The 72,089-nt window shown below is 40.7% G+C and overlaps 1 protein-coding gene across 1 annotated transcript; it reads right to left on the reverse strand.

Annotated features, from left to right (window-relative positions):
- Window positions 1–2,029: 2,029 nt before the first annotated feature.
- Window positions 2,030–51,503, reverse strand: LOC148038920 (uncharacterized). The gene is made up of 3 exons (XM_087675293.1): window positions 50,923–51,503; window positions 49,602–50,214; window positions 2,030–2,240 (listed from the first exon to the last, which is right to left on the reverse strand). Exons 1-3 carry the CDS (start codon window positions 51,501–51,503, stop codon window positions 2,118–2,120), a joined length of 1,317 nt encoding a protein of 438 aa, XP_087531419.1. The 3' UTR covers window positions 2,030–2,117.
- Window positions 51,504–72,089: the final 20,586 nt, after the last annotated feature.

Below are 72,089 nucleotides of genomic sequence, written 5' to 3' on the forward strand. Positions count from 1 at the left end.
ACATAAGATTTTCAAATTAAAACTATCAATAGCAACACACAAAACTAGAAGACCAACAATACTAGCCATTTAATACCGTCTTAAAACATTGAGATGATAAAAAGCGACAAAGATAAAGAATGAACACCTAAGAAAGGAAATGAATACAAGTACTCAAAATGACTAGGAAATGGAATCCATAAAGGTGAAGCATGAGATGTGTTGTATGATACCACTAAGGTACTGGTACAATGATGACCAATAATAGTGCCTCCATTATCCCTCTCTTGAAAGGAAAATGATGTAATAGATCAACTGAGGGTGAAGTGGATCATACATGAAAACCTCCAGACAAAGCCCTAGATAGCCTCAAGACAAGACCCTAAACAATAAGAATGATCCATAAAGGGCCACATCATAATTATCTCTAGATGGAACCCAAATGAAAGCTAATCAAAATGCCTAAGACCCATGATACATGCCAAACCAATAATGAGATAGTAAAATCTTACATTTTATAGAAGCATAAAATTACAACCATCCTTGCTTCTTCTGAGCTTCTAGAGATGGTAATGTGGACTAATCCAAAGCCATAGTCCCCTCACTCAACTCATTAAATCCAAGTATATGATTTATCCAAATGTTGATTTGCTACACGCTTAAAAATAAAGGAATGAAAATGCTTTTTATACCTTAGATATCAACACTTCTTGTAGTGTTTTGAGCCTTATTCAACATATAATCAAGGCATTAGAGACTTGGAATATACTAAAGAGTGAGTATGAAACCTGAAATCAAACAAGGATCCAAAACCTAGAGAACCAACTAGCAATACATATGAGGATATATTCATCGCCCAAACTAAGAACCTATATCAATATATGGCAAATAGTGGGATACAAAAGACTAGCAAGGAGGCATGTGCCTTCAAATCTATCCACCAAAGTTTGATGTACTAGTAACAGCTCTTAACACTCAAGTGAGATCTCAAGCATTGGCATTTGAGGAATTTTAGATATTAGTAATGGACGAGGTATGGCCTAAAGATTAAGAAGAAAGCATCAAGGGAAATGCAATATTCTTTGCCAATGCAAAGCCAAAGCTAATTCCTCCACCAAAAATAATCGTGACAAAAAGAAAAAGAGTAGAGAGAAGTCCCATCTTTATAAATTCCAAAGAGAAAAATATCTAAACTTTGTACTAAATATAGAAAAGAAATTACCAAAATGATCCTAAAGATCAAGAAATTCCCAAATGACCCTCATATTTTCAACCTATGAAGTTATCATCAAGTTGTTAATATAAGCATAAAAGCTTATTATTTGATATTAGTTAATGTACGAGGGTCAATTTGAAAATCTAAAAGATAGGGGGGTTATTTTTTAACTTTTGCCATACTTTAAGGTAATTTTGGCAATATTTCCTTTACAATAAATGGCACTCATGTATCTTATGCACAACTCGTTTATAGAAAGCTATTTTGTTCCCATTTTATTTCACCAAGTGACCTTACCACACATACTTTGTACAATTCATAACATCACGACATCAAGCAATAAATATCAGCATCTTGTGTGCTCACTAATTTGAGTGGGAGAAGGAGAGAGCAAATCAAGAGACCATGCTTGTTAGCTATTAGTTAGATTCTATGTGTATGTATCAAGATATGAGCGCTCTTGAGGATGGGCATACCCCCTACACATTCATAGAATGCTTTTTTCTTTCACAAGTGATCTAATCCTTCACATATTCACGTTCATAGCAACACCAATCGCAACAACATTGAGTGAAAAGCATCAATGTTACAACCGCACGCATGGTGAACAAATCCAAGTATTGTATCTTGACCATATGACTACACAATTCATAAGTGCCTATGGTCTGCACTATATTAGATCTAGGATTTTGTGTTGGGAGATTTAAGGATTCACATAATTAATTTAACACCATTGCACGTGAATCTCTCTTCCAATCAATTACAAACTAGAATGAGGCCCGTAGTCCTAGAGCCTTGGTCTTTCATGTATACGATTACAAGGTAAGCGTCCTTCAGAGTTGCATGCATCTCCCTTCCGGGAGCTTCAAGCTGGATAAAATCACAAAGCTTCAATTACAGATAATCTTCACCGCAGATTATATTAGAATATGGGAAGTGCTAGCAGCATATCCCAGAATATTTTGGCATTCCTAGTCAATGCATGGCTGGATGGTAATGCCTTGGCAATCAAAGCAAGCAGCCTTCCTACTGCCAAAGTAGCAACCTACATCAAAGTAAATCATGTCAATCTTGTAAGTCTTTCTAGCTACATTTGCGTATTTCACAAGACAGAACTCAAGTCAAATGCTATTAAAAAGGCTACCCACACCTTCTAAAAGCACAAACATACAATCGCAGCGGATAGGGCCACAAACATACAGGAATATGTTTGGAATTTTCCTCCGGATTGTAGCTGAGACACGTATAAAAGATTGTGTACAGCAGCAGGAGTGCTTCTTGAACTTCCTTCTTGTTCAATCCGCAATCTTAAATTGATGCAGAAAAGCAAAGTCCCCACAAAGGCATTAACATACTTGACGGCTCTTTTAGTATCTAAATATGACGTATACATTTGGGGCACCCATGAGAACTAAAATATGGATGGGCTCCCCTCCCTATTAAGTTTTCTACTCATGAAGCCACTACTGATTTCCTTAAGGCAGACATAGTTGGTGATAGGCTTTTTGCATGATTTTAAGGAAATAATCATTCCCTGCACTTCCTTCACCTGTAGAGTTCATCATTATGTATTTCAAACAGATCGAATGTAATTATTTAGACGCTAGGTACTTCCATGGAAGGGCCTGAAGGGGTTCATTACTTGTTCTTATCACTTTCTAATGTACCCCCACTCTTTCTGATGTATCCCCATTGTGCTACACTTAAGTCTTAACTGTAGACTGAGAGTGACAATCAAACATATATGGACATTGATAGTTTCCACCTTGAGAATTTCTCAAAAAAGATGGACCAATTGTTGAAGCAGTCAACAACAAGCCAACCCACCTGCAAATAGATGTTTGCTCTGTCCAGAAGTTCAAGGGCCACAGACATTGTACACCACATTTGATATTCATAAATGAAGTTCATGCACTGGGCCATCTTGATCCTTATCTATAGTTGCTAGTACATTACTTTGAACTGCAGTAATGATTAAAGTGCCGATACCCATGCATTCAGAACCAACAAGCTTGTCACAAAGTCCTGGCTAGCATTGTTGAAGCCATCCCCAACGCCTTCCTCATTGAGCCATGCAATAACAATCACCATTACTCTCAAGACCCCAAGCATTTTTTTAGTTTCTACCAATCTTCGGACCAGTCAATTTATGGATCTGTTGGGTGTAGAGATGGTCTGTCGGCTTGGCATGATTGGATATTCTTGTCAACCCTTCTCGCATTGATGTTATCTTAAAGCCTTCCGAAATTGGTATCATATGGTGCTTTTCGTGGAAATTCCATGCAACTCTGCAATTTTGGCCCACACGATTATTATCTCATATTTGTGATCCCTACACAGAGTTTAGATGCACACTTCTGGAGCAACATTCGATATTAGGGTTTTGATGCGCTTTAATTTCGGCTCACTTTTCACCCGAGTAGCATGCTAGCATGTAACAGGCTGGTTGGAAAGTTTTTGGCTCAGTGTTCACCGTAGTAAAAGTATAGTCACACACCTCCCACAAACACCCAAACACACAAACGTGTGAACTTTGCACAAGCTGTAAAAAACCACCCTATCACCTTTTAATGTGTCTGTAAACTTCTCATATCTTTATATAAAAGTGAATTTTACTTATTCACTCCCTCCTCATTCTCATTCCTTGCCACCCCCCATTCATGTTCTGTTTCTAGCTTTGTTTCCCATTCCCTGCTCCCATTCCATGTTGTTATAGTGCTACACGTGAAGGAGATGAAGATAGTTGTATAACAGTGTAGCAAACTAGATAGAGTTCACACAAACAGAAGAATCTGGCCATGAGCATCAATACTCCCCCTTAGACCCTTGGCGTGCATGAACTCCCAAGGAGCACAAATGAGGAAGAAGCAAAGGCATGAGAGAGCCCTTGTACAGACATCTGCCTTATCATCCAACATTGTGGTACTTGTGAGGAAAAATAGGACTCCTAGAAAAAACAAAATGTATGAAAATGACTGACACAGTAAACTCAGAAAAAATAAAATGCGAAAGGAAGAGCTGAATGAATAAATTCAAGGACCAACCAACTATGCAAGACGTTAGGATAATCTTGAATGCAGCAACCTACCAATGTCAATGTCAAATGCTGATGAGAAGATAGCAGGCAGCAACACAGGTGGGAGGAGAGCCAAAGTGCAGTTCCTGATGTGGAAGGGGATACCAAGGCAAAGGAGATGCTGGACAGTGGCAAAACAAAGGAGACTTGTCGACGTAGAGCAGCCCAGCACAGCAACACAGCCACCAATGTTGGCGATCAGCAGAGGGAAAGGCAAGAAAGGCCAAAACATAGCAGCTAGATAGTATCTCAAGGTGCAGGCCGCATGCTCCATGGAAAACACAACAATTTTGATGATAGCGACAGCTGCAAAGGGCTGGAAATGACTTAGACAAGGCCGAAAACAACAGTTGACAGCTCCTAGAGACTAATGGCAGCAGGGACGCAGCAAGCTAGGATTATGGCAATGATCATAAGAGAGGACAACTGATGATGGCAAGGACGACGAAGGTAGGGAGTGGAGAGTTGGAACTGATGTGCACATAATGAGGGATGTAAGTGGCAATGACTTAACAATTCCCTATTATAGAACTTTCTGAGCCTGTTATCCTAGCAAAGTTCTAGAAAACAGTTTTAATGGAAATAATTCTTTCTGGAACCCTTTGACAGCCACAAAAATGCAATAGAGTCAGTCTAGAAATTTCTGGGTCGCTTAACACCCCAAAGCTGATCAAGTCATGGCAGTTTCTAGGTCCCTTTGCAACCGTGTCAAGAGCATCGCTGGCCCAAAAAGAATGATCAAAGGGAATGAGAAACAGGCTCTTCATCCAATCCAAGAGGTGCCACCCCAAAGAGACCAAGGTGTTGAACAAGTAAAATTAGAGCCCTGAATTGTTCTGAAATTATCATGAATTATGTCCTAATTTAATTCCTATAAATGTGAAAAAGAAGTGATTATTTATTTGTGGCAGGACAAAAGGCTAAAAGCTCCCTCTAAAAGGAAATTGTGCACATCTTGGATCTTTCATCTCTAATCATTCTCTCCTTGCACCAGCCTTTGTTCTTCATCACTTCATCTCTCCTCGCTCCAACAGCCATCGCCAACACTCCCCTCTGCTGCATTTTGCAACTGTCCTGCACAACGACCACCCTCATCCTGCAATGATCATCCTTCCCTCAGCATCATGGTGAAACCACTGCTGTTCAGATGGCTGCCTGCCTGCTATTGCCAGCCTGCTCAGGTTTGTTCATGCTATCTAGAGGCTTCATCAGGTTCATTTTCATCCCTGAGGACTCCTGCTGCATCAGCTGCTCAACAAAGGCTGCCATATCATCATTCCAGCCTGAACATTGCTGTGTTTTATTGTTTCTCTATCATTATGCAATAGGGAAGCATTATCTCGACATCAAACAGGTAGATTGCTGCTGCATTTGGGATCCGTCTCGGGTAAGACGCTCTTAAAGTTATGGGCATCTTCAACGCCTCTCAGCTCACCTCTACCTTGGTCATCAAGACACAAAGGCTTGAGGTCCCTTTGTGCTGAGCTAAAAATGCATTATGAACTAGTTAGCTCTTTCAAATAGCCCCAAAAGATGTAAATTAAGAAACTTTCATTAAAAAGAAACGTGTTCCTAGAGAATGTTTGTGTCTCATAAGCCAAACCTTAATTTGGGAGGATCCACTCATCTACAATCGATGGGCTGCCCCCTACTTAGTCCATCCTTATTTTCCAGATTGTTGGCACCTACTATTCACGCCCCTTCTAGCAGATATCTCAATTCAAGGTTGTTCTCCTCCAGCTGGTGCATGCTTCTAGACTATCCTACTGCCGGCGACTGTTTTCCAGCCTGTTGCCATCACTCGCAAGCTATGTTTTTCTGTTATTGATCTGTTCCAGCCTACATTCACCACTCGGCAGCTGTCACTTGCAGCTGACATCATCATCTTCACCTTCATTTACTGTCCAGTACTGCCATATAGCCTGCAACATCAAATCTACTGTGTTTTACTACTGCAGCTGTCATCTGCATCATCTTAACTGTTTTCAATCTGCTACCTACTCTTCCAAACAGTCCAACTTCATCTAGCATTGATCTAGACTCTCCATATTTGCATTTATTGTTAACATACACTTTCAGAGGCTGTGTACTATGTTTCAGGATCCATATAAAGGACCACACACTCTCCATCTCACTCTCTACCCCAATCTAGAGAGACACATGAGTTCAAGGTTTTGTATTCACCCTATATAGTGTGTTTACTACATGAGCATTGTATTTATTCTTCATTTGACTTGATCCTCATGCATAGAGCTCAACAACAACTAGAAGGTAATCTTGATTATTTCTAAAACCAACCTTCCTTCCGTGGATGGGTGGTAATTTCTTGAATACAACTTAGTTACAACAGCAACATTTATTACAAAACTGAGAAATGCAAATTAACTCACAATCTTGGACAATGGACGCCTTGTTGGCCCCAAAAGTGGTGCCCCTTTTGGTATTTCTTTAACTTAAATGAAGAAGAAGTCGATGTACAATGGGATTTTCCCAATCCCTTTCCATATTCCAACTCCCCTTGCTGTCCAAAATGACTAGCAAGTCTTCAATCTGATTTGCCCCTTGATTCGGGTAGTCACCTCAAATTCATTCATTTGTTGGTTCCTCCACTTCAATTTGACTGAAAACAACTTCAGCCTTGTTGAATCCAAGCTTCCAATTTCTGGCATGCTTCCTGAGACTTACTAAACCCCAAATTGTGCCACTACAAATTAGGATTTATAGTAAAGAAATTTGAATCTTCTCAATCTTTGGTAATCTAAATGTTGTAATCTTTTGAGCAAAGCTGTAGAAAGGCTAGGAGATGAGAAAGAATTTTGAGGAGAGAGAAAATTCAAACTTTCTTCGTGAAAAACTAAAGAAAATCAATCATTTACTGCTACTGCCTTGCCTCAACAGCTTGTAGATGCTATCACCTATTATTGGAAACCCTCTCCCTACTGTCCCTACAATTTGGGGGTCCCCAAGAGCTGTCGCCTACATCCAACCTGCTCTTTTCTGCTAGAAAATAAAGAAAAAACAATCCCAATCAGTTCCAACAGCTCCCCACAATTCACAACACCAGAATGGTCATGTTTTCCCTCTTCTTCAGCCTCTCACCAACCTTCATGGATAAGTTTTCCAAATAGCAACCTTCCCAAATGGCTTTTTCAGCATTATCCATAATTAAATAGTTTTCTGTCTTTAAATACTGAAAATTAATCTAATATTATTTCACTACCCAAAAAAAATGTGATTGGCCAATAATTTAATTGGCTAGGCGACTCTCATTCTTGAGTGTCTCAATGCCATCTTTAACAATCAGAGTGATGTTAGGTACCATTAAGTGCCACTTCTCTAGTGTCACCAACTAACACTTATAGCCAAATGAATACTTCCTTTCACAACCAAATTTATCTTCCAAGCAACAAAGATGGTTAGCTACTCTTCAAGGATATGATTTTGAGATATCCTATATGGCTGGAAAAGATAATGTGATGGCGGATACCTTGTCAAGAATATGGACATGTATCTCTACCATTTCAACTGTGCATAAAGATTGGATCCCTGGCATTCATGGAGAGTATTTGCTTGATGAGCAAGCATACAAAATGATGAAGGAATTTAGCAAGGCAAAGGAGAAGAGTATCCAAATTATAAATGGCATAACAGTCTTTTATGGTACCAAGGACAGGTTTTCTTGACTCCTCAATTATCTTTCAAAGACTGCATTTTGCAAGAGATGCACTCTTCACCTTTAGCGGGACATCATGGTTTATTCAAAACTAGTACACTAAATAGTGATCTCCTAGACAACATACTGTCAGCTAGAGTACCCTGAATGTATATTGAATACATCCAAGATCCACCACATCTAAAGCTATCCATCTCACTAAGGAGCGAAGGTGCTAGCTCCCTCACGAGCATCAAGTAATATTCTGGACCCTTGCTCTACATAATTTTATTGAGCCCAAATTAAAGTTGGCTCTAAATGAAAAGCATCAAGGTAAAGCTGCAACAACTGAGGATGGTTTGCCAAGTTATCCTCCTCCATCCATTTAGCATACATTGGTGAATAATTTTGAAACTTCACCAAGTACCTTCTAGAAACCTTACCCTTGATCTTCCACTTTGTGTGTCAAAATTTGCTCTGGTACTAGTATTTCATCAAGCTCTTCAACCTCAAGTTGAATTTCAGCAGATACATTCTCTAGCACATCACCATGAAAAGGCCTAAGCAAGCTCACATGAAATGCATTGTATATTCGCCAATGTGGAGGCAATTTCAGCCTCTAGCATGCATCAGTGATCCTCTCCAATACTTGAAATGGTCCATAGTATCTTGTAGACAGCTTTGGATACAATCGCTCTTTGCCCTTCATCTTTTTCAGCCGTGCCTATTTAAAATGCAACAATACATAATCACCCTTTACAAAGTGCAAAGCATGCCTGTGATGATCAATTGTCCTCTTTTTCTCATCCTAAGATCTTTGAATTGCATACTTAACCTTTTGATAAGTTGCCATGCTTTCCACATAGCAATCAACCTCAAACATCTTATCTTTTGTGTGCAAAATAGGAGATACTTTCTTACCACCCTCTACCACTTCAAAAGGAGTCTTACTAGCAGAACTATGCACCGTGTTATTATATGCAAACTCGACCGATGGCAAATATTGTTCCCACTACGCCTTGTGGTTTGATACGTAGCACTTCAAAAGATCTAACACTGTGGAATTAGCCTCCTCAAACTGACCATCAATTTGTGGATGGAAGGATGAAGAGAATTTCATCAACATTGTGTCCATGTTCTCAAATAATCCTTTCCAAAACAAACTTGTCATCCATGGGTCACGATCACTAATGATCGACTCTAGCATACCATGATACTTAAACACATGCTACATTAAAAGACGTGCCATATGATCAGCCTTGAAACCCTTACAAGAATGAAGTGGGCTTGTTTACTGAACGTGCATATGATAGTCCATATCCCATCATTTCTTGTAGGTGTGCATGGAAGCTCAAAGATAAAATCCATAGCAAAGCTTTGTCAAGGCCTGTCAAGAATAGGCAAGGGCTGCAATGTCATCTTTTCTTTTAATACATCAAATCCTATTCCACTACTGTCCATCTGAATGGCATTTTCTTCTTCTACAAAGCATGCAATGAAGAAGCGATTTCAGTAAAGTTCTGTGCATACTTCTTGTAGTAGAAACATAGACCCATAAAGTTGTAGATCTCATGAACATTTCGAAGATGTAGCCATGAACGAATTATCTCAACCATAGGAGGATCCATACGAATGCCATCAACCAATACAATGTGGCCCAAAAAGTGAATCTCATATAAAAAGAATTCACTTTTCTTGTCATTAATCAACAACTGATGCCTGCGTATCTCATTGAATACTATTGCCAAATTTTTGTGATGCTCAACCTCATTCTTCAAAAATGCAATCATGCCATCAAAGAAAGTGCCCACAAATTCCCTATGTTGCTAAAAGATGTGATCGATGCATCATTCTATTGAGCATGGTAGGAGTATTCGTAAGCCCAAATGGCATAACAAGAAACTCATACAAACCAAAAGATGTTCAAAAGGCTATCTTGAATACATCCTCAGGCCTAATCCGAATATGATAGTAACCACTTTTCAAATATATACAACTAAAGGTGGCTGCTCCCTCCAATCTATCCAAGATATCATCAATTCTAGGGATCGGAAATCTATTCTTTATCGTAATTTCATTCAAAGAACAATAGTCAATGCACATACGCCATAACCCATCCTTTTTCTGCACTAAAAGCACTAGAGAACAAAACAAAGATGAACTGGGATGAATCAGTCATTTCTCTAACAGCTCATTGACCTGACTCATAATCTTCTCCTGTTGGGCTGCACTAACCATATAAGGTGGCTTATTAGATGGGCTACTACCAAGGATCAAATATGTGTCATGATCCTTAGGCCTTTTAGGTGGCAAGTATCCTGAAAGTAATTGAAAAAAGCAATCAACATACATTTGAAAAAATAACATGCAATCTTTATCCAAACTAGTCACATTCCCATTATCACTCTTATCCTTAGTAAAAACCAAGTAAGTTGAAATATGATTTTTCATTACTTTGAAAACAACAGAAGCAAATACAAGGACAGATTTCCCCCTTTCAATTTTACATCCAAAGTATAAACTTTGCCTCTATAAAAGAGGATCATAATCTTATCATAAGCATTAATCATTGCATGCACATGATGGCACCAAGACATACAAAGCAAAACATTAGATCCTTCCAATGGAGCAATAAAGAATTCTCTGTTGTCCACATAACTCTAAATGTGAAAACAAAGCTTTTCAATGATAGTTTCTTAAAAGTAGCTTTCAACCATTTTGGAATGATTTTATGTAAAAAAGAAGGATTGGCGAAATCGCGCAATGCGCGATCGCGATTTTCAGACAATGAACAACACTCTAAACTGAGAGAAGAAAAATGAGTGATCTAGGAGTATTTTGGCCAATTAAGCTTGTATTTTACCCCCCTTTTGGAGTCAATGAAAGCATCAAATTGGCGGACTGAGCAACATAGAGGAAGATATTATTTTATGCACGTTTTTGTCTACAAGAGTTTTATCTTCTTATAATGCAAAAATAAATTGACGGGCTTCGCCTCTGTGAGTATTCTTCTACATCTTCTATTTCTTCGAACCCCTTCTCTTCCGTCTACTCCTCTCCTTGAATCTCCCTTCACCGTGCTGTCTCTTACCCCCGCGGTAGACTTTCAACCCCAAACGATCCGACAATGGTAAACCCGACGTGAAAGTCAGTAGCAGGTGTGTAAAGATGGGGGATTCTGCTGGTTCAAGTAGTAGTAATACTTTACAACAGATGATTGCTTTGTTGCAGCAACAACAACAACAGCAATTGTTGTTACAACAGCAAATGCAAACTCGGTAGGAAGCAAAAAGAATTGATTCTTTAGCTATGAATGCATTACAAACAATAGAACAAGAATTAAAACAATTTAAAGATTAAAATGTTTCGGCCTTCATCTTGTTGTATGAAGAAAAGATGTTTCATGGAATACCGTAATATACATAGAGTCGGTAGTTTCTCTCGTTTGGCCATACATGCTTTGTACGATCTAATTGATAAGTTACATAGAAGAGATGCTGATTGGACAATTTTTAAGAAAGCTTTGAGAAAAGAGTTTCTCTTGAAAGATACAGGATTAGTAACTAAAAAGATATCTATAGATTGGATTGAAAAGCCCAATTAAGGGTTGATTGCTACAGCTTTGCTCCGTGATTTTGAAAGTCGATATGCGCAGCTGGATGCCGATGAGCAACAATCATTGGAGAGCTAGAAAATTGATTTGTTTAGAAAATGCCTCTTCTGAAATGAGATTGAAATGAGATTGGGCTAATGTAGCTAAGACAGTGCATATGTTGATAAAGAGAGATCGGATGAAATTAAGATGGAGTACAGGCACCACACTAGCTAGTGCTCAAAAGGGGGATGGAATTGCAACCAAAGCACTTGTAGCTATGGTGAAATAACAAGCTATACATGCTGATCCAGCTCTTAAAGGTGATGCTATGGATAAATTAATCAAAGGCATGTGTGATTTGAGACTGAATTTAACAGAAATCTATGCAAAGGTCAAAAAGTTAGATACTAAGGTAAAAGAGAAGGCTCAGGCAATAGTCCAAAGACCCTATAGAGAAGGATACAAGAGGAGATGCATTTGATGTGATAGTTTACAGCATGAAAAGCAAGATTGTACAACCTATCGTAAAGTGAAAGCAAAAAGGTTAGTCTTTTGAAAAGATGGTAAAATGTATGCAACAGAAATTGGTCTTCCAATAGAGCCAAATTTTGAAAATGATGACGTGCAGAAGAGAATGGAAAATATGGATGCAATGACAACATTTGTTGCCATAGATGCAAGCACATATGAGTTGAGAATTAAAAGAACCAATGAAGCTCGTAAAGGAGACATGGCTGAAACAAAATCTCGTATTTGGATGCAAGCATTAGATTGCATGGAAAATGGCAAAACAACAAAGTCTGAATTGGCTGATGCAAGTCAGAGTATACGAGGAAGAACAAGATGGAATGCACCAATGGACTTATTTTCAATCTATGCTTATTTGGCTGAGATTCATAATCAAGAAGCTCTTATGGAAGAAAAGAAAAAAAGAGATAAGGACATTGTTGGTCCTTCCTCTTCAAGCTCATCTAAATGCATAACACGAAGTAAAATGGAGCAACTAAAAAAGGCTGAAAAAGCCATACTTGAGCATGTTATGGAGGATGCATCTCAAGAGAAAAAACAAGAAGGAAAGAAAAGGGGAAAGCAATCCGGTTACAAGTTACAATCGGATCTTGAGATTGCCACAAACCTTAAAAAGGTCTTAAAAGATCGCATATTTGGTAGTAGAGTGAAATTCACACTTGGGGAAGTTCCTAGAATTGAAAAGTGTGAATTTCATGATGCAATCGTTGATGTGGTAAAATGAAAAAGACAATTTAATGGTAAAGTTTTACAAGCATTGATGCAGATTAACGAAGACATAGAAAAACAACTTCAGAGGAAATATAATGATACATGTAATACTAATTTGGAGCAGATTGATGGGAGTGTAACAACAAGCTTGTGGCTAAAATTGGTCTTATGGACGACAATAAGCATAGAGAGAAGGCTATGTATAATGGGGATGTCCATCAACAAGCACATGAAAAAGAATATGCTCATTTTATTCCAAATAGTTATTATTCACGAACGCATTGGGCTCGTGCTACAACAAAGACAATTGTTAAAGTGGAAGAAAGGGAGACGCCTTGCATAGCTCTCTTGGACCATAGTTCTAAAATCAATGTTATGGCACACAGCTTGTATAAGAATGGAGGTTGACCGATTGATGTAGATCCGGGATGGTGCATGCAAGTAGCAAACAATTCATCAGGGGAATCTTTATGCGACTTATTCGAATGTACCCGTGACTACTGGAGATATTATAGATGAATATCATTTTTTTGTGCAAGATTCATGTAGTTATCTGGTGATTTTGAGGCAACCCTATAGTCTTGAATCAAGGCTAGAAACAAAAGCCTTGGATGATGGTTCTTCAAATGCTTGCGTTCGGAGTAAAGATAATACAAAGGCAGTACAGTTTCTCACCATTTGTGTAAATCACCCCCGCAATAGGGATAGGCTACGGAATAATCCCATGCCACCTAATGCACAAGAGTTTAAGGGTTTTTAGACAGCACTATTGTAAGTGGAGGCTATGGCAATGCCTCTAGAAAGATAATTATGCCTCCAAGAAAGGGAAAATTTGTGTTTGTCTGGATTGCAGGAGAATGGACAACATGTAGTCTTGGCAGTTTTAAAAATATTTCAACCAGGTGCAAGGCTGACAAGAAATATGTAGGATAGGCTGAAAAAGAGTTGAAGACATATGGTTTGATGGCTACAAATGAAAGTATTTCAAGGCTATTTTCAAGGCTGGTTGATGTTGATACAGTGGCTGAAATTTCAGCAGCAATTAATGCTGAAAACAGGGCAGAAAAAGAGGTTATTTATGTTGACACTTTAGAGATGTATGAAGTCATTCAAGAGTTTGCTGAGCATGAATGTTATGGGTTGTAAAACAGGACTGAACCAAGGATGGATACAAAGTACAAAACAATTGCAAAGGGGGTTAAGCCTATGGCTTTGCCTTTACTACCTGAAAGTGATGGGTTAGCCGAAAAAGTGACTCAACAGCCTAGTTTACGAGATCCACATGGAGTAGGACATAAATTTACAACTGAAACTTTACAAAAGCTGAAAATTGGTGATACAAACTTTCTTTTGCTTGCAAAAAAACTTGTTTCTTGCAAATGTTAGCAAGGCATGGGAAAGCCTTTGCGTTTCAACCAGATGAAATTGGATATGTTGATCCAATTGCACCTATGGTGATCTTTACAATACCTCATGTGCCATGGAATTTAAAGCCTATTCCAGTACCTTGAGCATATTTTCCTAAGTTGTTGGAGCTTTTGAACAAGAAGATCAAGATGCGGATTTTGAAGCTCTCTTCAGCTCCATATTCAAATCAGTGGTTCACTGTTCCAAAGAATAATGACTCTTTGAGATTTATACAAGATTTACAACCAATTAATAAGGTCACCATAAGGAATGTTGGATCAAGCCCAATAGTAGATGAATTTGCAGAAGCATTTGCAAGCAAGGCAATTTACTCTATGGGAGATCTATATTCAAGATATGATCAATTCCAGCTTGCATTAGAAAGCCGAGATATCATTACCATGAAGACACCACTTGGATTGGTTAGGATGTGTACGCTTCCACAGGGAGCAACCAATTTAGTGGCACATATGATGAATGCTATGCATAAAGTTTTAAGAGAGTATATTCCTCAATTGACCTTGCCCTTTCTTGATGATATGCCAATCAAAGGATGTGATATCTATGAGAAGAATGAAGAGTTGAATGAGGATGTAGAAGATTTGTGGCTGATCATATTTTTTATTGTAACACGATTTTGAGTTATCTTGAAGAAGTGCATTTGACTCTGTCAGGAGAAAAGTCGGTTTTGGGAGTGAATGAAGTATTAGTTATTGGGCGCATGTGTGGACCATATGGGAGAAAGCCCTCATCAGTAAAGATTAAGGCCATAAGCAAGATGCAAGAGACATGTTCGAATGTATCCAAGGTGAGAAGATTTTTGGGTGCATGTGTCTTTTACTTGATATGGATTCTGCATTTTGCTCATGTGGTTGAAAGTTTATATCAACTCTTGAGAAAAGGGCAAAAGTTTTGGTGGGGGAAACAACATACGAAGGCCATTCAGAAGTTAAAGAGCTTATTGATTTCAGCCCCAACACTAAAGAGAGAAAATTATAAGAATGGGCAGCCTATTATTCTCACCGTGGATACAAGCCCAATTGGCATTGGTTGAGCAGTGGGTCAGAATAATACTGATGGGAATAGGTATGCCATTCAGTTTGGAACAAAGGTCCTTAATGAACGGCAACACCGGTATTCTGAAGTCAAAAGAGAGCTTTGGGGTGTAGTGACAGCCCTTAAGTGTGATAGGGAGTATTTTATGGAAGCTCATGTAGTAGTAGAGACTGATTGTCTACCTCTATTGGGCATGATAGTGAATTGCTCAAATCCTAATATTGCCATGTTACGGTGGATTGCATATATATAGTCACTTAACCCTGATTTTCAGCATATTGCAGGTAGAAAAAACCTCGTGGCTGAAATGCTTTCACGAGCAAGCTTTGAAGATGAAGAGGAGCTAATGGAAGACGAAGAGGATGATGTGATAGGTGCTGAAAACGACTTTATGACAATAGGGAATGAATATGCAATTGTTGTTACTGTAGGTACAACTATGGCATAGTTACCTGGAACAAGAAACGAGAACGAGAACGGGAGCAACGTCCAAGGTGGGGGAACGGAAACGAGGGAATGGCACATGACTTAAGTGCCCCAAATATACCGTGCATGACCAAGTTGCCCCAAAGAATGTCCCTCTAATTGCCCCAATGCCTCTCAATGCTCTAAATTGACCTGCATGTCCCAAAATTGACCCGATTATCCCCATAGCTCCAAATTGCTCTGAATTGCCCCAATTATTCTAGTTTCCCTTGAAATTAGACAATATAAATGAATGATTACCTTGGAATTGAGAATAGGCTGAAATTTTATTGTGATTTGCAAGAGTTTATAATGCATCAAATTTGAACTTTGCATGGACTCCTGATTGGCTTGTGGATTGTCTTGACACTTTGAATATTCAATGACAGAGAGAGAGAGAGAGAGATAAGTGTGTGTACATTAGGCGATGGAGATGGCTGAACATGTGTTAAAAGGAGTGTGATACAAGCAAAAAGAAAAAACGTGAAAAAATGCAAAATTTTTGTCAACATGCTTGGAACGACCATTCCAAACAAGGAACAGTAGGGGAAATGGCAAGAAATGGCCTTGGGAACAGCAAGGAACGTTCCTTGGCCGTTTCACGTCCTCCAAGGGTCTGGAACGCATTAAACTGTCCCTACAGGCCGGAACAGTCGTTCCCTGTTTCTACGAACTATTGTAATAGGGATTTCAACAGTAAAAAAAGAGCTTACAACCATGGAGAAAAGATGGAAAATAGAGAGAAAGCATCATCAGTGTTATGCTTCAATAAAAACACAATTCTTGGAAGAGTTGTATGAGGATGATTGGCTGAAAATAGGCCAATATCTCAGCCGCATGACAAAGAAGACTGAGTGGTCTCAAGCAGAATTCAAAAGGATTAAAAGAAAAGCTTATGGGTTTTTCTTGAAAGATGGATATTTATGGAAGCATGCAAAGAAAAAGAGAGGGGCTCCAGTATATGTATTGGGAGATGGGGCTTCTCAACAACAGGTGATGCAAGAGTTTCATGAAAGCTTATGGGCTAGACATAGAGAAGTTTAGGGCACATTTGCCAAGATCAAAGAAAAGTATTGGTGGCAAAACATGTATAAAGATGTGGAGCATTATGTGGAATCATGCAGTGCCTGTCAAATGTATTCCATGGTAAAGCATAGAGATGGGTTGCAACCGGCCTATCCATTGTCTATGCATTACAAATGGATAGTTGACTTAATTACTACGCCTGCAGGTTTATGGAATATGAGATATCTTGTGCTTGTAGGAGAAAACTTGACAAATCAAGTGGACAATTGGACATGGATGAGGCTCGTGACTTCTTTTCACAATTGGGTATCAAGTTGGCTTTAACTTCAACCTATAATCCTAAAGCAAATGGCAAAAGTGAAAGAGATCATCAGCCTATCATTAAGGCATTAGCAAAGTCATACAAGGGCGGGATGAAAGAGTGGCCAAGAATGTTACCCTTTACTTTATAGGCTGATAGGATCACTTACAGTACAATTATAGGGTATATGCCTGCTGAATTAATGTATGGACAACAGCCAATCATGCCTATTAAGGAGACTATTGCTACTTGGAATGTTCTACCATGGGAAAAGGGTTTGAATAGAGAAGCGTTGTTGATCCTACGCATTAGACTGTTAGAAAGAAGGCCTCAAGACATTGAGACAGCCATGAAAAAGCTGAAGACTGCAAGGATCAAGAGGAAGAAGAGGTTTGACAAGTGACACAGACTTCGACCACAAGCTATACAAGAAGGGGACTAGGTGCTGGTTTAGGACAGCAGCTTGGAAAATCAGCATAGCGGTAGTCAGAAGATAGCAAAGTGGTGATTTGGTCCATATGTGGTAAGGTTTGTTTTTAACAATGCTACCTATGCATTAAATGAGATGGATGGGATAGCTCTAAGGATTCCAACGGCTGGAAAATGTATCAAGCTCTTTAAACGTAGGGAGTCTTCAATATATGAGTTAAAGAAGTTGGATATTGAGCATGAACATGAAAATATGGAATAAGAAGAGGTAAAAGATGAGGACATTGGCATGGCAGAGGATACTTCTTCTGACACTGCAGATCCATAAGACTTTGGCACATGCCAGAGAATGTGCAGGTTAGGAGAGGGTGAATGTCATGCCGCTATGCGGTCACAATGTAAAAAACTCTAGAGTGTGGCTTTCTTATTGATCTAGAGAGCGAATGCCATAATAGTCATTAATGTCAATATTCACCAGTGTGAATGCTACAAAAATACTAGATTTTTGGACAAGTTTAGCCAATTTTTGATAGTTTTGATATTCTCTTGTAAAAATGATCTTTTCTCAAGTGAACTTATCGGCCAAGAAACCCCATTTTGGAGAGTTATGCCTCACATTTATTAATGCACTCATCCAACAAGGATATTAGCCTAATTAAATATTTTGGAGAGTTATGTCTCACATTTATTAATGCACTCATCCAACAAGGATATTAGCCTAATTGAATATGCATAATGAAGATGCAATTTGAGAAGCTTGTCAATTATTCTAATCTTTCCATGCAAAGTACAACTCTGGATATCTCTAAGAGAGATTGAAAGAATAGGATCCCATATGTCCTCTTTATATTTAGATTTTCTTAGATCTATAGATTCTCTAGTTGGGACTTTCCTTGTTGGTTGCAAATTACTTCAATCTCTAGACCACATGTACTTTCCATGCAATAAATATAAGGATATTTTGCATTATCCATGTTGCATATTCCAAGCATAAATTTAATATCCTTTAAGTTAGCACATATATGTGGTTCTACATTGAAATAACTAGTCCCATCAACTATTGATGTTTGAGACCTAATAATATCAGGAATACATTGAAATGGCTAGTCCCATCAAGTATTAATGTTTGAGATCTAATAATATTAGGAATACAAGTATCAAAGAATAACCATCAAACTTTCAATTTACACCAATCTAGTAGCTCTCCATTTCAGACTGAATCTTGGACAATTGTCCTTGTCTCTTGCTATTACTATATTCTAATCTCATTCTAATGTCATGTTCATCATATAAATGTTAACTCGGGTAAGTTACTCATGAATATATATGTGCATCACGTGGGTTCCAAATAATGTATTTTTAAAATATCATTTCTATATATTTTTTACATACAGAAGGGTGTAATATAAAGGGATTATTTACAAATTGAATAGAAAAGGGTTATATTTTATTCAAGAAAAATTCATAGATAAGGATATTTATAAATAGGCCTTCAATTAACGTGATGTAGAGGATATACGTATAGTAACTTCCCCGAGTTTAAATCTTTCCAAAAATTTCCCTTTTCAAAATTGTCCCTCATCCAACTCTCGCACAAACTTGAAAATATCACCACATTCTTGTATAGTAAATTTGCACATATGGACCAAATATTGTTAAATGTATTGTATTCAAAGAAAGCTTTTATTTTCTACTTTTCATGGGAAGTGGATCCTTCAATATGTTTATACTCCCCAAAAACATGTGAAATATGACATGTAAAAGAAAACATGTAGCTATTAGCTATTTTGGGAGAATTTTATGTAAAAAAGAAGGATTGGCGAAATTGTGCAATGCGCGATCGCAGTTTTCAAATACTAAATAGCACTCCGAACTAAGAGAAGGAATGATCTGGGAGTATTCTAGTCAGTTGAGCAAGTATTTTACCCCCCTTTCGGAGCCAATGGTAGCATCAGATTGGTGGTTTGGGAAGCATAGAGGAAGGTATTGTTTTATGCATTTTTTTGTCTACAAGAGTTTTATATTCTCACAATGCAGAAACAAATTGACAAGCTTCACCTCTGTGAATATTCTTCTACATCTTCTATTTCTTCGAACCCCTTCTCTTCCGTCTACTCCTCTCCTTAAATCTCCCTTTACCCTATTGTCTCTTACCTCGGTAGTAGACTTTCGACCCCAAACGCCCCGACAACGCTAATATTTGATATTGCCCCCATGTCCTGCAAAGTTCTGTGCTATCATCATTGGGCTGATCTGCCACTACATCAGACACTAAACGAGCAGTGGTTTTTCCTTTCTTTCCCTTACTATTCTCCTTTTCAACTTGCTGTTTACTAGGAGAATTGTGTGCCATGTGCCCTTCCTGTTCACGAATAAAGCATTTATTTGCAACCATTATCTCCTTACTTCATGCATCATTTTTTCCACTCTTTCTCTACAATTTGTTCCTCTTTCTAGCCCTATTTTCAGATATGCCCTGATTTTCAGTTTTATTTTCAGATTTACTCTTTTTCTCAACCTTGTTCTCAATGACATGTGGCTTGGCATCACTATCTGGAATCCTGCATCCTTTCCATGAAACAATGTGTCTGTCGACTATAGTAGCATTTTCTATAAGCTAAGACATGCTGGAAACAATGGCCTTAATGCAAAAATCCCGAATACCCTTTGACAAACCACAAATATACTTCTCCACTTGCTCATGGAGGGGTACTATGCCATAAGGAGTAACTAGCAGCAATGCATCCCAAAACTTATTATTATACTAATCCAAGTTCTTGCAATATTTGAAATTCAACTAATTCCAAGCTACCATAATGTCTACTTCAAAGATACTTGCCAACCAATTCGAAGCAAACATTTGCTTAAATTAGACCCAAGTGGTAGGTCACTTACCTTGAATAAGAAGTATAGACAACCACTGCAATGCATTTCCCTTCAAAAATGTGGCTACCTTTCGTATCTTAGATGCCTCTATGAAGTTGCCTCCAAAGTAGGTTGCATCAAACTACTGAACTAAAACGAGTGCTTTCAGCCTATCTTGTGCACCACTGAAAGGCTCAAACTTCACACTTATGCCACCTTCATCATAGTCCTTCAACGAACCTATGGAAGTCAAGTTATCATAAATAGGTTGCTGCAAAAAGGGTGCATTTGTTGTATTTACATGATAACCAACGCTATCAGATGCTCCTACATGACTAGCACTAAATCCTTGTGCTCCAACAATCCCTAGGGATGCAGATACATATCCATATGGCCCACTTTGTGCCCTAGGCATCATGCCTATGCTGCCATACATGGGATTAGGCATTCCACTTGCATTACCCGGATACATTGGGTGTTGTGAGCTATGCATTGGCTGCTGTATACCATAAGGATTTGAGCCATACATTCCTATATGCAGTGTTTGTCCAACCATAGCATGAAAAATGGTACAAACCACCAAAGTATCCTTGTTGTCCCATGCTTGCATGTGCATAATTATCTTGCTGCCCGTGTACCCATGGATTGGCACTACCACGTTAGCCATGCATTTGCACTTGCTGCCCTCGGAGTACCAACTGTTTGTGCTCATCAAGCATTTTGGGCTCTTCCAACGAAGGCTTTGGTATTTCCTTCGATTCTTGTGGCTATCCTGATTCTGTAGAAGGTATCTTCTTCTCTTTGCTTTGTTATCCTTCCTTAGGGCATTCACGAATAGAGAAAACTGGGGATCCTTTGCCAATTCAGCAAAAAGATTTGCTACTATACACATTCGATCCTTGAAGCTATTATCAAATTCTTCAACCCCTTGCTCGTCATCAACCTCTTTATGCATTGAAGTGCCAACATTTGGGTCGATTCCCACATTTTCAGCTTGTTGTCCCTGTTGAGAACCATGCCCAACATCGATCATTGCATTTTCCCCTTCACCACATGACTGACCAAGGAGTGATGCATCCTCTCCACTTGATCTTATCATATCACCATGTGAAGACATGCTTGCTGTAATTCACTGCTGAGAACAATTTGAGCACTAATGCAATAGCCCCAAGCTGCAATCAAGTGCCACAAGCCCACCAATTCAAAGGATTTGATGGTATCCCAATAATGGAACCATGAAACAAGCCTTCCTTCTATGGATGGGTGGTAATTCCCTGATTACAACTTAGTTACAACAGCAACGTTTATTACAAAACTAAGAAATGCAAATTAACTCACAATCTTGGATAATGGACACCCTGTTGGCCCCAAAATTAGCACCCCTTTCAATATTTCTTTAACTTAATTGAAAAAGAAGTTGATATACAATGGGATTTTCCTAAACCTTTTCCGTATTCCAACTCCCCTTGCTGTCCAAAATGACTATCAATCTGATTTGCTCCTTCATTTGAGCAGGGCAATCAATTGGCCTTTACCCACTTTGATGGAGATGGAAAATGCCCCAAATTCATTGATTTGCTAGTCCCTCCACTTGAATTTGACCGAAAATAGCTTCAACCCTATTGAATCCAAGTCTTGGAGCTTCCAATTTCTGGCATGCTTCCCGAGGAAGCCATTAAATCATAATTTCTACTATAGATTAGGATTTACAGCAAAGAAATCTTAATTTTCTTAATTTTTGGTAATGGTGTAATCTTTGGAGCAAGGCTGTAGAAAGGCTGGGAGATGAGAAAGAATATTAAGGAGAGAGAAAATTCAGCCTTTCTTCGCACAGAATTGAAGAAAATCGGTCATTTACTACTACTGCCGTGTCTCAACAGCCTATAGATGCTATCGCCTGCTATTGGGAACCCTCTCCCCATTGTCACCTACAATAAATGCTGCCTCCAGCAGCCCACATGCTGTTCCCTGCAGTTTGGGGGTCCTTAGGAGCTATCACCTGCAGCCAACCTGCTCTTTCCTACTAGAAAATAGAGAAAAAATAGTCCCAAACTGTTCCAACAACTCCCCACAATTCATAACAGCAAAATGGTCATGTTTTTCTTATTCTTTAGTCTCCCCCAGTCTTCATGGGCAAGTTTGCCAATTGGCAATCTTCCCAAATGGTTTAGTAGCATTATCCATAATTAATTATTACTTTTTAATCTTTAAATATTGAAAATTAATAAATAATTATTTCACTACCCAAAAAAATTATCTGATTGGTCAATAATTAAATTGGCTAGACAACTTCCGTTCCCAATGTTTCTATGCCATCTTGGACCATCAGTGTTAGATACCATTAAACACCACTTCCCTAATGTCACCAATTGGCACTTATCGCCAAATGAATGACCTAGGCCAACAATTGGCACTAGATACCACTAAGTACTTGCATAGCATAACTTATAGTAACTTTTGCCTTTGACATCCTTTGATTTCCTAGGTTCGTAGTTCTACTCTAACCCTAGTTACACCTCACATGCGCAACATTTACTTAAACCATATGATTAAAAACTAATCCACATGTTAAGTAAGGTTTCAAAAATACATGTCCTCCTGACAATTCTCCTTTGCATTCAGTGTAGAGATCTACTAATTTTGTAGGAAGGACGGAACATCCATTTGAGACTCGCCATCCTATTGAAATGTCTCTTGCTTACGGCTTTGACCATGAAATGGAAGGCATGCTCAAAGAGTAGATGTAACTGCCATGGGAATGCAAAGTATTGGGATCTCCTGCACCCAATTGGAATTTCTATAACCTTGTGAATCCAAACCATAACCATTAGTCCATAGAAATGCATACATTGAACATATCTCTAACACACGCAAAGAAGCTATCCAATGTGTCGTTTTAGGTACACTCAAATACTGACTAAGCAAAGACACTAAGCTCAATCTGGTCAACTATGAATCAACCAAAGTAATTTCCCTACAACAAACCTAGATGTGTGCTTATCAAAGAATTGACCTTAGGGATCCTTAGAAAGTTTGGCAATGGAATTTGTTGGAAATGGGAAGGGGAGGAAGAGAGAGAGAGAGAGAGACACACACACACACACACACAGAGTATGTGAGTGTGTGAGTGTGTATGTGTAGATAGTGTGAGCTGAAAACAATAGATTATACTTGTTGAACTAAAAGTAATAGAGTGAAAGTACAACTTGAGGTCTAAGGTTGACCAAACCCCGAATTGAACTCAAGCTATCAAACTCTAGAACTAGCTCTAGAAGTGGTGACACAACTTATTAATGTAATTGTGTTTACATTACAAACCAACTAACCAAAACATTGGATCACCCATAAAATTGGCAAATTCTAACAACACCCCTACAATACTAATGTGATAGAAATACAAGAAGATCGATCACCAAAGGGTAGCAAGTTCAAGAACTTTCAAAGCCTCAAAACTTCTCACAAGAGAGTGCTTTGGTGAAAATGTCTACAACATTCTCATGTATAGTGGCATACATCAAATTGATCTCCCTTGCATAGTATCTCTCTTTAACATAATGGTAATATACCTCAATGTGTTTCGTGCAAGCATGAAACATAAGATTCCATGCCACTGCAATAGTACTCTGACCGCTAGAAAGAATGGATGTATAACCCTCCAATGAAATCAATAGATCAACAAGCAATCTACGTAGCCATACACATCGCACTACTGCAATGAGGGCTGCCATGTACTCAACCTCTCAAGATGAGGTAGCCACTATAGGTTACTTCTTACTTAGTCATGAAATGCATGAATGGCCCAGAAAGAAACAGTGTCCACTAGTAAACTGCCTAGTGTTTAAATCATCAACCCAATATGAATCGTTGTAAGCCTAGAAGTGGAAGTCTCTCCCCTTGGGAAATAATAAAGCATATGATTGCATACCTTGCAAATATCTAAAGATTCAAGTGATAGCTTGCCAATGTATTGTCCGTGGGTTGTGCATAACCTACTCACCTAAGATACTGCTTATTGTATGTTAAGACATGTGTTGCAAAGATAAATAAGATGGCCAACAGCCTAGCTATAAATTGCTAGGCAGACATCTCTTCACCGTCATGCATGGGCAGCTTGAGTGTTGGCTCCATAGGAGTGCACGTAGGCTTGCAGTATTGCATATATTAGACCTATGTAAAAGCTTATCCACATACTGCAATTGCAACATGATGATGCCATGCTGATTTTAGGTGAACTAAATTCTCGAATAGTAGCGTAAATAGCCCATATCCGACGTAGTACATGTTAGAAATGCGGGATCTAGAGCATGACATAACCGGAAGCTATGGAGGATGGAAGGAGAAGTGTAGACTCATGATGGAATGGACACTGTTTGTTACACAAGTGAATTAGGTTCCAAGATTGAGACTTGGACTCATAAACACAATCTTGTGTATGTGGACAATGACATTGACACTTTACTGAAATGAAAAGAGTACTATCATTGCATTAAGAAAGGAAGCAAGTACAATGCTTTATAGGAAAGTAGGAAACTGCAGTAGGCACTATTGTGCATATGGGATAAGTTAGCCTGCATATCCTTGACCCTGAGATTCCATACAAAGAGGCTGTTTGAGTGTGATTGCTGATTCTCAACACCCCTCCTCAATCACAACTAGGAAAGGCACAAAGTGTGTAGAGGCTGTAATGAGAACCACCTGCAAAGTGTGGGCATACCACAGACATGGCCGAACACCAGAGGCTGTTGCAGAAAAAGCTAAGTGTGGGTACCATAAACATGGTGGACATCCAGAGGCTGTAACAGGGGCCTCACAAAGTGTACAGGGACTGTAATGCCAAGTTACATAAGGAGTTTACAAAGCTTATGGCAGGAAACATTAGGGCAAGGAAAATACAAGGCTATTAAAACAGTCTATCAGAATTATGAGAGTACAAGGACTGATGAGTCTTGTCCTTCCGATCCTGGTGGTCTTCATCTTCATCTTCTTCCTTTGCTTCATTTTCTTCTTCTTCTTTGACTGCGACTAGATAGGCCTTTTGGGATCTCTTTCTTGCGTGGCAGAACTTCTCAGTGTGTCCGGTCCTTTTGCAGAAGTCACAAAAGAGCTGATCTTTCTTGCCTTTGTACCTGTTGCCAACATATAATGCATGCTCATCTCTAGAGGTACTTGGTTCTTCTTTAGTTTTTAGCTTCTTTTCTTCTTCTAACAGTGATGCCTGGATGTCAACAAGTTCAGGATTTGGCATGTTGATTAAAGTTGTTGATACGTTATTATATTCAGGAGGCAAGCTCTTAAGTAGAACACCGATGCAAACATCTTCATCCATTTTAATGTTGATTCCTGCAAGTTGGGTTAGGAGTCCTTCCATGTAATTAAGATGTGTGGCAAGTGATGTGTTGGACTTCATTTCAAGCCTGAAGAATTCAATTAGGAGACCATACTTTGATGATTTAGATTGTGCACCGAACAGGGTGTCAAGTCTTTTCCATGTATCCTGTGAGGTCTCACAGTTATCCACGTGATGGATATAACTGTCATCTAGCTCCAATTTGATAATGGCCTGGGCTCTGTCATCATTCTTTTGCCAAGTAGTTGCAAGGTCCGCGTCCCGAGGTTTCTTCTCTTTGCCATTTGTGATGGCCCAGAGACCCTTCTTCATCAGGATGAGCTTGATGCGGGTTTGCCAAGTGTGGAATCCGACTCCTTTGAATCGAGCATTTGGCGAGTCTTTGCCCATGTTAGATTTACGGGAACAGTAGCAAATCAACTTCAGACTTTATTAGATTTGAGCAACAGAAGAATTGATTGAGAGACACAAGTGCTAAAAAGCACTAACTGAGTGTCAATGAATACCAAATCTGCAAAAGTCTTTTACTCCAAGTGATCTTCCCCTTCTTGATTTGATGCTGATGTCGTCAAATCTGAGTGACAGTACTTTAACGAACTTCAGAGAGTATTGCTCAGTGATTAAAATCACTGTTGATAACTTCAGTGAGAGAAACAGTGAAAAATGTCAAGATTTTTGAAGCTTTTGGCTATGGTGGATTTAGGGTTTCTGAGATAGGGGCCTGGTTTTTTTGCTTATTGCAGGAGCTACAGTGCATCATTTTTAAAACTTTTTACATATCTAGGAAGCTTATGTCATGGGCTACCAAAGCCCCATGAAGATTGTGCAGATCGTGGTCAGTATGAGGCGCGCAGGTGCCGCGAACAGATTCGGCGCAGATCTGGACAGCGTGGTCGAATTTCTGCAATGCTGGAGCCAGGGAGCATCAATGTCATTGATTGTTGTGCCAAGATGAAACGCCTTGAGCAGAGGAACAACTCTCCAGAAGAAATCGTGGGCTGAAATGGCCTGGTTGAAGAGTTATGGAAGCTCCAAGCAAGGTAGGTCCTGTCTGGCTATGGCAGACACAGAACAGAGATTTGGGATTTTCACAATGCTGAGCTCCAGATGGTCCAATGTCCTGGATTGATGTGATACAGAGAAGCTTTATGAGTTGGGGAATACTTTTCCAGAAGGAAGCTGTAAGAGATTTGACCTGTGGAGTGAGATATAAGCAATTCAATCTGATAGGGTGCTGCTGGCTATGGCTGCCATGGAAGCTTCAGTGAGAGTAGAGTTGGGAGATGAAGTCATGAGCTGACATTGAGCTGGATGGAGGTTCAGAAGAATCAAGAGAGGCTAGAGAAGCAATGCCATGCCCAACTGGGCTCTGATACCAAGTTAGAAATGCGGGATCTAGAGCATGACATAACCGGAAGCTATGGAGGATGGAAGGAGAAGTGTAGACTCATGATGGAATGGACACTGTTTGTTACACAAGTGAATTAGGTTCCAAGATTGAGACTTGGACTCATAAACACAATCTTGTGTATGTGGACAATGACATTGACACTTTACTGAAATGAAAAGAGTACTATCATTGCATTAAGAAAGGAAGCAAGTACAATGCTTTATAGGAAAGTAGGAAACTGCAGTAGGCACTATTGTGCATATGGGATAAGTTAGCCTGCATATCCTTGACCCTGAGATTCCATACAAAGAGGCTGTTTGAGTGTGATTGTTGATTCTCAACAGTACAAGTATGTTTCACTTCAGCCTTGGAATTTGCAATTTATGCTCTTTTGTTCTGGCAAGCAGCATATCATCTACATATAGAATGATAGCTGGCATGTCCCCCCCTTCATTTTTGTTAAAATGTTGGATCTATAGCATGGCAGGAGCTATGGAGATTGGAAGATGAAAACTAAATTCATGTTGATATGGACAATGAGTAGACAACTATTACACAAGTGAATTAGATTCCAAGATGGAAGCTTGGACTCATAAAGACAATCTTGTGTATTGGATTGACAATGACACAAACTGAAAGAAGAATGATACTTATAGCTTGAAAATATAATGGAATGTCGCCTTGGGATGCATGTCCACAGCAACCGACAACTTCAAGGCACCTCGAGATGCATACCATATATAAGAATTAGAGAAGCCCCAAATTTTTCACACCAATCTCAAAGAATTTACACAATCTTGGCAATTTTGGTGGAGATTCATGCACAAGAGATCAAATCGAGAAAAGCCCCAAACTTTCTCAAATAAATTTTAAGAAATTTTAGAAATTAAAAAAGTCAGTCAAAAACCACTACATTTCCTGGCACAAAGTGTAAGAAATTGAAAATATATTTGAAACTCCGGATGAGATGAGCAAGATGGATGAGAATTTGCAAAAATGGCAAACAAGCTGAGAAAATTGAGAGCAAAGCTAAGAAAATGGCATGCAAGGCCAAGAATATAATGAGAAAGACTAAGAGAGACTATGTGTGCAAGGTTGTATTCAACACTGTGTACCGGAGTGCATGCAGGTTGAAAACAACAGCAACAACAACAGCTTCTTCAAAACAGCATACAAAAATCTTCAAAAAACCCAAGCTTAGAAAATTAGGGTTTTGCACTTTTTCCAAATTTGCAAAAATGGCAAACAAGCTGAGAAATTTGAGAGCAAAGCTAAGAAAATTGCATGCAAGGCCAAGAATATAATGAGAAAGACTAAGAGAGATTGTGTGTGCAAGATTGTGTTCAACACTGTGTACCGGAGTGCATGCAGGTTGAAAACAACAGCAACAACAACAGCTCCTCCAAAACAGCATAGAAAAATCTTCAAAAACCCCAAGCTTAGAAAATTAGGGAGAAAGACTAATACAGATTGTGTGTGCAAGGTTGTGTTCAACACTGTGTACCAGAGTGCATGCAAGTTGAAAACAACAGCAGCAACAACAGCTCCTCCAAAACAGCATACAAAAATATTCAAAAACCCCAAGCTTAGAAAATTAGGGTTCTGCACTTTTTCCAAATTTGCAAAAATGGCAAACAAGCTGAGAAAATTGAGAGTAAAGCTAAGAAAATGGCATGCAAGGCCAAGAATATAATGAGAAAGACTAAAAGAGACTATGTGTGCAAGGTTGTGTTCAACACTGTGTACCGGAGTGCATGCAGGTTGAAAACAACAACTCCTCCAAAACAGCATACAAGAATCTTCAAAAAGCCCAAGCTTAGAAAATTAGGGTTCTGCACTTTTTCCGAATTTGCAAAAATGGCAAACAAGCTGAGAAAATTGAGAGCAAAGCTAAGAAAATGGCATGTAAGGCCAAGAATATAATGAGAAAGACTAAGAGAGACTGTGTGTGCAAGATTGTGTTCAACACCGTGTACCGGAGTGCATGCAAGTTGAAAACAACAGCAGCAACAACAGCTCCTCCAAAACAGTAACTTCTCTTCAAAAACAACTCCTCCCTCCAAAACAGTAGCTCCTCTTTCTTTATCAATTGAGAGAACATCGCATGGGTGGTATCAACTGAGCGATGGAGAGACAAAAACCATGCATCTAGCTTTGATATTAAATGTTGAAAATGAAGGAGAAAAGAGAGAGAGAGAGAGAGAGAGAGAGAGAGAGAGAGAGAGAGAGAGAGAGCTGAAAACGATACATTGTGCTTGCTAAACTGAAAGTAATAGAGTGAAAGTACAACCTTAGGTCTAAGGTAGAGCAAACTTCTAACTTAACTCAAGTTAGATAACTCTAGAACTAGCTCTAGAAGTTGTGACACGACTTATTAATGTAGTTATGTTCACACTACAAAACAAATAATTAAAACATTCAGCACTGCCCATAGAATTGGCAAATTCTAATAGGATCAAGAGGTGGGGTCATAGGCTATGTCTAATTAGTACAAAACTACTCAATGAATTGAAGTGCATACTTTCGTTGTGAAACAAAAACAATATTCCCAAATCTAACTACCTCTGTTTCCAAAAAATCACTCACTTGATCGAGGTTAGTCATCTCAAATGTGGTGCTAAGCTAGGCCTTAATATTTACTATGGTAGCAAAATCTAAGCATGTAATGAATAATTCATCTACATACAACAGCATATAGCTAACTCCTTACTATGAAGTAGATCTGATATACAAGTTTGAGCTAGAATGGAAACCCTTGAGTTTGAAGGAGCTTGTCCATCCTATTAAACCATGATCATGATGCTTGCTTTAGCCCATAAAGAGCTTTTTGCAAATGAAAGACCTTATCTTTACTATCCACAAGAGAAAATCCAAGAGATTGCTCCATAAAGACTTCCTCCTTCAAATAACCATTCAAAAAGGTGCTTTTGACACCCATATGATAGAGCAACCAACAATGGCAAGTGGCTAGTGAAACTACCAAGTGGAAAGATATGAACTGCACTATGGGTGTAGAAAGGTTTCTTTATAGCCAATGCCATGCCTTTGTCAAAAACCTTAACATTATAAAGCAAGCCTTGTATATATCCTAAGTTTCATCACCTTTCATTTTGGTCCTAAAAATCCATTTAGTCCCAATGACCTTGTGGCTTGGATGATCTGCCAAGGTCCATGTTATGATGTGGTCGATGATCGCAAACTCCTTTTGCATGGCCTCATGCCAGTATGGATGCTTTAGAGCCTCATGCTAACTCTTTGGCTTAGAGTGTGCTATGTAATCTGCCATAAAGATAGACACAAATGTAGCAATAGGTGCTAGCTGAATAGATCTTCTCAAGCCCTCTAAGATGGAATCTAGTGGAAGGGTCCCCGAACTCTGCATGGTTTGTCGGTACTAGCAAGGTAAGGGGTCCCTTAGAGGAGTCTTGGGAGCAGAAGTCTCTACAAGTGAGTTAGGAGTGGGTAGTAGACCTAGCTTAGATGGCACTAACTCTCATGGAGTAGGGTAAGAAATCGTATTAGAGGCCAGTGTAGTGGGCTGCACTATCTCCCTCTTATCAAAAACTATGTTTCTTCGAATAATCACCTTGTTTGTCCAAGGATTAAACATGCACTAGTTTTCATCTTAGAGATGTATCCTACAAAAATCAAGAAATCAGCTCGGGATTCAAGATTTTCTATATAATCATCAAGAGTGTGTGTATATGCATGGCACTCAAAAACTGTGAAATGGAAAATGAGAGCTGGAGTGCCAAAGAATACCTCAAAGGAGGTCTTCTGAGGGTCCAATGTAGTCGAGCACCAGTTGAGGATGTACACTAATGTGTTAACAACCTTGGTTCAAAGGCACTCAGGGAGCTGTGTTTACAAACAGCATAGAACATGCCATGTTCATCACTGTCTGCTTCCTATGCTCTACAACTCCATTCTAAGGGGGAAAGTTGATAGAGATGCGTAGACAAGAGATAGCGTGCTTGTGTAAGAACTTAAAAAACTTGTGGGGGGTAAACTCACTACCATTATTACTCATAGAATCTATATGATGATCCATTTGATTTTGCGCAAGACGCACCCAAGTGGAAAAGTATATGAAGGCATCACATTTATGCTTTAAGAAATACATCTACATATATCTCAAAGAGTCATCCATGATAAAAAAGAAGTACAAGGTGCCATTAATGACAATAGTGGATGCTCGCGTACAAAGATCAATGTGAATCATTCTAAGGGGCTCCTCAACTCTATGTTGGTCTACTGAGGGAAGGGTGTGGAATGCTGCTTCTTATGTTGACAGGATCTACCAACATCCTTGGATAATTTGAGATGTGAAAGGCCCTCAATCATCTAACAATGTGACAACTCATAGAGAGAGTTATACCCAAGGTGTCCAAAGCGGAAATGCTAGAGATGCTCATCATTCATAGGCTTCTGTGTAGTAGTTAAATCCCGAAAATGGTGGAGCTCAAAGTTCTCGGCAGTCAATTGGGAAAGAAATTGAGTCATGGTGTAGAGGCCACTAGATTGTGTCTCGTTGCAAGCATTCATTGAACCAATCTAAGTGTCCATGACCTCGACTATGGTCGTAGTGAAGAAAACTGCTCATCTCAATTGAGAAAGTTGTTGAACGGATAAAAGGTTTATCCCAAGCTAAGGGACATAGCAACAATCATCTAGAAAAGCAAGATCTCAACCCTCATCAGTATCAAGCTTGATGCAACCTAAACCATGGATCTTGATTGAGGAGTAGTACCCATATCAAACATTCCTAACTATAGGGGCTCAGAAGACAAACATTTCTTGGATAGAAATCAGGTGATGTGTGGCTCCACTATCCACAATCTAAACAGGTGAAGATGTGCTATATGAGCATTTCAAATCCAAGCTATACGGATGGTAAACCGTGCATAAACTCAACAATAACAGAGACCCAGAGGCACTAAAACATAACCAATCGGTCCACTAGGTAAAGCCATCTGAGTAAATTGTAGTATGAACCGATCCACACTCCACAGATCTTGGGAGGATGTCCCATGCATAAAGCCCCAAAGTGTATGAGATAGAGGTCAAGCCTCCCTAATATATGAAGATAATGATAGGGTTTGCACTGAGGAAACATAGACAATAATGAAATAAATGCAAAAATGCAAAGATACAAACACAAATAGAGAAGCAAGAGAACTCTAAAGTGAATGAATCAACCTTGTAAATGATAGAAATAGTGTACAAGATGCTGCTCAAAGACAGAGCAATGAGAGTAGTAAAAGTGTGATGCCCACCAAAGATGGATCAGGAGTGCTATAGCCACCAATCGGAGCTGAAAAAGTGCTAAATGTGGAAGGGAAACTGGTTAAAATTAAATCACAGCAATCTAGAGGCTAAATCTAGCAAACATAACAGTATACTACCTTTGCAAGAGACAAGAAACTGATCACTGAGACTAAGGAACAATAGATGACACCTGAATGAAGGTGTGTTGATGCAAGGCGGCTTGCATAGCCAAAAAACGCACAAACTGATACATGATGATGATGATGTTGGGAGTTGGCAAAGCATACAACATAACTTCTTATAGCTAGAACTTGTACGTGTATGGTACCAACACATTTGCAATAGGACACCAATAGCACACTTAGTAACTGTTGAGCTAAAACACACTTTACACCTAACTAGCATTTTTGAACAGCCCCAAAACACGCTTAATTAATGAAAAACGCAAATTTGGTACATGGTTCGAGTGAGTTTCAATGGTCCCCCAAAACCCTAATTTCAAGGGCACCCTTCAACATCTATAAATAGACAGGCTGTCCACCATTTAACCTCATCCATTTGTGCAGGTTTCTCACTCTCTTATGCAAAATTCGGCCATTAGCCACCTATCATTTGCTATCGAGCCATCACCGGCTATAAGCCATCACTATCCAACCCTAGGCAGCCTGTTTTCAGCCACCATCTTGTTGTTTGGAGATCTCCATCTATCGCATCATCATAGCACCTATGACCAACCTGCGTTTTCAGCATCTAATGCCAGGCGACAAGCTACTGCCATCTCTCCCACCAAGCGACTACTGTAGTACTTGAGTTTTTTCCATTCCAACAAACTGCCGTCTACATCAGCAAACACCTCTCCTATTGTCACCTGACAGTTCTCTGCCTCGGGTGACTAGTTTTCAGCCTTCCTTTGGTGGTACACTGTTGCGTTTACCAAATTTCACAGCCTTCAACCACTGTGTTTTGGTGGCCAACCTGCTGCCCTTATTATTCAACACACTCTCATCTCCAACTGGTGGTCACAATACTTGGGATCCATCTTCGGTAGACGTCACTCTCCAACACTGCATTGCTCTGCCCTTAGGCATTCTATACACTCTTACATTCATTTACAACATTCATTCACTTCAGAGTTTCTTCTCTCTGTGTTTGTCTCTGTTATTGTTCTTGCTTTTGCAAATGAGCTTTCTGATCAAAGCCCAAGGTTTCTCAAAGAGTACCTAGCTCTAATACCATGTGAAGAAATGCTCTAAATGCAAAAAGCACAAAACAATCATACAACAAAGCACAAACCGGTAAACACAGAACATGATAAGGATTAGAGTTAAGGTAACTCAGAGATAGTGAACACAATGAATAATGAATAAAGTTAGGGTCAAGGTTAGGGTAACCCAAAGATAGTAGACATAGAACACATTTAGGGTTAGGATAAGGGTTGGGGTAACTTAGAGATAGTGAACACAATGAATAATGAATATATAGTGCTCATGTAGCAAACACACTATGCAGTGAATATTGAACTTTGAACTCTTATATCTCTAAGATCAAGACATAGATTATGAGTTATAAAGTGTGTCGTACTTCGAATGAGTCTTGAAACACAACAAAGGCAACCTCCTAATGTCAAACACTAGCAAATGCACCCAAGAAAGGCTGCATCTGATGTAGATAACAGTGTAGAAGAGAGAAAGACTAAAAACGCATGTATGTGAGGAGAGAGAAAAGTTAAGCAATAGCGGTTAGATGCAAACACAATAGCGTGTGGAGGAGAGAGAAGATCAAAGCAGCAATCAAACACCGTAAACAGCCTGTTGAGAAGAGAGAAGATCAAGGCAACAACTCCAAACTACTGGTGAGAGCACCAAATGCTAACATCAACATCAAACGCAACACTCAAACAATAGGCAACAACTCCAAGGTACTAGGTGACAACTATAGACAAGTAGTGAAGGCTGGAATCAAGCCCTAGATGGTAGCAGATGGTTGGGCCAAGCTTTGATCACAATGTCCTCCGTAAACAAGGTGTGCACAGCAGAGAAGGTTTGGGACATCCAAATTAGAGTTTTGCATATAAGACACAATAGCTCTCTAGAAACGCATTTCTTTTTAAAATAAGAGGTCTTTTTCATTAATTAAGCATGTTTTGGGGCTATTTAAGTCCAAGTTAATGCATTTTTAGCCCAACAGTACACACTCTTAGATAATCCCTAGACACTTATCCTAGTGTATGGGATTGTTTCGCTTGTTTTCTAAAGGTAGTGGGGATATCCATCCTTATTTCCCATACTTTGGAACACAATGACTCAGTGGGATGAACATTGATTTGAAATCCTCACTTGATGCTAAATCTTGTGACAATTTAAAACAAAGCCTTTTTTTAAAAGAAAAAAGTTCATTGTTGATTCCATCTATCTTTGTAGGACTTGGTGGGTCCCTAGGCAGCCGATGAGCATCCTTGGTCCAATACCTTGGCCTCTCTAGGATCATCACTTAGGCTCCCTTGGTAAGGTAACCATCACCTATGTAGTCTTGGTAGATCACTAGGAAGCAACATGGACCCTTTGCCCGCGATGTCTTATATGCTTTGGGGTGGGACACCTTGGGGTAAAAGAAAAAATAAATACAAGAGCTTATTTCTCATGGCTCAATTTTGGGCCTAAAAGGGGGTGTTGAGCTAAATCTACATTAGCTTGGCTTAAGCAACCCCAAAAAAACGATAGTATGCAACATTGTTTTTTACAAGACAACTAGAATCGACCGTGCTCCACGCCCATCATGTTGCACTATTGCCCCTCGCCCCGACTGCTCGCCCCCCGCCTTGGCTGCTCGCACCCGCCCCGACTACCCGCTACCATTGTGCACCCTTTCCCCCACCTGTCGTCCTAGGACACATCACCCCCCGCCATCTCCCTCCCCCACCACCAAAAACAACAACTCTCCCCTCCCCCCCCCGCCATCGTCCCCCCCATCCCCAACCCTTCCAGTTGCTCCCTCCATCTACAACTTGCCCCCCTCAAGTAGCACCGCAATGTGATTGGTAGTCTTTCAAAAGGACACACAATGGAAACCTCTGGTCAGACACCAACACATTCAACGAGTGTCCCCCAGTCAAACACCTTGCGTGTCGTCCTTTCTGAGGAGTAGCCCTTAGTCGTCCGGGCTACAAAGCCGAAGCTAAAGGAAACAACGATCTATGGTCAGATAGTAGGACATTCAACAACCAAGGCCCAACTTCGGGACTAGCTTCACTCCACACTGCGCATCGGTACAGCGCAAATCATGGAGGTAGTTCTAATAGGCCAAGGGATCTTCATGGTTTGACTCAGCTCAACAGATACAACTCGTGAGTTACTAGCCAATTCACCCTATGTGCCCACGAAGGGAGTCATATACATGGTCCCTTGGTACAATGGCTTCACAGTGGAGGCATTTGCACTCCACAACAGGTTTATTTGGCACCCAGATGCAGCTTGCGGACGCAATGACAGCTGCAGGAGTCCCAGAAGTACAAGTGGCAATGAAAGAGATCAAGAATATCCCACAATTCCTAGAGATTGAGGCAGAAGGACGCTCCTTTAGGCAGTAGGTCATTGTGACTAGGTAGCCAGGGCAGTACCTACGCTGCCATGACTTTGGGCACCATGCAACAAAATGCACGCACCTTGATGCTAGGGCGGCTTTGTTGTGATAGGCCCATAGGTGGATGCGGACGGTTTCACACGAGTACAAAGACAACATAGAGGAAGATGGTAGGGGGGGCTGCAAAGAGCTCCTTAGACACAACCATGGCAAGGAGCTGGAGAGTGAGCATCCCCCCCGACAGAGCACCACGCGACCCCCCCCCCCCTCCTCACCCTACCCGACAAGTCCACAGATCTTCACATCCACCCCCCACAGAGGCATCACAGGCCGCCTCACCCAAGGGCCCACAGCCCCCACCTCCTCCCCCCTCCCTTCCCACAGCCCCTCCCCTGACCCCAACCTACTGTCAAGATTGTGGGAGAGAAGGAAGGAGTCTCACTTGTAGCTTTCTTGCTTGCACAATGGGGGAATACACACAGAGGTGGAGGCTGAAAACAGTTTTCCTCTTCTTAGTTGTATAAGCCAAAAAGAACTCTCATACAAAGAAATAGAAGAACCCTATATATGGGTCTTAAACCAAACTCAACTAACTAAGGTGGCATACTAACTGAGCCACAAACTAGAGTAGATAAGGATAGCTGTCATGTAGCTATTATTCATGGGCGGTGTACCAACCGCGTCTGCAACTGACAAGTCGGTGATATAAATGCACAATGGTTACCCTAGCGTATCACAAGTGAAGCTCGATATCTCAACACTCCCCCTCGAGCTCAATCCCAATTCCTGCACACCAAGCAGATCTCTGAACTTGCGCAGCTTCTCTGCGACCAATGCCTTCGTGAATATGTCAGCTACCTGATCCTCTGTGCTGACATAAACTAGATCAATAAGACCTAGTAAAACCCTCTCTCGCACATAGTGATAATGCACCTCAATGTGCTTTGTTCTAGCATGATAGACTGGGTTATCTGCCAAGTGTATACTACTCATGTTGTCACAATAAATGACAACTGGCCCATCTGTAGACTGATGCATATCATAAAGTAGCTTATGCAACTAAGCTACCTCACATGCAGCCATTGCTGCACCCATGTACTCAGCCTTTGTGCTCGACAAGGCAACTGTAGGCTGTTTCTTGTTGCTCCAAGTGACCGCAGCACTCCCAAAAGAGAACACATATCCACTGGTAGATCGTCTATCAGAAATACTACCAGCCCAATCAGCATCAGTGTATCCATGCAACTGTATCTGAACCCCAGTCTCATAAAATAGTCCATACTGCAATGTGGACTTCACATACCTGAGTATGCGTCTAGCCGCATCCAAATGTGGTTTCCTTGGAGCCTGCATAAACTGACTTACCAATCCAACAGCATAGCTCAAATCTGTCCTGGTAATAATCATATAAATCAAACTTCCTACTATGCGTCTGTACATAGTAGGGTCTTCTAGAAGCCCACCTGCATCTACGCTCAGCTTCACATTCTGCTCCAAAGGAACTGAAATAGGCTTACAACCTGTCATCCCATATTTGGACAGCATGTCCAATCCATACTGCCTCTGCAAGAGCTGTGTCCCACTTGGTGATCTAATCACCTCAATGCCCAAGAAATAACGCAGCTCTCCCAAATCCTTCATCTCAAACTTCTGCTTCAATAGCATTTTCACATGAAGGATATCTTCATCACTGTCACCTGTCATAATCAAATCATCAACATAAATGACAAGTAGCATAATACATTTCTCTATTTTTCTCACATAAAGTAAGAAATCTACCTTGGAAATCTGAAAGCCAATAGTGACAAGATACTGTCCTATCTTGTCAGACCATGCTCTAGGTGCTTGCTTCAAGCCATACAAGGCTTTCTTCAACCTGCAAACAAACTCAGGATGAACATCATGCACATAATCTGGTGGCTGCTCCATATAGGCTTCTTCTTGCAAATCACCATGCAAGAAGGCATTCTTTACATCCATCTGATGTAAAGGCCATCCCTTTGATACAGCCATAGCAATGACTGCTCTTACGGTTGCCATCCTTGCAACCGGACTGAATGTTTCTTCATAGTCAATGCCATATGTTTGTGCATATCCCTTGACTACTAATCTTGCCTTGTATCTGTTCACAGAACCATCTACATTGTGCTTCACCTTATAAACCCACTTACAGTCAATTGCATTTTTACCTTTAGGCAAAGGTACCAATTCCCATGTAGCATTTGCTTCCAAGGCATCCATTTCTTCATCCATTGCTTTCTCCCATTTTTCTTTTCCCATGGCTTGCACAAAAGAAGTGGGTACTGGTTCCTATATCACTTTGACCATATATGCATAGTGAATGGCTGTAAATCCATCATATTTCAGCCTATCCACAGGATACCTAGCTCTCGTAGACCTGCGCAAAGTAGGTTCACTCTCAGGTGCTCTCAAAACATCCCTGGTCTTCCTTACTCCAGGTGTAACAATAGAAAGAATACCCAACTCATTATCAATGCTCTGTTGTGAGCCACTAGATTCGCCATCCACATAAAAGTGACCTGCATTCACATCAAACATGGGCTGATCAACCTTCTCTTTTCCTTTTCGTGATACCTGCATACCACTATCTGCATTGCTTTGAGAAGATTCTTCTGATCTCAATCTGCCTGTCCATGGCGAAGAATGTGAACCACTGCTAGAGGATGCTCCAGGTCCACTAATATTTTGTGACTGCTGCTGTAAATTCTGTGCAGCATTACCATTTTATGCATCTACATCATCAATCACATTTACTGGTTTATACCAGCTACTCATCTCATCAAAAACATCTCTGCTCACTGTAAACTTACTAGTAGAAGGGTTATAGCATCTATACCCTTTTTGCTGCAGAGAGTAACCAATAAAGATGCACTTCTCAGCTTTTGGATCCAACTTGGATCTCAACTCATCTGGCACATGTACATAGGCAATGCAACCAAAAATTTTCAAATGAGAAATATCTGGTTTCCTACTGGTATACCTCTCCTCTGGAGTCATTCCATGTATTGCTGCAGTAGGAGTCATGTTCATTATGTAGACTGCTGTAGCAACTGCTTCAGCCCAATAAAAATCTGACAAGTCTTTTTCATTGAGCATGGCACGAGATACCTCTCCAATATGCCTGTTTTTCCTCTTTGCAATTCCATTTTGTTGTGGGGTATGACTGCATGAATATTACTGCTTTATGCCATGCTCCTGCAAGAACTTTGTAAACTCATTTGAGAGGTACTCTCCCCCTCCATCCGACCTTAGACATTTTATCTGCACGCCTGTTTCTTTTTTAACCATAGCTTTAAGAGTTTTGAAATGCCCAAAAACTTCACTTTTCTTTTTCATAAAATACACCCAAACTTTTCTGCTATAGTCATCAATAAAAGTGATAAAATAATGACAGTCTCCAAGAGATGCAGCTTTAGTAGTCCACACATCAGAGTGGATTAATTCCAATGGCTTCTCACTATCTTGAACATGTCTAGGAAATGGTTTCCTTGCCTGTTTTCCAAACTGACAAGCTTCACATACCTTATGCATTTCTGCAACCTTGAATTTGGGCAATCCTGCAATAATATTTTGGGCCTGCATTGATTTAAGTCGCTGTACATTAACATGACCAATGCGTTTATGCCAGATATCAATATCTGCAACTACACCGGTCCCATGTGCAAACATTGCTGCACTCAATTCAGACATGTCTGCATCCAATGTAAACATTCTGCCCTTCTTTCCTTTTGCTATCAAGCGACCTTTATTTTTCATATCCTCAACAAAGCATCCATGAGGATTAAATCTGACCTGCAAGCCCTGCTCAACCATTTGACCAATAGAAACCAGATTCTTTGTGATATTTTCACATACCTTATGCATTTCTGCAACCTTGAATTTGAGCAATCCTGCAACAATATTTTGGATCTGCATTGATTTAAGTCGCTGTACATTAACATGACCAATGCGTTTATGCCAGATATCAATATCTACAACTACACCGGTCCCATGTACAAACATTGCTGCACTCAATTCAGACATGTCTGCATCCAATGTAAACATTCTGCCCTTCTTCTTTCCTTTTGCTATCAAGCGACCTTTATTTTTCATATCCTCAACAAAGCATCCATGAGGATTAAATCTGACCTGCAAGCCCTGCTCAACCATTTGACCAATAGAAACCAGATTCTTGGCGATATTCGCGACATGAAATACATCGGACAGGTATTTCTTTTTCCCATCCTGCATAGACAAATGAATTTTTCCAATCTGCACAATAGGATGTGCAGTATCATCACCAGTCTTCACAAATCCTGGTTTTTCCATTTTCCTTGCATCCTCCATCCATTCTACATGACCTGTCATGTGGTTTGATGCACCTGAGTCAACATACCATACATCATTGCTTTCTTCTGCACTTGTCACAGAATTGTTCATGTGTTGCACCATAAACAAATGCTCATTTCTGTCATCACCCTGTCTACTAAAAGATGCATAATTCCCTTGTTGCAGTTTTCCATTCATGATGTCATTCTGCTTTTTATAGCAGTCTTTAGCCATATGATCCATTTTACCACAGTAGTAGCATTCAACATTACTGTTTGCATTTTGGCCTCTTTGCCATCCACCACGACCTCTTTGGCTCCCCCTGCCTCTAGAGTTACCACGTCCTCCTCCATAGGACTGGTTTTCTTGAGTTTGTTGCATATTCTGATTTCTGCTACGGCCTCCAAATCGGCCTCCTCTATCTCTGTCTCTACCTCTTCCAGCATTTGAGTAGAATACAGTTTCTTTTGAAGTTCCTCCTGAAGAAGATACACCACCATTTCTCTGCTCCTCAGAAATTAGAAGAGCAATCAACTCCTCAAAATCAAGAAATCTTTCACGGACGGAAATGGATGTTCAGAACTGTGCATAATCCTTTCCTAGACCATTCAAAGTCACTGAGACTAAATCATCATCTTCCACTGGCGACCCAATGGAAGCAAGTGCATCTGCAATCTTCTTCACCTTCATGTGGTAGTCATTGATGCTCGTATTTTCTCTTTGCACATTATGCAACTCTTGCTTGAGCTGCATTTTCTTGGCTTGCGTATTTGTGCTATACATTTTTGACAAAGTATCCCATGCCTCCTTTGGCGTACTTGCATCCTGAATATGCACAATCATAGAGTTTGAAATGCTGATAGACAGCCAATACATAACTTTCCTGGCTCTCTCATGCCATGCTTTAAATGCCTGCATTTGCTGTTGATTGGGAACATCAGGAAGAACTGGTTCTTCTTCATTTCCTGCAACAAATTCCCAATATCCTTTTCCCATAAGGAAATTCGTCATTCTAAACTTCCATACTTTGAAGTTATTCTTGTCAAGCTTTTCAGTGACAATCTGTGAAAGAGAATCAGACGCCATTACAGAACACTGTAAAAAAATTCTGTCACTGCAAAAAACACAGCTTCACCCTCACAAGGGAGAATCTGCAAAACTGACGAAAGTGATATTTGACCACACAGTCACTTCCTAGTGACGATTTTGCATAACCAGAAACCAAGGATGATTCTGTAACTCCCAATGTGTCTGCACATAAGCATATGATGCAATTTCTGTGGTAACTGTTCACCGACCTGTAGAACAGTGATCGCACAGCATAAAACAGGGCTTTTTCCTGAGTGCGTACAGAAAACTTCCGTCTCCAGAACAGGCCCCGAAATGGCCTCAAATCAAAAAAACAAGGTCGCTTCACCGCGAAGGACGTCTCAACCTGAGACAATGCACTCCTGCACTTTCCGGCTGTGCTGCCTGCAGAGACTTGCTCCCAAAACAGAAAATGAAAGCAACACTGCTCCTCTTACCAGAACACCGCGAGCTTGGCTTGCTTCCTTGAGCTCCTTACCACGAACAAGGCTCTGATACCATGTCAAGATTATGGAAGAGAAGAAAGCAGTCTCACTTATAGCTTTCTTGCTTGCACAATGGGGGAATACACACAGAGGTGGAGACTGAAAACAGTTTTTCTCTTCTTAGTTGTGTAAGCCAAAAAGAACTCTCATACAAAGAAATAGAAGAACCCTATATATGGGTCTTAAACCAAACTCAACTAACTAAGGTGGCATACTAACTGAGCCACGAACTAGAGTAGATAAGAATAGTTGTCATGTAGCTATTATTCATGGGCGGTGTACCAACCACGTCTGCAACTGACAAGTCGGTGACATAAATACGGTCACCCTGGCGTATCACGAGTGGAGCTCGATATCTCAACACCTACACCCCCCCTCCCCTAGAGACACCGATACCCCCCCACACCCGCCATGTGCCTCCAACCCCCTTATCGTCTCTCCATCCTCACGCCCCCCTGATCCCCACCCAATACAAGTGACCTGTTGTGCTAAGAATTGCTCTTAGCCACTTAAGCAGTCCTAAAACATGCTTATTTTAGCCAAAACCCTAAAACGGGGAGCGGATCAAGAGAGTTAACTGAGAGAGGATCTAGAACCCTAATTTTCTATAAATTGGCAGCCAGCCCTCCACTCCCCCAATCTCGTTTTTGCACGTTTCGGGTGTTATCAGCTTGCTGCCCACACCCCATTCGCGGAGGACATCTCAACCCTTGCTGTCCATCACTGTTCCCTATAGTTTGGCACCTATTTCCGGCCCTCCACACGCTAATTGTTGATGTTTCTGCTTAGCGACTGACTGCTGATCATCTGCACTGCTGTCGTACAATCTACCACATCAACAAAGTGCTGCGTTTGCAGACCCCAACTGCCGCCATGACAATTTTCTCTCCTCCTGCGTTTTTACTCTCTTTTTTTTCATAACTCTCTCTCTCTCTCTCTCTCTCTCTCTCTCAAGGCTGTCCTGCCTACGTCTTTAGTCTTTCTCTCACCTGCTACCTGCGTTTTTAGTATTTCTGTCTCCTGCAGACAGCCTGCATTTTGTCTTTCTCTCACCTGCTACCTGCGTTTTTAGTCTTTCTCTCTCCTTACTGCTGTCTGCATGAGATTCAACTTCTCATTGCTACATTTGTTGGTGTTCGACATCCGAAGGCTGCCTTGTTGCGATTCAGGATCCGTTCGGAGTACGACACACTCTCCAACTCATTACCCCTACCTTGATCCTTGAGATACAAGAGTTCGAGATTCAGTATTCATTCACTGCATAGTGTGTTTGCTGCATGAGCATCGTATTATTAGCAGTCATATCATTTCATTTATTCACTATGTCCGTTGTCTCTGAGTTACCCTAACCCTAACCCTAACTGTGTTCTTTTATCAGTCTGTGCTTTGTCGTACGGATTGTTTATGCTTCTGTATTAGGGCATTTTCTTTACATGGTATCAAAGCTTGGTACTCTCTGAGAAATCTAGGCCTTTGATCTGAGAGCTCTTCGCAAGAAGCAAGAACAACAGTAGATTCAAATGACTTCGAACACATCAACACTAATTCTGTCTCTAGAACAGCCTATGCCGAGAACCGAGCAAGAGTGGGCCGATCAGCTTGCTCCACAAAGTTCCAACATGGTGGAAGATACATCTGAGTGCATGGAAGAAAAGATAGGCAAGCTAACCTCTGAAGAATATAAACTCATCATAGCCTATCGACGAAAGAAGATTGAGGAGCTCGACCGAAGGATTGCCCTTCAAGAAAAGCTTCTGAATGAAGATATTCATGATTTTCACTCTTCAGATGTTGTGCATAAGTCTGATGATATTACAGGGCCGTCGAGACCTCCATCAAGGCTTGTCTGACTGGCCTGCAGAGGCCCACATCGTCCCCGTAGAGACATCTGATGCGAGTCTCGTTCACATCTGTGAGTTGCCTCCTGACGAGGTTACTGCAGAGACCCACTTGATACAGCCAAACACTTCAGTTCCAGTTTGGATTGTGAACAATGGAGCTACACATCACATAACTCCTATAGAGGACACCCTGCAACCAAGCGGGTCCGTGAAGGAAATAACTCCTCGGTCAAGATTCAAACTCAAGGTTGTGTCGGTTTTGCCACTGACAAAGGTCCGGATTTGGCTTCATTGGACAATGTATATCATATCCCTCAGCTTAGGGTGAACTGTCAAGATTGTGGGAGAGAAAAAAGGACTCTCGCTTGTAGCTTTCTTGCTTGCACAATGGGGGAATACACACAAAGGTGGAGGCTGAAAACAGTTTTCCTCTTCTTAGTTGTGTAAGCCAAAAGAACTTCAAGTACAAAGAAATAGAAGAACCCTATATATGGGTCTCAAACCAGACTCAACTAACTAAGGTGGCATACTAACTGAGCCACGAACTAGAGTAGATAAGGATAGCTGTCATGTAGCTATTATTCATGGGCGGTGTACCAACCGCATCTAAAGCTAACAAGTCGGTGATATAAATGCACAACGGTCACCCTGGCATATCACGAGTGAAGCTCGATATCTCAACACTCCCCCTCGAGCTCAATCCCAATTCCTGCACACCAAGCAGGTCTCTGAACTTACGCAGCTTCTCTACGCCCAATGCCTTCGTAAATATGTCAGCTACCTAATCCTCTGTGCTAACATAAACTAGATCAATAAGACCTAGTAAAACCCTCTCCCGCACATAGTGATAATGCACCTCAATGTGCTTTGTTCTAGCATGATAGACTGGGTTATTTGCCAACTGTATACTACTCATGTTGTCACAATAAATGACAACTGGCCCATCTGTAAACTGGTGCATATCATAAAGTAGCTTATGCAACCAAGCTACCTCACATGCAGCCATTGCTGCATCCCTGTACTCTGCCTCTGTGCTCAACAAGGCAACTGTAGGCTGTTTCTTGCTGCTCCAAGTGACTGCAGCACTCCCAAAAGAGAACACATATCCACTGGTAGATCGTCTATCAGAAATACTACCAGCCCAATTAGCATCAGTGTATCCATGCAACTGTATCTGAGTCCCTGTCTCATAAAATAGTCCATACTGCAATGTGGACTTCACATACCTGAGTATGCGTCTAGCCGCATCCAAATGCGATTTCCTTGGAGCCTACATAAACTGACTTACCAATCCAACAGCATAGCTCAAATCTGGCCTGGTAATAGTCATATAAATCAAACTTCCTACTATGCGTCTGTACATAGTGGGTCTTCTAGAAGCCCACCTGCATCTACGCTCAGCTTCACATTCTGCTCCAAAGGAACTGAAATAGGCTTACAGCCTGTCATCCCATATTTGGACAGCATGTCCAATCCATACTGCCTCTGCAAGAGATGTATCCCACTTGGTGATCTAATCACCTCAATGCCCAAGAAATAACGTAGCTCTCCCAAATCCTTCATCTCAAACTTCTGCTTCAATAGCATTTTCACATGAAGGATATCTTCATCACTGTCACCTGTCATAATCAAATCATCAACATAAATGACAAGTAGCATAATACATTTCTCTATTTTTCTCACATAAAGTGATAAATCTGCCTTGGAAATTTGAAAGCCAATAGTAACAAGATATTGTCCTATCTTGTCAGGCCATGCTCTAGGTGCTTGCTTCAAGCCATACAAGGCTTTCTTCAACCTGCAAACAAACACAGGATGAACAGCATGCACATAACCTGGTGGCTGCTCCATATAGGCCTCTTCTTGCAAATCACCATGCAAAAAGGCATTCTTTACATCCATCTGATGTAAAGACCATCCCTTTGATGCAACCATAGCAATGACTGCTCTTACGATTGCCATCCTTGCAACCGGACTGAATGTTTCTTCATAGTCAATGCAATATGTTTGTGCATACCCCTTGACTACTAATCTTGCCTTGTATCTATTCACAGAACCATTTGTATTGTGCTTCACCTTATAAACCCACTTACAGCCAATTGCATTCTTACCTTTAGGCAAAGATACAAATTTCCATGTAGCATTTGCTTCCAAGGCATCCATTTCTTTATCCATGGCTTTCTCCCATTTTTCTTTTCCCATGGCTTGCACAAAAGAAGTGGGTTCTGGTTCCTGTATCACTTTGACCATATATGCATAGTGAATAGCTGTAAATCCATCATATTTCAGTCTATCCACAGGATACCTAGCTCTGGTAGACCTCCGCAAAGTAGGTTCACTCCCAGGTGCTCTCAAAACATCCCTGGTCTTCCTTACTCCAGATGTAACAATAGAAGGAAGACCTGCATATCACTATCTACATACCACTATCTGCATTGTTTTGAGGAGATTCTTCTGATCTCAATCTGCCTGTCCATGGCGAAGAATATGAACCACTGCTAGAGGACACTCCAGATCCACTAATATTTTGTGACTGCTGCTGTGAATTTTGTGCAGCATTACCATTTTGTACATCTACATCATCAATCACATTTACTGGTTTATACCAACTACTCATCTCATCAAAAACATCTCTGCTCACTGTAAACTTACGAGTAGAAGGATTATAGCATCTATACCCTTTCTGCTGCAAAGAGTAACCAATAAAGATGCACTTCTCAGCTTTTGAATCCAACTTGGATCTCAACTCATCTGACACATGAACATAGACAATGCAACCAAAAATTTTCAAATGAGAAATATCTGGCTTCCTACCAGTATACCTCTCCTCTGGAGTCATCCCATGTATTGCTGCAGTGGGAGTCCTGTTCATTATGTAGACTGTTGTAGCAACTACTTCAGCCCAGTAAAAATCTGGCAAGTATTTTTCGTTGAGCATGGCACGAGATACCTCTCCAATATGCTTGCTTTTCCTTTCTGCAATTCCATTTTGTTGTGGGGTATGACTACATGAATATTGCTGCTTTATGCCATGCTCCTGCAAAAACCTTGCAAACTCATTTGAGAGGTACTCTCCCCCTCCATCTGACCTTAGGCATTTTATTTGTAGGCCTGTTTCTTTTTCAACCATAGCTTTAAGAGTTTTGAAATGCCCAAAAACTTCACTTTTCTTTTTCATAAAATACACCCAAACTTTTCTGCTATAGTCATCAATAAAAGTGACAAAATAGTGACAGCCTCCAAGAGATGCAGCTTTAGTAGTCCACACATCAGAGTGGATTAATTCCAATGGCTTCTTACTCTCTTGAACATGTCTAGGAAATAGTTTCCTTGCCTGTTTTCCAAACTGACAGGCTTCACATACCTTATGCATTTCTGCAACCTTGAATTTAGACAATCCTGCAACAATATTTTGGGCCTGCATTGATTTAAGTCGTTGTACATTAACATGACCAATGTGTTTATGCCAGATATCAATATCTGCAACTACACCGGTCCCATGTGCAAACATTGCTGCACTCAATTCAGACACATCTATATCCAACGTAAATATTATGTCCTTCTTCTTTCCTTTTGTTATCAAGCGACCTTTATTTTTCATATCCTCAACAAAGCATCCATGAGGATTAAATCTGACCTGCAAGCCCTTCTCAACCATTTGACCAACAGAAACCAGATTCTTGGTGATATTCAGGACATGAAATACATCGGACAAGTATTTCTTTTTCCCATCCTGCATAGACAAAGGAATTTTTTCAATCTACACAATAGGATATGCAGTATCATCACCAATCTCCACAAATCCTGGTTTTTCTATTTTTCTTGCATCCTCCATCCATTCTACATGACCTGTCATGTGGTTTGATGCACGTGAGTCAACATACCATATATCGTTGCTTTCTTCTGCACTTGTCACAGAATTATTCATGTGCTGCACCATAAACAAATGCTTATTTCTGTCATCACCCTGTCTATTAGAATATGCATAATTCCCTTGTTGCAGTTTTCCATTCATGATGTCATTCTGCTTTTTATAGCAATCTTTAGCCATGTGACCCATTTTACCACAGTAGTAGCATTCAACATTACTGTTTGCATTTTGGTCTCTTTGCCATCCACCACGACCTCTTTGGCTCCCCTTGCCTTTAGAGTTACCATGCCCTCCTCCATAGGATTGGTTTTCTTAAGTTTGCTGCATATTCTGATTTCTACCACGACCTCCAAATCGGCCTCCTCTACCTCTGCCTCTACCTCTTCCAGCATTTGAGTAAAAGATAGCTTCTTTTGAAGTTCCTCCTGAAGAAGATGCACCACCATTTCTCTACTCCTCAGAAATTAGAAGAGCAATCAACTCCTCAAAATCAAGTAATCTTTTACGGACGAAAATGGATGTTCGAAACTGTGCATAATCCTTTCCTAAACCATTCAAGGTCACAGAATCTAAATCATCTTCCACTGGCGACCCAATGGAAGCAATTACATCTGCAATCTTCTTCACCTTCATGTGGTAGTCATTGATGCTCATATTTTCTCTTTGCACATTATGCAACTCTTGCTTGAGCTGCATTTTCCTGACTTGCGTATTTGTGCTATACATTTTTGACAAAGTATCCCATGCCTCCTTTGGCGTACTTGCATCCTGAATATGCACAATCATAGAGTCTGAAATGCTGATAGACAGCTAATACATAACTTTCTTGGCTCTCTCATGCCATGCTTTAAATGCATGCATTTGCTGTTGATTGAAAACATCAGGAAGAACTGATTCTTCTTCATTTCCTGCAACAAATTCCCAATATCATTTTTTCATAAGGAAATTCGTCATTCTAAACTTCCATGCTTGGAAGTTGTTATTGTCAAGCTTTTCAGTTACAATCTGTGAAAGAGAATCAGACGCCATTACAAAACACTGCAACAAATTCTGTCACTGCAACAAATTCTGTCACTGCAAAAAACACAGCTTCACCCTCACAAGGACAAATCTGCAAAACTGGCGAAAGTAGTATTTGACCACACAGTCACTTCCTAGTGACGATTTTGCATAAACAGGAACCAAGGATGATTCTGTAACTCCCAATGTCTATGTACACAAGCATACAATGCAATTTTTGTGGTAACTTTTCACCGACCTTAGAACAATGATCGCACAGCATAAAACAAGGCATTTGTGGTATAACCCAATGGAAAAAACATCAACATGTATAGAATGTAGAGCCCTACTATAGACTTGATAGTCATAGCAGGACCCTAATCAAAGCAAACATAGGTAAGACATCCAACTTTTAAATAGTAGAGACACTATTGAAACCCAATCGTCTAGGAGGAAGGACTTATAAATATGTAATCAAAATATGTTAAGTATATCACATGAGTTCAGCAAAAAGAATTTTCAAAATCCCTTTTATGCACATTTTTTTAACGCAAATAAGTACCATAGAAAGGGGGTTTCCACAAATTTAATAGGGAAAGGATGCATTTTATTGATGATAAATTTAAAAATAAGGGATTCTTCAAACAGACCTTGAATCCATGTGATATGTGGGGTTTTATACATAGTGACCCCCCTCCACCCAGCCCCAAGGCCCAACATGTTATGCTGAGCAACTCAGCTAAGAACAAATAAACAAAAGTACGACCCATAGAGCATCAGAAAACATGAGGAACAGTGGTGGTTGATACGCATCTTCCAACCAGAAGTTCAAAAAGCTTAGAAAGAAGGATTCTTATTTCCATTTTACAATAAATGAAACACAATCATTTTACCAACAAAGGTTTACTCAATTGAATTTCGCAACAATCAAAAGACCTCAGCTTGAGAAAGTTTTAGACACTTATGAGCTACATGAAATTTGGATGCCAAACACCTTTTTTTCAGAGTGATCCATTTTCTAAACATTTGGATTTATTCTAAACACCCTGAAGCACTTTAATCTGAAAAACAGAAAAGAGACTACAAGGAAAGCATACCACTTTCCATTGGCGCTCATAGAACTTATGCATCTCCTCCCAAATCTTGGCCTTGAGGTTGGCAACCTGCTGAAGGTTGATGGGATCTACATGAAGCATTCCAAGGATGGGCTGACGCAGGCTATGTGCAAGGAATGCGATGGTGAAGAAGTCCAGCGAGTTGAATGCCTCCATTAGCTTATGATATGCAGGTGGGCTACTTGAGAACGCTGTATGTACAGCCTCTAATAGACGAACAATGCCAAGTAAAGAGCAGGCCCACACCAGATACAGCACATCTCTGCCTATCCTGCTGAGCTGATTGTGTTGCAAAGTCAACTCCATGGCAGTCCACTGATGCAAGGCAGACACTCCTTGTTTTTCCTCAAAGGCAGACGGTCCAAACAAGGGAAGATCACCCTCTTGTTTTTGGGCCTCATCCGTGTTGGACTTTTGCCAAAACAAGAGAGATTCCCTCAACTGAGAAAGCGATAAAAGCTGCTTGTCCAGTTCCTTTGTTAGGAAGGTGATAAGCTTTCGAGGAGTATATCTTCGTGTCATAGGCAGTGTTGATACTAAAGTGGATGTTTCACCATCGAGAATGGACCAGCCTTCATCTACCTCCTCGGGTGGGCTGCAAGGATAAGTAAGGAGAATGGTCAGGGCAACTACATACATGCATACACACGCACGCATGTACACGCACATGCACAGGCACAGACAGGTGCATGCACATACACACAGCATTCTTTCAAGAAAATGCCTAAGTGTAAGGGTACTTCATTGTACCGTACAAAGGAGATACAAACATTTGAAAGAGGGCTCATTCTTTCAAGGAGATGCCTCAATGTAAGGGTACTCCATTATACTGTACAAAGAAGATACAAACAGTAGAAAAATGCATCACTGTGAGAATACTCCAATGTATTGTCCTCAGAAGATACAAACCGTGGGATTAAGCATAGGGCAACTACATGTATAAAAATGCCTCACAGTGACAATACTCCGTTGTACTGTAGAAGGAAGATACAATCAGTGGAAAAAAGCATAGGCAAACTGCATGAGCATAGCAAAAACCTCACGTGGGAGGCTCCACTTTGCGAACTGAATAATAGCAAGGACAGAGTACAATGACAACTGCTCTATTCTATCCAGCTAAAGACGATCGTATCGTCTTCATGGAGACCCGTGCTCTATCCTATGCAGCTGAAGGAAGACAAAAAGGGGCAGGAATGTCCACGACAAGTGTGGACTTCATGTTCCATCTTCAGCTGCCTAAATTGGTTAAAGCTATGCAGACAACGTATGGTACATGAAGTCAAGCTGGCAAATGAGGTCTCACAGTGGTAGCAGTAAGGAAGCCATTGAAACCTGCTTTTCGTTTCCTCCTCCTCCTCCTCCTTCTTCTTCTTCTTCTTCACTATCGTCTGCCTCACCAGACGAGATCATGTTGTCGTCCTGGTGCTCCTTCCGCTGCCATTGTTGCATCGAAGCGAAACCATCTGACGTGGAGAAGCACGCAACTACAACATGGCGACAAAGTAGACTCCTCCCTTGGTTGCAGAGGTGGGTGCGAAGCTTCCTAATACAGAAAAGCTCACGGGAGCTCCATCTTCGTCCTGTCCAAAAGCCCGTACTGCTGAGTCCATGTTTAATCCAGTCGAGACGTAACTGTGTGTACTCAGGGAGCCCATGATGAGAATGATGATACATGAGTACCGGATTATCAGGCTGCTGGGCAAAAGCGCGAAATAATTCTCCATTTCGAGCCCCCTGCATTTCGAAATCACAGTTGCTTGCTTTGTTGTTTCGCACCACACACGTGGCTACGTCTCCAGTTGGTACACTTGGCAAGTTGACAGCACAACTACCATCCGTCCTCTGGAGTTGGTACACTTGGCAAGTTGACAGCACTGCTGCCATCCGTCCTTCTATTGAGAAGCAGTGTCTTGAGAGACGCTTCATACCATACTAGGCACTCCACGCTTTCCAAGGTTTTATGCCAATGCTTAGCGTTAGTAGTGGGGTAACTCTTAGGGGACTTCCCATCCTAAGAGACTTAGGATAAATGTATCCTATGTTAGTTCTATGGTCAACATCCGTGAGAGTAATGGGTGGTGGAGGCTAAACAAAACCAACTTTTAGAGACCCCAAAGTTCAAACCAAGTGCCCCCTCCCTCTGGTCGCCATGTGATACACCTATACTTATTACTCACTCAACACAGTGTCGGAGCATTTAGGTCGAAAGTCTACCACAGGGGTAAGTAGCAGCAAGGTGAAGGGAGATTCAAGAAGGAGAGGAGTAGACAAAAGAGAAGGGGTTCAAAGAAATAGAAGATATAAAAGAATACTCACAAAGTTGAAGCCTGTCTGTTTATTTATGCATTATGAGAAGACACTACAAGGATATGAGAGTATAGCGACAAAAAATAGTGGCATCGCTATTAGCGACGCAAATAGTGACTGTACTTAGAATAATGCATGCATTCACAAAAGAGAGAGCGAAAGGGAAAGCGAGAGGAAGAGCGAACATCTTGAATTCGAGAGGGTGAGAAAGAGAGAAAGAGGGAGAAAGAAGGCTTCTCACCGCCACTACTGCCACCGTTCGTGAAGAAGAGGAGGAGGTGTACGAAAGGTGAAGAGGAGTCGCCGTCACGAAGAGGAGCCATCAAACCCTTCTTCGAGCTTTTACGGTGAGTGCATTGTCCATTCTTGCTTTGCTTTTGTGTTTTTCTCTCTCTCTTTTACTTGTTTTTTGTATAAGTGTATTGAGAGAGGGAGAGGAAATGAGAGAGAAAGAGAGGGATGGAGAGGGAGAGGAAATGAGAGAGTGAGAGGAAATGAGAGAGGGAGAGGAAGAGAGAAAAAACACTAAACGTAATAGGGAAAGGGAAAGGGAGAAAGAGAGGGAGAGGGAGAGGGAGAGGAAATGAGAGAGGGAGAGGGAGGGAGAGGAAAGAGAGGGAAACATTCAACATAATAGGGAAAGAGAGAGGGAGAGGGAGAGGAAGAGGAAGAGAGAAAAAACATTAAACATAATAGGGAAAGAGAAAAAGGGAGGGAGAGGAGAGGAAGAGGAAGAGAGAAAAGGAAATGAGAGAGGGACTGAGCATGGAACCTAATTGAATTGGCCACGAATCATTCGGCATGCCAAGGTCCCAATTCAATCACATCTGCGTCTTTTATCCTATCTTGAGGCTCTATCGGCTCATTCAGAGTTATCTGATAAATATCCTCTGTAATAGATCTCTCTTTAGATTCGTCACTGGATGATGTCTCACTACCAGATGGATCATCTGATGTTTCTAATTTAGTAGAGGATAAAGGAGCTCTCTCACTCTGAGGAGACTCAGGGTAAGCATCGACTATTACTCGATTAGCACCTCTACCTAGAACCACTCAACCGGCAGGTATATCGACTTGACAGTCTGTTCGTAAGATCTAAGGCCTACCTAGCAAGACTCGATAGATAGAACGTCCTACAAATCTTATCACCCTAACGTCCAAGAAGCATTCTACACTTGCAACTGTAAGGGAGATAAAGAGAGAAAAGGAAATGAGAGAGGAAGACGAGAGAGAAAGACAGGAAGAGGGTGAGGGTGAGAGAGGAAGAGAAAAGAAAATTGCTGTTGTTTGTTGTTGTTGTAGTAGTAGTAGTAGTTTTTTCTTATTTTCTTATTTATTGTTGTTGTAGTAGTAATAGTAGTAGTAGTTGTTGTTTTCTTTTCTTTTCTTGTTTATTATAGTGGTAGTGGTAGTCATAGTCGTGGTTGTGGTCACGGTCGTTGTTTTTTCTTCTTCTCTTGTTTATTATACTGGTAGTGGTAGTGGTAGTGGTAGTGGTCGTCATAGTCGTGGTCATCATCATAGTCGTAGTCCCGATCGTCGTGGTCGTCATCATAGTCGTAGTCGTGGTCGTCGTCCTAGTCATCGTCGTCATCAGAGTCGTAGTCTTGGTCGTCATCGTCGTCGTCGTCGTCGTAGTCATGGTCGTGGTAGTGGTAGTGGCAATGGTAGTGGCAGTGGTAGTGGTAGTTATAGTCGTAGTTGTGGTCGTGGTCATTATTTTTTCTTCTTTTCTTGTTTATTATACTGGTAGTGGTAGTGGTAGTGGTAGTGGTAGTGGTAGTGGTAGTGATAGTGATAGTGATAGTGGTAGTGGTAGTGGTAGTGGTAGTCGTGGTCGTGGTCGTAGTCCTCGTCGTAGTCTTGGTAATAGTCGTAGTCGTCGTTGTAGTCGTGGCCGTCGTCATCGTTGTTGTCGTCATAGTCGTAGTCGTAGTCATGGTCATAGTCGTAGTCATGGTCTTGGTCGTCATCGTAGTTGTAGTCGTGGTCATGATCGTGATCGTTAGAGAAAATGAGAGAAGGGGAGGAAGAGAAAAAAGAAGAAGGAATGAGAGAGAGGGAAGAAACATACAGTATAATAAAGAAAGAGAAAAAGAGAGAGATGGAAGGAGAGGAGTTAATGAATGGATAAAAAACAAAGAGAGAGTGGTGGCGAGGTCCGGTGCAACACCACGAGACAGGAAACACTCTAACATATATACATTAATTTGTGGGTGGGTGGGTGGAGACTTTACATACATTAATTTTTGCTAAGTTACAGGATAAGAAATCATTCTCAAACAATTTAAGAAAGAAAAAAAATAATGATAACAAAAACAAATTGTTTGTCATAATGTAGAAAAAATGGAAAACGATGAAGGTCTTGTTGTTCAAGATCGCGAGACGTATCTTAATTAGCGTGTCCCATGTCCTTGCTCTAAATGCAAGGTGGCAATTAGACAAAAACATCGATTGTCTATAAAACACGTACGACACTTTGGCAAGTTTCAATCTAAGATCATTGATCAAGCAATCTTGGATTTTTATCAAATGATAAGAAAAGTTAATATCAATCATGCATTGTACTCGCAAGCTAATTGAATACCATATATAAGAAGATTGGGTGTGGCTGGTAAATTTTCTATCCAAGGAGGTGACGTCTTGTCCCAAGGAGGAGTGCACCCTTTGCCACCAATTAGAAGAGTTCGTGGGCGTGCAATGGATGGAGTGCCTGAGCCAATCCACCACTTGGAAGATACTACCCAATCTATACCGTCAATACCAGAGGAGACAGGTAACCTTCCAGACCTACCTATAATCTTGAAGGTTGAGATGAAGGCAATGATCGATGCATTGATTCCTATGGATGTCAAGACTTTTGATTCGCTTAGAGAGGAAGCATCCATACCTTTATATAATGGATACCGAGTATCTCACCTGAAGACACTACTTGCACTCCTAAGTGTGCAAGCAAAATACGACTGGAGTGATGCGAATGTGACCAAGTTGTTCAGGTACCCTGTACGTACACTGAGTTGATTTCTTTTCGACACTATCATTAAAAACATTTGTGCCTTTTCAAGGTGTTTTATGATTTTTTTCAAGTTACTGAAATATCATATATTACCACCTGCAAATACCATGTCTGAGTCTCGTGATGATGCACGACATGTTTTACGAAAGCTTGGCATGGACTACAACAGTATCCATGCATGTATCAACGATTGCATACTATTTCGAGAAGAATACAAGACTATGGAGACATGTCCAAAGTGTGGTGCTCACAGGTATCGACACGACTTGCAAGGGCAAACCAGCCCTCAAAAAGTTCTTAGACACTTTTCACTTATCCCCCGCATAAACCACATGTTTTGTACATCCGGCATGGCGAGCTTGACAACATGGCATATGTAGAATAGATCCACAGATGGAGTTCAACAAATATCAGCGGATTCATGTGCATGGAGCCACATTGACTCTACCTTCCCACGCTTTGCCCGAGAGCTAAGGAGTCTTCGGCTCGGTCTTGCAATGGATGGCGTGAACCCATTCGGTCTACGCTCAACTTCTTACATTGTGTGGCTTATAGTCCTTGTCAACTACAATATCCCTCCATGGCTTTCTACGAAAAAAGAACATCTCATACTTAGCTTACTCGTCCCTGGCCGCTACAAAGTCAAAAATATGGACGTATATCTTCGTCCATTAGTCGATGAGCTTAAGATTTTGTGGGAGGAGAGAGTCACCGTGTAAGATATGAGCAAGCGCGATGGTCAACGGTCCGCCAATATTCGAGTCATTCTCATGTGGACGATGCATGACTTGCCGGGATTTGGAGAGTGCTCAGGTAAATAGACTTTCGTTCTCGTTGGTAATATCTATCATAGCTCGTTCAAGTTTGTATTCACTGGATAGAGGTGTTGGAACAGGTCTGGTTACCTCAGGTTACCATGCATGTCCATTGTGCGGGCCATAGTCAAACTCTCGAAGGTCACGAACCATGAAGAAGATGATACATCAAGGACACGCCACTTTCTTGCCTGAGGATCATGAACTCAGGAAAGGTTTTCTTAGACGACCTCCAACACGTATGAATGAGCAAGTTGGTACGAGCTGAAAATGGTCCACGCGGACTTACATCCAAACGGAATGCGACGGTTCTCTGTTTTTTACGAGTTACCATATTGGACCCACTTACAGATCAACCACTTGTTGGATCCCATTCACATTTTCAAGAATGTGGGTAGCTTGCTATGGGACCACATCACAGGAAAGAGAGACACTATAGGGGCACGAATGGATTTGAAGGAGGTAGGCAAGATGGAGGTGCTTTGGCCGCAATCAAGTGCTGATGGTCGCGTGCAGCTACCTCGCGCTCCTTGGGTTTTGTCCACTGAAGAAGAGCGCATTGTGAAGCAAATAGTCAACTCTATCCGCACTCTGACGAGTATGATGCGTTCTCTCAGGTCTGCATTTTCTAAAGACAATCAATTATTAGGGCTAAAATCCCATGACTTGCATAAGATATGTCAGGTTTGTACTACGAATGGATTGTAATTGGCGTGCGTAGTTTGCTATTTGAAGTGTAGCCATTGTTCATAATGCTTTCTCATTTGTGGCAGTTTGTACTACCAATCGCAATCACAGGATGCTTCACTCCAGAAATATGCGGGGCCATTTACAAGTTGTTAACTTTAGTGCAATTGATCTCACTGAAGGAGATTAAGACATCCTCTATTGAATCCGCAAGGCGGAGAGCAGTGGAGATGGTCTGTCTCTTTGAGAAATACATGCCTATCAGCATGCTCATGATACAAATCCACCTTCTTGTGCATCTTGTAGACGAAGTGGAGATTACTGAACCTATCCATACGCGATAGATGTTCTTTTTGGAGCACTTCATGAAAATCCTAAAAGACTTTTGCGACAACGAGCTTAGCCAGAAGGTAGCATGGCTGAAGATTGGTTGGTGTCTGAGACGCTAGTGCATATTTCACAATGGCTACCAATGGTGGATCCAGACAACAAAATGCTATAGTCACTGAAGGACGATGATAGACTGACCGAATATGTGGTGGTTGAAAATGGGATAGAAAAAAGAATGGATGTTATAATGGAGGAGAAGGTGAATCGCTTTTTTATATTGCATCATGCCTTTATGGAGACGTGGCTCACCAGGTACCAACAAGCTAGGCAAGATCGAGAGGAAGCGCGATTTGAATTTCAACGTAGTACATGCCATCGACCGATTCAATATCCTGAGGGCATGGAGGAGATGCCGCGGTTCATGTCAGCGCGATGGTTGCATGGAGCTGACCACAGTGTCTCGCGAAGGGGTGGAGGTCTCAATCGAGGAGCGGAAATTCTCGAGGGGATGTAGTCCAAAGGTGATGACGTGTTTAGGATTTGTTATATCTATATTTTATATGCGACAACTAATTTGAGTGTTTCAATATACAATATAAAATATATAGTGCAGCGTGGTCGCACCGACAATATTTTTACGTGGAGCGTATTAACAAAATGCGCTCCACAACAAACAGTGGTATCATGGCAAGGTTCAAGCAAGAGAGCCAACGACGAGCAATGGATCCAAACACGGTTATAGATGAGATGGAGTATTTTGAAACTTGCAAATTATTGTTACGGTGGATTATCGTAGCTTCTCCATGATACTATTTGATGTGCAGTGATTCAAAGTGGTATTTGAAGGAACTGGAGCAAAAGTTCGACGAGGTCCATCTGGATTTCTTGAAATAGATTCCAAAAAAAAAAGAACGGATTTTTGCGACACCTTTGTGTTGCTGGCCCATTGTGAACATGTGCATTAACTCATTTGTTTGTTAATTGTATTACAACATGGTACATGTCACAATAGTTTAATCTCTCTTGTACGTGTTTATGAGCATGTAATCTTCTATCCAAACCCCCGCCTTGATGGTGGTATGTTATACCTTCAGCTCCCTGAAGTGCGAGAGTATATGATTAAAGCGATGTTCCGAGCATAGATGAGGACAATATGCAAATAGAGGGGTCAATATTACAAGGGGTGGAGACCACCAAAAGCTTGGAGCATGTAGAGGAGCCAGCATCGGCTAACAATAATAGAAATACAGGAGTCCAAGAGTTCTTTGAGAACGAGGTGGACTCATCCTTTTGTGGTGACATGTCTATCGACCTTCCAATGTATGCGGAGTTGTGTCAGGAGATTGACATGGGACCATAGGATACTTCATACTTGGAGCATCCTCTTACTCAATTCGTTGACTAATCACTTATAAGGGTACATAAGATATGCATTTTAAGTGAGATCATTTTTTTAGGATTTATATTACCGTGCTTTGTATGATTTAAATTGATTATGCTAACATCATTTTTTGTTTATACAGTGACCTGTTTGGATACTTAGATCATCAGGATAAGTCGAGGGATGAGTGATGAGGAGTTGCCGGATATTTTCATGCACATGTCTCCAGATCAGATGGCGAGATTCAGAGATGTGGCAAACCAAGAGCTGTCTCAGACATCGTCAGGCTGCTCTATTAGATCTACTTTGGCGCGATCAGATGCTTCAACTTCGAACAGACAAGGTCGATGCTCCACACTTGGGCTAGAGGGAGGGAGTGCTTCATGGTCAGGGGGATGCTGCAGAGATACAGAGGCAGTGAGCCCGCAGTCGGCACGGGATACATGTGCTACTCCTTGCTCTCGTGGCAGTTCTAGGGAGCGTGGCTCATGTGGTTGCTGTGGAGGCACGGACACGGTTTCTCCGTCTTATCATTCTGCTGGAGTTGCGTCACATCTAGGATTTGTCACACCTGTGGGGACGTCTACTCTAGTTACTCCGGCTTTTGCTCAGCCGTCTGTAGGTGGCACCGCTATGGGTGCTACACCGATAGATAATACCCCAGTCAGTACACCAGATGTACATGGATCTCCTAGATATGCCCAAGAGCGTGGTCATAGGTGGGAGAGATCCCATCTTAGGCATACCCCAAAGGGGTATGCCTATCTTATTGATGATAAGTTAGGAGCCATAATCATGAATGATGAGGGTGATCGTTCGCATGAGAGAGTTGTGCCAACAAGTTTTTCGGCACAACATCTTAGATCATTGGAAAAACATACCGGAGGGGAGCAAGGACTACAGTAGCATCCTTGCATTAGGAGTTTTCGGTTCCAGCCACAACAACTAGATTTTCTATGGGCTGGATGATGGACTGCATACGTGCATATCTATTACACAGACGATCGAATGCACGCAAGGCACTCAAGAGTGGGGCTACAAAGCCCGAGTGACTAGACGCGAATAACTAGCATCAACTGAGGGAGGAGGCTATAGATTCTCCAGGACGTGACTAGAGGTCGGAGTGGTCCATCAAGTGGCGGCCACAGGACATATCTGGAGGACTTTGTAAGTTTTTCTTTTGTTTTGCTTGCTTATTTTTTTGCAATATCCTTTATACTGACAATCGTGTTTCTAACAGTTAGTATTGTTTTCGTTGCAGCACTCCATTATAAATCGCGATCTGACTGGCCTTGAGACTCGATATGCAAAGAGGCATGGTCTCACTGCATTGATCGACTGATTATATAGATGCGACGGCCCTGTAAGTCACTCATCTTTCTTGTCCGTAGTTACCATGTTTAATTAGAATGCATTATTGTATGGTGGATTGATGTGTAGTTGTTTCTTTTTTTGTAGAGTTCGTTCAATACTCATTCGCAGAGGGACGAGCTTTTAGATGGTGAGGATATATAGCTTGCCCTTGGATCCCTGGAGCTCACACACCCTTCTTTTTTTTTCACCTGATCTGTGTAGACATTTTCTATGTAGTAGCGATATCTTGTAATGATTGTACTAGTCGCTTTCATTATGCGATCATGTATTTATTTCATGTATTAGTGTTATGATTTAAGTACACTTTGTTTTTATTTACACGAGTATTGTACACAGTGCAGAAACTATTTTGTATGGCCCAAATAAAGCATACAGTGCTATACTGCCCTACCACAAAATTTTTCCCCTTGTTACCATCGCTATTAGCATCGCAAAATTACTTGTACACGTCGTTATTAGCGTCGTAGAGTGTTGTTATTTGTGTCGGTATCATGTGACGCTGATACCGATGCAAATAGCGACATTGATAACGATGTTAATAGTGACTATTCCATGGCGTCGCCAATAACGACGCTTTTTGCGACAACGGGGGCAAATTTCTTTATTTACATTTTTGTCTCTTTTAACGTTGGTATAAGGCCTATATCTTATAGTGAGACAAATCTCTTGTAAACAAAAACGTGCATAAAATAATACATTCCTCTATGCTACTTAGATCACCAATATGATGCTTCCATTTACTCTGAAAGGGGGATAAAATACCAGCATAACTGACCAAAATACTTTCAGATCACTCCTTCATCTCCCAATTTGGAGTGTTGTTCATTGCCCGAAAACAGTGATAACGCATTGCGCGATTTTGCCAATCCTTCTTTTTATGTAAAATCCTTTCAAAATGGTTGAAAGCTATATGCTTTCTTTTACATGTCAGCTTATTCTAGAAGTTATATATGGTTTTTTTGGATTTTTACAAGAGATAATATCTAAAATATCAAAAATTGACTAAAACTTGTCCAAAAATCTAGTTTTTTTACCATCTACACTACTGATATTAACATTAATGATTAATATGGCAACAACTCTCTAAATCAATAAGAAAGCCGCACTTTAGAGTTTTTCACACAATGTGTGTGTAGTGACACGACAATGGCACATAAAGGTAACATGATATGTGAGAGTAAGGTATAATCTTGTATTATTCAATCAAAGAAATGGTACAACAGAGGCACATACCAGGACTACACCCTTGTGACGCTGCACATAAGAGGGTTCACCACTAGGTAGACGGAATCACACATAGAGTGGAAACCAAGCAGGGCTCAAAGTCACTACTACTCCCTATACAGGTGTTTTCGGTGATAACGCCATGATATCGCTACAAAGCCCTTACACTCACCTCCACTTACTGGATTGTTGTCCTCATCAATCTAAGGGTAGCGTTTATTCAACTCATTCGGGGTCTTAGCACAGCTTTTGCTAACAAGTTGGCCAATGTCTGCCAGTCTAGGACTTGGTGAGATGATCACGAGGTCTGAACATAGTCTATACTATCAGACTAGTCAATGTCTGCAGACTAGGACTTGGGGGTCTTAACATAGCTTTTTCTAGCAAGTTCATCAATGTCTATCCATCTAGACTTGGTAGGGCTCTTTGGGTTTATTATTTTTGGGTTACCATGTGAGTCCACCCTCGACTCAAGTACATTCGAAAAGTGGAGGCATTACTGGGCCTATGATCGAGGACTATTTGTTTGGAGAGGCTGAAGGGGCGTTGGAAGGATTAGCGGGATTCTCCTTGAGCCAGATGGCGAAGGCATTGTTACATGAGCGATGATTGAGAGCAAGCCTTACTCACAACCCGATAACAAGACGTTGAGTGTCGATTGGGGAAATTGACTTTATTAGATGCATAAAACATCACAAAAAATTCAAATGTCTCGACAAATACCATAAGCCACACACAAACCCAAACAACAGAATATACCTCTTGTAGCTCAAACAATTAAAAACCCAAATCCGGATAGAGCATCACACAATCTTTCAACAATTTCAAAAGCACTAACATTTTGCACAAAAGGTCAAAAACAAACTTTGAAGACAAATCCAACATCACGAAAATTTCATACCTTAATAACCTTGGGCCGTCACTCGGCGCTTTGACATCCAAATTCTCCGACTTCACAAGTTAACACAACAAGAGTTTGCTCTCTCGCATGTGACCCTCCACTCTCCTCTCACATGATACAATTGTATTTGAAGGGGGAAGGCCTTAACTCTCCTTCTCATCTCCTTATATAGTTTTCTTGACACTCATACGTTGCTCTTGCTTTTTGCTTTTCAAAAAAGCCTAAGGCTTTTTAACGTTAAACTTAAATGCAAAGCTTTCAAGCTTTTATGTTCTTTCAACTTATGATTTGAAAGCTTTTAGCTTTCATTATCCTTTCATGGCCACCCTACTTTCTAAGAAAATGCCACCTTCTGTGCTATTCAATAGTCAAACTTCCCGCCATTATTTCATATGCCGTTATCACGCCAAGTTCATGCATTGTCATCTCTGCATAGGCTATGCGATCAGTGTATTCAAAAACCATATTTTGACAACTCACTACTACGACTACGAACCAAAATCTCTCCGTGTCCACAATTGACACCTTCATAATCCTTCTCTACCGCTTTTGACAAGATCATGTAATCTTTGTCCTAGATAGCTTCATGATGCATAAGAAAGGTCGAAGCAATGGAAATAGTGTTATCATTTTCCAGCACGGCAGTTTTATAGAAGCTCATTTACCCTTTCTCGATTCACTTCATCTCGGCAAACAAATCATCGCCACGTGCTCGTCGTCGCCTTTTGTCTTGCATCAACCATCATCAAGTCGTCACAATAAGGCCGCCATGCCTTGACCATAAATGCCGTCAATCATTGCTTGCTATGCTGTTGCAATTCATGTGTGTGATTATATCACTATCTTCCTCATCATTAATCCCAACTGTGTGCTCGAATCTGTCATTAAACCGCCTCAAAATATGCCTCCATGTCATGTTCCCTTGAGTTTGTTGACACATTTTGAGATATCTTGTAAGCATAGAATATTGGAAATGCTTTTGCCGTGCTTTCCTTAGGTGCCTTGATGTTCTACTAAGGCTCTAGGGCATTGGTCGAAAACCATTGAGGTACTATTGATGAAGTTGCTCTCATTCTAGTTCCAAGCAATAATGTTGCACCAGCTTCATGTAGAACCATAATCTTCTTTCGTCTCAAAAGGTAGCCCACAATGAAAATGAACACCAACATCTCAATTTATACACCGAATGAATACACTCGCAATATTTGTCGCCTCATTTGCAAGATACTAGTTTTGGAATTTCCTTCATCATTATTCCCTCCCATTCCTCTTAAACTCCAATTTGGTGTACTCATCCTTGTATATTCTCTTCATATAAACATGTGTTTCATGCAATATGACCTAGCAAGAAAATATGTTCTTTGAAATGAACTCCATGCGCCCAATCATACATGGTTTGAGAAATATGCAATGTAGGATCCATGATATCATGCTCACACGAAAATTATGTATGTACTTGAAGAATTTGTGCCTAGCTTATCTACATGTGCTCATGTGTCATACAAAGTGCAAACAGAGTTCATTGTTAATTTAAGTTCCCTTATCCTCACCTCTTAATGCTCATCAAAAGAAATATCAATCAAACTCTGCTCCACCCACTCAAATTCTCACAATCACTCTAGAAATGATGGTCCTCAAGGTGTTGACCAAATAAGTACAACCCATCTCACAATTGGCGGCGTGCTTCACAACCCTCTAACTCATCCAACCACCTTACACACTCAACTAGAGGTTCCTAACTTGGTGATGAATATCCCAAATATCATGCGTGCAAGAATTGTGTGTGCACAATGACAGGTGCTCTCTCAAGTGCGTATGCAACTAAGATTATTGCATATAGCTGCAGTGGGCCTCATGCTGTGCAAGTGCTCAACGATGGTGCAAAATGTGTATAATCTCAACCCATGGCATGGAAGTATTTGAGAAAATCAGGAGACGACCCCCAAGTGCAGTGTATTAAACAAGTGCAAAGTGAATTGCTCGTGAACCCATTATCCCCGCGATGTGAAAGAGTCTCAACAAGAAAACAGACCTTGTTCCACAATGTTCGGCAACTAATAGCAAACTCTAGCTTCAACCTGTCCAAAAAAATACCAAACTTGATCAAGGCTATCAAGTTTCACACTCAGAAAACCAAACAAAATGACATAAATAAATCCTAAGTTAGACAAAAACAAGAAATCCAATTACGAAACGACAAAACAAATTGTCACACAAACAACTAAGCTAGCAAAAATCCAACCTAACTATAGCTTGACTAGGGGTTTTCAATTTCCAAAAAAACACAAAACAAACTGTCACGCAAATAACTAAGCTAGCAGAAATCAAACCTAACTATAGTTTTGACTAGGGGTTTTCAATTTTCAAAAAAACACTTGACAACGTATTTGCCACGTTTACACTCCTGTGCTTCCAAAATCCAAGTGGCTTCCTTGAGAGGACGCCCGCGCCACTTGATGAGATACTCAAGGTATCCTTTTTATTCTCAACGTCATAGGAATGCTTCTACTTCGAAGGGACCATTGGAATGGAGCATTGGTAAGTGCCATCCCCATTGGTTGTTAAGATAGAACTTGTGCAAAAGACGAGCATGAAAAGCATTATGAACACATATATTTTCTAGTAGGTCAAGTTTGTAGGTGACTTCATTTAGCACTTGAGTGATGTGGTAGGGTCCATAGTAGTGGTGATTGAACTTGGGGCTCGTATTCTTTGGGAGTGACATATTCTTAGAGCTAACTAGGACCATATCGCCTTTAGTGAATAGTACAAACTTTCTCTTTTTGTTGGCTTACTCTGTCATGGTGATTTTGCTTTGTTCTAGGCTCTGCTTGGCCGCCACATTTCAATCTCTCCATTTCTTCAAGAATTCCTCTGCATCTTGATCTTTAGCTTTGGCCGCACTAGATGCCAAGGCAAGGGGGGTGATGACTTCTTTTCTTATGGCCAATTCAAAGGGTGCGTAACCTATGGCGGAATGGATGGAGTTGTTGTAGTGGAATTCCAACACATCGAGGTACAAGGCCTAATCATTTTGGTCCACCCATGCATAACTCCCAAGATAATCTTCAATGCCTTGGTTGACTTATTCTATTTTTCCATCTGTTTCAGGGTGGAAGAATGATGAGAATCACAACTGTGTTTCCAGAGTCTTGAAGAGTTCCTTCCACGTGTTACTCATGAATCGTCCATCTTTATTTGACATTATGGATAAGGGTAGGCCATGTAGCTTTGAACACATGTGTGAAGAAGAGGCGGGCTACCTCTTTGGCATTCAATGGTGGTTTGGTAGGATTGAAGTGGGCTTGCTTGGAGAAATAGTTCACCACTACAAAAATGATGGTGTATCCATGGGATTCGTGGAGCTCCACAATGAAATCCATGCTGATTACATCCCATGGAAGGCTAGGTATGGGGCATAGGTTGAAGCAAGCCTACTGACTTAGAGCGTGGTGCCTTTAAAAGCTGGCAAGTAGGACATGTCTTGATGTAGTTGACTTCTTCTTTCATGTTGGGCCAAAAGAACTACTTCCTAAGGGCCTCCAATGTTTTTCCTTGTCCTTTGTGTCCTCTTAGTTGACCATCATGTATTTCATATAAGATGAGTTTCTTCATCTCCACATTGTTGGGGATATACAATTTCTTTCCTACAAATAGGATTCCCTGCTCGAGGGTATACATTCCATGAGATGTCTTTCCAACTTCAACATCTTGTATAATCTTGTGCATGTCTTGGTCATGTTCCAAGGCTTCCTTCACTAACTCCATGATTGCTACTGGCCACACTAATGGCTTTCAAGTCAACTTTATAGCTCAAGGCATTTTCTATCTTGATGGTGGAGTGTGGCTTGTGTTTTATCTCCAAGTTAAATCGAGCTAAGAAGTTTAGCCAACAAGCTTGTTTTGCTGCTGATAGCTTGGGTTTGGATTGGAAGTATTTGAGGGAGATATTGTCGGTGAAGACTATGGTGTGTTTATCTTGAACATAATGCTTCCATTTTCTGAGGCAATGAATGACTGCGAGCATTTTCTTCTCATGTGTGTTCCATCTAGTTTCAACATCTGTGAACTTCTTGGATTCATAAGCTATGGGGTTGCCTTCTTACACTAGTACACCCCCAATGCCATAATGGGACGTATCTGTGGAGATCTCAAAGGGTTTGGTGAAGTTCGGTTCTTTCAAGAGAGGGGTTTGGCTCATGCATTTCTTCATCATTAGGGCCAAAAATCCTTCAAAAATGGCACTTGTAAGAAAGTGATTAAGTTGCTAATTAGTTGAGGTTTAGGAAGAATAAAACCTCTAAATTTGGTTGTCCAGATGTGATTAATGAGAGAATATTTGGTTCATTGAAGAGGTCGGCCATTAATTGCCCTCATATTTTAATCCAGGTCAAGGGTCACCTTTTCGGCCATTTATTGTCTTTGAACGCGAGAGATTTTGTATTTTCGAGATTTTCGTATGAACTTTGCATTTGTTTGCTCCTGCGTTTTCTTTCTATACACTATTCTCTTTTACCATTCCTTTTGTTGCACTTGCTTCCTATCACTGTGAGATTCTTGCTCGGTTCATTTGCTAGAATGTCTAGCAATACTACTTCAAATAACACAGGCGCAAGCACACATAAATACAAGCTATCTATTCAGCTAGATCCGACTTACACATCTTGGAGAAGTATAGATCATCGAGTATTGATAGATGAGATTGAAGCCAACATGTTGCGAACACAATGAATGAAGCATATAGATTTGTGGGTGGATGGAAATATCTATCCGAGGGATCCTTCTACAGGTAAACCACCTCCTTTTTTGAATGTCCATGACTATATAAGATATGCTGGAGAAGGTTACAATGGAATGCTTGGCTATTGTATGAGGTTATACTCTGCATCTTACACATATATAGCTCAAGTGCACGAAATGAAAAAAGCACTAGAAACTACACAAACAAATATTTTAGAGTTGACAAGTCAGATTAATATTTTGAAAAATGTTAACAATTCATTGCAGAATAATCTAACACGCTTGAGAGAAACTCCAGTAGGATTTAGAGAGAGGAAGAGACCATTAAAAAATATAACCAGCTTGTGTGAGAGAGCAAAGAAAAGGAGACTAAATCTTACAAAGAAATATGTCTCTAACATACTAGGCATAAATATCCGATAGAATGAGGAAAGAATCAAACTTTTGAAGGAAACCATGAATAAGAAAGACATTTTGAGGATTCTTAAGTCACCAGAAAATGTGGATTTGAGAGGTCCAACTCTGAGAGAGTTAGTGAAGGATTTAAAAGGCACAGTGAAAGCAAATGAAATCGTAGAGACATGTGATACTGTGGGTATAAGTCGAAAAGGTTATCGTGCTATCTCTGGATTATGGTTTAAAAATCTTAAACGCAATAGGGTAACTATATTTGGATTGCCCCGAGCCCTTGCAGTTTCCACTGCAAGAATTTCCATGAATCACAAGATTCCACATGTTTTTGGAGATTACTTTCACATCGAAAGGTCTATGTCCTATGAAAAACAAAAAAACAGGCAATTTTTTATTACAATGAGTTTAACAATATATGGGTTGATCTAAAAAAGGTGCAAATTGCAATGGTTCACATGTATAAAATCACAGTAGAAGAAAGTTATGGTGTTCTAAATTTTGCCTTGAAGTTGGATGAAGCACAGATTCAAAAGGGACAGAAGATGGAAAGAATTAGCATTTGCCTCATGAACATGGCATTGGACCATGGCAATGGCGAGGGCAAAGCTCCATTGCATAAGATCCAATCCGAGATGGAGATTTGGTGGATTGGTGCAGCCCAGGTACCAATTGAAAATCATCAAATGTTGAAATGGTTGTTCAACCATAGAGGTATTCCAAATATCATTAAGTCTCAAAGTGAAGGCGAAATGTTGGTAGTTGATGGGGTTGGTAAATTTAATGTGGAATGGTATATGAGTGCTGATTTGAAAACTATCAAATGTATGCTTGGAATATGTAATGGTGCAAATGCAAAATATCCTTGCATTTATTGCATGGAAAGTATTGGATCCAAAGATTGGAGTAGTTTGCGACCAGTAAGAAGAGCCCCAAATAGAGACTCTATAGATTTGAGTAAATTTAAAAACATAGAAGACATCTGGGATCCCATTCTTTCAATCTCTCTTAAGAATGTTCATATTTGTACTTTGCATGTAGAGATTAGAATAATCGATAAGCTTCTCAGGTTGCATCTTGACTACGCATATTCCATTAAGCCATTATCTTTATCAGATGAGTGTATTGATAAATGCGAGGCATTGCTATCGAAAATGGGATTTCATGGGGGCCAAGATCACTTGAGAAAGGATCCAATACTTTCAGGAAAAACAAGAGATATCTTGGCCGATGTCTCTATGGGAGGCTCAAAAGCTAGATGATTCTTAGGAAACCATTCAGGAAGGCAGGTGAATGCGGCTTGGGAGTATTGGAGAGAGCTATGTGAGATCACAACAAATGTTGCAAGCACGCCGAGGCTTGCGTTTCTTAGAATGGAGGTCTGGATACACCTTGATGTTTTTCTGAAACTCCTCAGGCAACATAAGACAACATATACATATGCGGAAGAGTTCAAAAGATCAATCACAAAGCTTGTTCAGGCGATAAAAGAGGCATGGGGAGAAAAAGATATCACTTTTTATCTGGTAAAGTAATAATTATTTACTATCGGCTTATTTTGATAGGTTTTTCAATTGGTATAAAATTTGTGTTACTTTGTATTGCAGCATATTCTTCATATTCATGGACCTTTCTTTGTGGAGGAGCATGGCCCCTTAGCAACTTATAGCAACCAAGCCATGGAAAAATCCCACTATCAAGCACGCACAAGTTATTTTCGAAGCACAAGGCATGGGGGAGGAGTTACAAAAAGCAATGCTTTGGAGGAGCTATTCAACTGGTTTTTTCGACGACAACTTCAAAGAATGCAAATAAAAGACGGCAATGACACATGAGCAATTGCACTTTTATATATAAGAAAGAATATATACAAAGCTAGTTTTCCAAAACTCTCACATTCTCTTCCTCCTCAGGAATCTTTCCTCTATAACATAGAAATTTTTTTCTCTTGTAACCAGCTATAGATTTTACATCAGTTCGGTCTGCAGCTAAGGCGTAGGATGAAAACGCCAAAAAGTATCCTGCTCTAGAAGCAGAGTAACCTAGACCGTAGCCAAAAATCCTAATTGCTGTAGTCTTTTCCAAAAACATTACTTTGTGGGCATTATATTGTAATCCTGAGAAACCTAGAAGCCTTGTAAGAGCTTTAATACAAAGTATGGGCCATGCTGCGTCCTCTGAGAAACTACTATGAAGTACAAAAAAGGAATCAGGGTCGATCCTATCCAAGTAGTGGCCGAGTGCAATGTCTTTGGTGGTGTTACTAGCAGCTCTCGATCCTTTGCCACGCCCCAAGAAGTTATCTGTATCAGCAATCTCCAACTGCAAATAAAACCCATACTGAATGAGCATGAAATGTAAACCTACCAATGTGTAAAAGCAAATTCAAAATTATCTTACCACTTGATTTTCATCGTACTCCAATTTAAACGGATTCCATAAATTAATTGATGATGCTGTCTCATTGGTGTTAGTCAATTCTTTAACATATTCAGACTCCTCTCTTCCAAAATTGGAAATGCCGAGTTCGCTTTGAATGTGATCGAAGTCCTCATCAGTAATACTCAACTCTTTCTCAGCTTCTTTGGCCTTTTCAAAACAAAGAGAGAGGGCCTCACCAGCATCAATAAACTTATCATCTAGAGTTTCTTTATCAAGTTTCAGAATCTCTTCCTTTGATTCATTTTCTGTGTCAATTATCCCATTTGCAGCATCAGAAGCCTCTGCAATAATTGCAAGACAATAATCTTCCCTGAGATTAAAAATTTTTCGAATATCTGATAGTAAAATGTACTCCTTGTCCTTGAAAGGTATACATGGCAAGGAAGGAACAATATGGTGAGAACTCTCATCAGGTTGAGGGTTTGTATCTCCTTGGCTCTCCTCAATGATAGTCTCAGCTTTGAAGTGAGTAACATCCAAATTCTCAGCAATAGAAGCCTCAAAATCTGTATCTACAACCTCCTCTGTTTCCTTTTCATCTACCAGATCATCTAACATGCAAAAGCTGGCAGACTTTGCTCCTTCCAACTGTTGCTCCTCAGCTTTCACAGGGTATTTGACAAGGGTGAAAACAATAAAAGCAGCAGATTTTCTCATCATCTTGCAGTTTTTGGAATGAGTGCAGCAAAATATGTCTCTTGAATAAAACCTCTCCAGAGAGTGGGCCCTGCACTTTCTAGTAAATACTGCCTTTTCATTTCCTGTTGACCCAATGGGAACATGGACATATTCAATTGTGCCAACTTCAACAGAAGGACCTGCAAGAGTTTCAAACTCCAAAAAGTCCTCCACAATATATTTTTCACAAGATTTCAGAACTTTGTCAAGTTCCCAATCAGGATTAAACACATTTTTCACAACTCCATAGAATGAGAGATCCATTCCATTCTGAAGCATAAAATCAAGTAGCCTCTCTGATGGAGTGATATCAGTGAGCTCTGATACTCCTTGACCTCTCACTACCGACGTTCACTTCCCTGGAGATGTACTTGGCTTTCTCACACTGGTGGCAGAGGATGGAGAGGAAAAAGAATGCACAGGCTCATCAGATGTTGATGCCCTTGAGCCTTTTGAAAGCCTTCTTCTTTTACCAGTTCCTGGAGAAACCTTGGATCCTAGGAATTCTATGGGTTCAGACATGTTTACAACTTCTGACGATACGGCGTGATTAGAGAGAAACGATTCAGACGGATAGGCCCCCTCGTGCTGTATCGGTGATCCCAGTAAGAAGCGCTAGAGCCACAACAACGGTGGTCACACGAGCTTGAGAGGAGTGCTGAAAGAAGACTCTGCAAAACCTCCAAAACGAAGCGAAGCGAGGAAAGCGAAGAAGACAAACAGTCGCTCTCGCGCCGTATCAGCAATACAAACAGAGGTCCGAAAAATCGAAAAAAGCCGTACAGATAAGAAACACACCCTTATGTAGGCGCGGATTATGCCACATAGCAGTATCCGTTAGTCTCATACACATGACAGTAGCCATTGGGCAACACGTGGCGGATAACCACGTGGCGAACAAGTGGACCGGTCATTACTTGACATGTAGCATACGGACCATAAATGTAGATACGTGGCACAATCAGCATCGGACACGTGTCTGACACGTGTCATGATTGACCTGGGTATATAAGTGGTAATTTTTCCGACGTGTATACTTTTCATTTCTCGAGCTCTTCCCGCTTTGCTTGCCGATACGGTGCGATACAAGACTTTCGTCGTCTCCGTTTCTTATCTCTTGCATTGTATCGGTTGTCTTTCGGCTAAGTCCTTTATTCGCTAGCAAAAAGAGGTGTGCCGATACGGAGCGAGGGTGTCCGAATGTTGTTCTCGTTTCCTCCATATCGCGCCGTATCAGCAGTTTCCTCCATATCGTGCCAATACGGAGCGAGGGCATCCATACGCAGTGTTGGTTTCCTCCATATCGCGCCGTATCGGCATTCTGATCTCCAATACGGGGCGAAGGCGCTGTTCCATTCTGCTCGTTTTGTTCATATCGCGCCGTATCGGAATTGCTCATTTCGTCCCTTTTCGCGCCAATTAGCCTGTTTGATTTACATATTTTTACTATTTCAGTTATTGTCCTTCTGGTTGTTATTTTTGCTTTTCTGGATGGCAAGGATAAAGCAAACTGCAAGAAGAGTGTATCTAGATGGGAAGGACAGTGGGGGTAGAAGAAAGTTAAAATTTGATGAATCTGAGGGGGAAGAAGTAGCTGGTCCATCACAGGCTCCAGAGCATTTTACAACAGAAATCCCCCCTACACCAGGTGTTGGCCTTACATCTTCTATAAATGTTTCTTCTCCTGAAGTTGAGGAAGCAAAGGGTGAGGCTTGCCCTGTGAAAGATTCATTCCCTACAATGGTACCTAAGCCCACATCTGCTGAAGCCACTGAACACCCCAAGCCACAAAAGAGAAAGAGGAAGTCCAGGTTCTTCTATATGCAGAGATGTTTCAGTGAGATCAAGAAAGCCCAGAGAGCTACACAGCATGTCATTCCAAAAGCTGCTTTTATAAGGGTCGTTAAAGAGATATCTGATAGATTGTCTCAAGTGGCAACTGTCTCTGGTCTAAATAAGAAGTGGCAACCCTCAGCCATTCTTGCCTTGTAAGAGGCCACAGAAGATTTTGTTATTGATTTCATGAACGACGCTTACATTGCTGCCGCCCATGCTCATAGGATCACCGTTATGAATAAAGATTTCAGCATCATCAGCAGAGTCAGGTATAGGTTTGACAAAGTGCTGAGGCCCTTTCCTTCCAATGATAAAAAAGCCTTTGAAATCC

Source organism: Lygodium microphyllum, chromosome 3 (genome assembly GCF_053477565.2).
Source record: "Lygodium microphyllum isolate KBCC chromosome 3, Lygodium_microphyllum_v1.1.10, whole genome shotgun sequence".
NCBI lineage: Eukaryota > Viridiplantae > Streptophyta > Polypodiopsida > Schizaeales > Lygodiaceae > Lygodium > Lygodium microphyllum.

Coding starts and splice junctions, on each gene's coding strand:
- LOC148038920 (XM_087675293.1), bottom strand. CDS start 51,503: ATGGCAGCAGTGCTGTCAACTTGCCAAGTGTACCAACTCCAGAGGACG. Junction 50,215..50,922: donor GCTTCCTTACTGCTACCACT/GTGAGACCTCAT, acceptor TTATCCTTGCAG/CCCACCCGAGGAGGTAGATG. Junction 2,241..49,601: donor ATGAGCGCCAATGGAAAGTG/GTATGCTTTCCT, acceptor ACTTTGATGTAG/GTTGCTACTTTGGCAGTAGG.